Source organism: Aptenodytes patagonicus, chromosome 4, assembly GCF_965638725.1.
Source record: "Aptenodytes patagonicus chromosome 4, bAptPat1.pri.cur, whole genome shotgun sequence".
NCBI lineage: Eukaryota > Metazoa > Chordata > Aves > Sphenisciformes > Spheniscidae > Aptenodytes > Aptenodytes patagonicus.
Window position 1 is genome coordinate 49,109,332 of NC_134952.1, and position 69,478 is coordinate 49,178,809.

The following is a 69,478-nucleotide window of genomic DNA, read 5'->3' on the forward strand; positions in this document are numbered from 1 at the left end:
TGAAGTCTACATACAAAATAAAATAGCTTCTCCAAGCAAAACAGCTTCTCCTGTTATGAACAAGACATAGTCCATGGAAATAATAACCAAAAAATAACTGAAAGTTTATCTCTTTCTTCCAGTAAAGCTAAGTTGACTGGTTTAGAATTTAATGATTATATAGTAAAAATAAGAAAATTTATTCAGTTTGAGATAATCATAATTTCCAAGCAATGGATTTGAAAGCTAGCAGGCCAATTTAGTGAAAGTTGATGTTAGCCTGATGGAAAATCCAAAACTTTTTATTTCAAAACTTACTTTTTGTTAAAGCTAATTTCAGCATCTTTCTGCTGCTTATACTGACTGGCAAAGTAACTTCTTTGCTGTTCCATTATACCACACTGAATAAAATCATGAGACTGTTGCATTAAGGCTTCTGTTACTCTCGCAATCAATGTAATCCAAAGCTACATTTCCCATATCAAGCTTTCCTTTGACACTCCCGCCAGCCACTGCCCTGCACTTCTCCCGAGGGTCTCGGTGCCCAGAGTCACAGTTCGATGGATTTTGCCTCAGAATTTGCCTGCTGAGGTTCAGACCATCCTTAAAAAGTTTTCACCGCTCACTTCTTATGTTACTGTCTTCATCCTATCCAGTCCCTATGCTGATCCCAGACCTCATTATGTCAACACGAGTTTGTAATAAGTTGTAATAACATCTCTTATGCCAATCCTGGTTCACAATAATAAAACATATCACAATAACCAATAAAAGCTGCTCTGCTAACAAACTCTTTCCTACTCTGGCTATAAGCCGTAAATAGCCCTCCTGTACTAAAATTGGCAACAGTTCAGCCGATCCCCCAACAGCCATTGCAGAGGAGGAGGAAGGCAAAGGTAGAGCTGGATCATGATCCCCACAGGTTTGTTCAACCCTGGACATGAGCTGTTTGGTGGGATCAGATAATAAACTTTTATTTATACTGCCAGGCTGTTCCTGATCTGCTGTGGTTGTTTTATCATTAGAACTGCCACCACATGAGTACCTTTAAACTACCTCAACTTCTCAGTAATGACAGTATCTTAACTTCTCTCTTCACTACAGAAATATGTAGAACTCCAGGCTATAAATCAGAAAAAAGAATTTCTTTCCATCATTAAGAAAAGCTACCTGCATGATAAGTTTTCTGCAAATAAACACAAGTGCTCCTTTATCAGTGGGGTGGATGGGAGGGAACTGTTGTCATCTCATGACTAGAGTACTGGGTTTTGTTCTCTCCCCTGACAGATAACAACTCCGGTATTGTAGTCTCACTCTAGAAAAGCTTTTTGCCATTGCTGTTTAGTTGCTTATTAAAAAAAAAAACGCACTAGTAAATGCAGTATAAGTACTGTCAACGTCAAAATACTTTTGCCATTCTAGTCACAGAAAATAGCAAAAGGCCATTTTCTGTGAAGGGGGGGAGAGGGTTAAATGCTTACATAACACAGAGGACTCTGTGGTGCTGCTGATTAGTTATTTAAATCCTTCTCCAGTCACCAGTGGGGAGATACAGTCAAGCACTCAAATTGCTGAAGCTACCTGCCCCTGCCCCCCTCAAAGAGGGGTTACCGTCCCAGAGAGGAACACTACAAAAAAGCCAGTTCTCAGAAGTCAGCAAGCCCAGGCATTTGAACCCCATGAACCTCGGTGACAGGGCAGAGAGAGGCACAGGTCACCGAGCTACAGCCCACCAGCTGGGCCGCCCCGACCCACCCTCCACAATCCTCAGCCATTAGTTTAATCCTTTGTCTTTTACTTTCCAAGACTGTATATACCTACTGATCTAGAAATTAAAAATACATGGATCTGCTGCATTTCATACAGTATAATTTCTCTTTCAAACTTGTATTATTGGATAAAATGCTGCATGGCGCAAAAAAAACATGCACTGGCACAATTCTGCACCTCACCCTTTACAAAGCACACACTCCGACACAAGTTTGCTGTTACATAACACAGCGATGGCAGCAAAACTTCACACCCTGTAACTTAAAATTTCAGCATGAGGAAAGCCTCATGTTTCCCAAACACAACACTGCAAGGTGTTGCTACTGGCACCACAGGACAGCACACCTGTGCCTTCACGTTGTGGTAACAAGGTAGTGGGGGGAAAAGCAACTGAAACATAGAGTAGGTTTAAACAAATATTCTACTTACACACACTGTGTAAAAACACCTGGTGACGGAAATAACAAAAAGGACTGTGTTAACTTATACCGGCCTAATAAAGTTTTAAATGCCAAGCACTAACCTGCTTGCTTGAGTACCAGCACATGACTAGTCTCTAAGGAAACCAATGAGCCACCATAAGCACACACAGGCTTCTCTCAAATATTTTCCTCTAGCATAACCCAGTCACACTGGACACCAGAGGCTGCGGACACTGGCTGTGCAGCACAGGGTGGCTCTTCTCTCTCCACCAATGCCTTCCCTTGCTAAAGCCTATAAACGGTATTTCTGCTGCCCCGAAGAAGCAACTACGCCTTCTCTTTCCTACTGGCAGCACATTTTGCACGTACCAACTAACTTTCCTCTCAGTGAAGGCCGGGCATTAACCTTTAACCTCATCGTTAACTGAACGCTCAGCACCTCTTCTCCCCTCGTTTGCAGCCCTGCGCGCCCCGCGGCGCATCTCCTACACGGAAAGAGACCGCCTGAAACACAGGCTTTTTCCAGGCGCTGCCGGGCACCCCGAAACCCAGCAAAAATCGGCGGCAGGACACCCGCAGGCAGCAGCAACAGCCCCGACAGCCGCCGCCCGGCCCCCGAGGGGCGGTGCGGGAAACACCACTGCCGGGTGGCCACCATTTTATGCCCCGCCCCGCCCGGCGGGGGCAGCCCAGCGGGGTGCCGCCCCCCCGCGCCGGCCTGCCCCCAGGCCCACCGTAGGAGGAAGTTGGGGTCTGCCTCCGGGCAGAGGCTGTAAAGAAAGGAGGTTTCAGCCCCCTCTCCCCCACGACAACAGCCTGGCCCGCAACCTCCGCGGGGTGGGAGTGCGCCCCCCCAGGCCCCACCCCGCCATGACATGGTGGCCAGGGGAGGGGCGGCGGCCGGGAACTCGGCAGGGAGCGGGCCCCGCTGCCCCGCATGGCATGGCGCGACCGGTCGCTCGCCCCGGGTGGTCGATGGGGGTTCTGGCACTGGCGCTTTTCTGCTGCCTGCTGCGGGCGGGCAGCGCCGCCTTCTTGGCGCCTGCAGGTACCCGTCTTGGGGAGGAGGGCGGCGCCGGCCGTCCGGGCCGCCGGCCGTGGGACGGAGGCGGCTGGGAGAAAGAAGCGGCGGCGGCGGCCCTCCGGGTAGGTGTCCCTGCCCGCACTTACACTCGCGATCCGCGCTACACAGCGGGCCTGCTGCCACCGCGGCGGCTGCGGGCTCTGCCGGAGGCGTGGCGGCGTGCCGCTTTGCCGCTGCTAGCCCGATGGCTGGAGGGTGAGAGGTGGAGGAAGGTGGCACGGCGGAGCCCTTCAGCCCGGAGTACCGAAACCCGCTCCGGCATCCTTTGCTGTTTCGTATTCCTCGGCCCTGCCTGCTCGGCGTCCCCTCAAGTTGCTGGGGTTGGGGTGTCGCTGCTTTTCTCCCCTTCCCCGTTTCTGACGCCAGGTGTCAGCTTCGGACCGAGGAGCCCCGGACCCCGTGCTGGCCGCCCGGCGCGGTGGGAAGCGGGTTTCACCCGTCCCGTGCCTCACGCCTCCGGCTGTACAGGGGTTCCTGTCAGAGCGGTTTCGCAGGCAAATGGGGCGACCGGGAAAGTCGGGCAGGGCGGCGTCCCCCTGCCCGCTGTGGTGCCCCCCTTTCCTGCATGGTGCCTGACGAGGGATGCCTGGGGGGGCTGGGCGGGTGTCAGTCTAACGGGGCAGCGGGGTGGTTACCGGGGCTGAGGGCCCGCGCCGGGAGTGCGGTGCCAGCCTGGCCTGCTGCTGGCCCCGAGTGGCGTTGGTGGCTGCCTGTGGCGGTGGGACCGCAGGTAATGCCACCGTGGGTTCCTCCCTTGCCTGACAACCCAGCATGCGCCAGCGGACATCTTCTGCTGAGGGAGCGTGATGAAGTCTTCATAAGCGCAGAAGGTGGCGTTAAGTTTTTTGTATTTCATGTTGAACTTTGTCAGCAGAAGAAGTTGGGGAGGGAGGTGTCAGATTGTCTTGCTTTTGTACGTCAAAAACATGTTTTTCAGAGGTTTAGGAGTCCTGATAATTTAAAGTTTAGGGTTTTTAATGTCTTCAGGCCATTATACTGTTCTTTTGCTTTATAAGGACATGAAGCAAGACAGGGTTAACTCTATCTGAAGACATTTTTGCGTATCTGAACCACAAGGTTTGTTGTGCTGTCAAAGAAGGGCATCGGATGAGTTTGACACAATTTGTCCTCAGCTTGCCTGTTTTGTCTGTCTCATATCAATTTTTTACCCTCTATGCACTTAACAAATGCTTTTTTGGTATCTTTGTTGGAGTTGAAATTAGGCTTTCATATTGGTTTGATAGGAATCCACGATGAATCTGAGGTGAATCTGGGGTGAACAGCTGTCTTGTTATCTAAGTTCATGTTTACTGTTGCTAACCTTTTCTTTTTCTGCTCTTATGGTTTTGTCACTACTGCTAACTTAATAATGTCCACAATCTATTTTTTTTTCCTTCAGGAAAGCGCTAAAAGAATTAGATTACTGAATTTGTCATCAAAAGATAATAAGACTGCTTTCTATGGAATAAATGAGTTTTCTCACCTGTTTCCTGAGGAGTTCAAAGGTACATTTTCTGGCTGCTGCTGCTAATGCCTTTTCTGTTATTTTTCTTATTCTTTCCCAGAACCCTGTGTCTTTCACATTTACAGATTCTTCCAGTGCTGATAGTCAGCTAGTTTACAATGTCTGGTACCAAACTGTAAGTACTTCTGAAGGATACAACAATCCTCTTCATGTTTCTCTAGTCTTGCAAGGTTGAATTGCCCAGAGCCTGAATATGGTTTAGTATACAGACTGTTCCTTCTTTTCTTTCCTTCTTTCCTTCTTTCTTCTCACTGGGCCTTAAAGCCTTCTTCAGTTGCAACAGTTTTAAAATTGGAAAATACACAAGGTTGTCGAGTAGTCTTAATCATAGAATCATAGAATCATAGAATCATTGAGGTTGGAAAAGACCTCTAAGATCATCGAGTCCAACCGTCAACCCAACACCACCATGCCCACTAAACTATGTCCCTAAGCGCCTCATCTACACGTCTTTTAAATACCTCCAGGGATGGGGACTCAACCACTTCCCTGGGAAGCCTGTTCCAATGTTTCACCACTCTTTCAGTCAAGAAATTTTTCCTCATGTCCAATCTAAACCTCCCCTGGCGCAACTTGAGGCCATTTCCTCTCGTCCTATCGCTAGTTACTTGGGAGAAGAGACCAACACCCACCTCGCTACAACCTCCTGTCAGGTAGTTGTAGAGAGTGATGAGGTCTCCCCTCAGCCTCCTTTTCTCCAGGCTGAACAACCCCAGTTCCCTCAGCCGCTCCTCATAAGACTTGTTCTCCAGACCCCTCACCAGCCTCGTTGCCCTTCTCTGGACACGCTCCAGCACCTCGACGTCCTTCTTGTAGTGAGGGGCCCAAAACTGAACACAGTATTCGAGGTGCAGCCTAAGTTCCTATGTTCCTATTCCCTAACCCAAGACAAAATTGACTACAATCCAAACAATGCTTGGAGGTCCACAGCTGTACAATGATAGCTATGACTTTCAGGAGCAATATGACACACTTAATTTTTATTACTAAGAAAATTTGTCTGATACGTAACCTAATCTTCCTTTCTTGCTGTCAAGTTTGCTGTTATCTGTTCTATTCATCGGGGGATTTCACACCTTCTTTAATTTTCAATAATTAAGCAGCTTTTTTTAATGAAAAACTATTAATTTGCGTGTGTTTCAGAATCTTTACATTATTCTCCTCTAATTTTTCCCCATCGCCTGACTAAAATAAAGTAATATTTTTCCAGTAAGTAAAATCTTGTGAAAATTTTCAAACAAAACTTGTTTTATGGCATGGTTATTGATGAGCTTTAGTAAATCTTCACGCTTTGTACCCACATTCCCTACATGGAATATTTCTGTTCTTTCTAGAACTGTAGGAATATTTACATTCATTCTGGAGTATAATGATTATTTTAAAATACATGAATTTTCTATGGATTTGGGAACAAGATGTAATCTCATGTTTGTAACTACAGATCAAAGTTACCTCTATGGCTTCTAGTAAAACAGTTGTTTGTGGGGTTTTTTTAGTTAGTAGATTTATAGATGTTTGTATTCTGTGTTTAGCTATTTACTTAAGAAGCATACCTCACAAACTTCCCAGATACATAAAAGTGCCAAAGGGAAAGGAAAAACCTTTGCCAAAGAAGTTTGACTGGAGGGACAAGAAAGTCATTGCAGAAGTGAGAAATCAGCAAACAGTAAGTCCTGGTATTTTCCTTTCCTGGTTCTCAAGCACTGCCCAGAGACAGTTCCAGCAGGTATGTTGTCGAGCACAGTGAAGGTTTTGGAAGGGACCAGCACTGCCTCAAGACTCCTTGGAGCACTGGCACAAGTATGGCTGGTTGAACATATACAAAGTCAAGTAGTCACTTATGCAAAGTGGGATTAGGCTTAAAAGTATGAGATGTAAAAGTTGTGCATTTAGAAATTGTGCAATTATAAACTGTGTGTAATACATTTTTTGATCTAGTTAACTAAATCTGCAAATATTTTGCACCATGTGTGTTTTGTGGTTTTCTGAAGAGACTGGGGTAAGTTCAGTACCTGACCTCATCCCCCCATTTCACCTGGATGGGTATAGATCCTTTGCTGTTGTTTTCTCTCATGATTGAATGCCCTTGGCTGGTCAACACCCATGTCTTTACCATTGAACACCTCAGGGGATGCGTTCATGATAGGAAGATAACCAAACCCCACATGATTACAGTTTATCCGAAAGAAAGTGGTTATGATCACTGGTAAGAAGCAAATAAGCTGTTAAATCCCCAATGTCTTTCCTTTCTGTGCTTCACATAGTATAACCTGGCCCTTGCCTAGGAATAAATTCTGCTTCCTATTTTAAATGCCAGTTTAAAGAGCCTAGAACTGCAGTATAGATTCTGTTACTGTCTAAGAATTTTTCTATTATGTTTAATTTCAGTTTATTTTTTCTTAAACTGTAATCTAACATATTTCTATAAAATTCTTTGGACTGTAGAAAGTTGTAGACTGTCTCCTTAAGTGCATCCTTTTCAAAAACTTACTAACTAATGTGGTTAAAAAATAATTTCATCCTGAGCCCCAATCCTTCTTCAAGAAAATAGATACCGCACAGTAAAAAGCATCCTCAGACCTATCTTAAAGGGCAAAAATGAATCAGGAAGGAATCCTTAAAATAAGGCAACCACAATGCAGGAATCCTTAAGATAAGACATCCATAATGCATTTCTAGCTTTCAGAGAGCAGTACAGGAGAAAAAACAGTTCAATATTTTAAATGGCTTGATTAAACTTCTTTATTGTTGCCTTAAAAATGAAGTTCAAGGATGACGTAGTAAATGAAGAGCATCAGAAGACCCTTTTGACCTTTTTTCTTTTCTTATCAGGCTTCAAAAACAAAGCTGACTTCTTCTTTCTCCCCTGTTTCCCGTCTCTTTGCACCAGTGTGGAGGCTGCTGGGCTTTCAGCGTTGTGGGTGGTATAGAGTCTGCCTATGCAATTAAAGGAAATAACCTGGAAGAACTCAGCGTACAGCAGGTTATTGACTGTTCATACAATAATTATGGCTGCAGCGGGGGATCCACTGTTAGTGCTTTGAGCTGGCTGAACCAGGTTTGAAACTTTTCATAAATCTCGAACCCTTCCTTAGCTTTCATATTGACATTCTTTTTTACTGGGAAAAAGTGATGGGGAAGGTGGAGTGTACAGCTCATCTGATTTTTTTTGGTATGTGTGTATATATGTGTATATGCACATACATATGTGTGTATATATATGTATGCATATTTATTTAGTCTGGAATCAAGAGAGTTTGTTCAAGCAGAACTGAAACTTGATTCGAATTTTATGGTCTATATATGTTCTTGTGAATGTAACAAATCAACCCACAAGGGTTGAAAGTAATGTTTTCTTGAAAGCTGCAGTATTTCCACTGGAGTCAGTTGGAACTGCAGACATTCAGTACCAGTGCAGAAGGAGCCATTTATCCACGTGTCATTTTGTGGATTTGAGTGTCCAGTTTAGGCACCAGCACCTGGGGAAGAGAAGGGATGCTGAGATTTTCTGCTTTCAAATTTCTGTGGTTTCTGTTGCAAACACTGTAAAATCATGCAGGAGCGTGGAGCACCTCAGAATAATATTGACTGCATTTACCTTTGTTTCACTTGCAACCCAAAACAATGAAAATGCAGACATAATTTCAAAAAGAAATTCTACTTCAGTTGTAGCTAACACATTTCGTTCATGAAAAACACAAAATGTGTGTTAATATATGTAAGCAGAAACATTTTAATATCTGTGAAATAAAAAGTATTCTCTAGGACAACAGTTTGAGTTATAGGAATATAAAAAGGATCTCTTAGTTTTGTGAAGTTTAAAAACAAAAGCTGATTGTCCTTTTTAAGGAACTCTGTAATTCTGCCCCTGAAGATTCATATAATCCCGGCTAATAACAGTCTAGATAACTTGTTCAAGTTTGCATTTGAAGAAAGATGGAGGTTATTCATCTGGATTCCTCTGAAGCAAAATTCCCTCTTGCTCGGTAACAGAGGGACTACAAATGAATTAGACTGGAGAAGGCACTGTCATAAATGTGCTGTACCGCAGAACACAAGAAAAGTGCAAAAGGTTGATGCAATACCTTTGTAGCTGGACTTGGAACTGTGGCAGCCATTATAGTGCATTATATACTGGCATGAGGATTTGATGCTAATAGCAGAATTGGACTTAATTTCAATATTTTATAGAACTGTTCTTGGGGGTGGTAAAACACTGGCACAGGTTTCCCAGAGAGGTGGTGGATGCCCCATCCCTGGAAACATTCCAGGTCAGGTTGGACGGGGCTCTGAGCAACCTGATCTAGTTGCAGATGTCCCTGCCCACAGCAGGGGGGTTGGACTAGATGACCTTTAGAGGTCCCTTCCAACCCAAACTATTCTATGATTCTATGATATTTGTGGTTCTTGAACTGTCCCAAGGAAAGGATAATTTTGAAGAGAATGAATGGTCATTCATTAAATGAATGCCTAGTCTCTGTCTTGAAATTGATGAGATTGCTCACGAGGCTAGTTTAAACCAGAGTTACCTTTTAAATTTTGTTCATTATTTAAACACTTCTTAATCCCTTCTGAAGCTTTCTCTGCCAACAGGGAAACTAGAGATAGTAAATATCTTATTTCCCAAAATGACATTCTTATTTCTAATCTCACCAAGAACACACTGAATTTTGAGTGAGTTCTGTGGTCAGTTACACTGTCTGTTTTGATCTGCATAGCGCTAATGCATTAAATTCTGATTCATTTATCTTCTTGCAGACAAAAGTAAAACTTGTGAGAGATTCAGAATACACTTTTAAAGCTCAGACAGGACTGTGCCATTATTTTGGTCACTCAGATTTTGGAGTTTCAATAACAGGATTTGCTGCATATGACTTCAGGTAGCTGCTATTGATTCTTTTTATTTGCTGTACTTTTCCTTCTGTGTTCACTAACTGTGGAGTAAGCTAGAGCCAATAGTGCATTGACCAGCCAAAGGTTATGACGTTGATTGCATCGGTTCTGTACTGGATAAGAATTAATACATAACATTTTTTAGGGTTATGGCTTGCCACAATGAATCCACTCAATCCTACCATCACTAAGCTTGTTCAAATTAGAAAGCTTAAGTCAGTGTCTTGAAATTTGGTCTTTCCAGTTGGCTGTGTTTAAATTGGAACATTGAGTCCGGTACAATTTTAAATATATTCTAAGTGTACATTACATTGCTTAAGTATTGGAAAGGGTAAATTCTACCAATAATAATTGGAATTTGTTGAAAAATGTAGGAAGTATCCAGTTACTTCAGTATTCATCCTTTTACATACCCACCCACATCCTCCTCCAGTCCATGACTTAGCAAACAGTGTTGTCAACTGAATTTTGTAAAGACAACTGGTAGCTTTTTAGGTTTCTGTACCAAGAAAGTTTGTTTCTAATTTTCATCAGTACAATGCAGCTGCGTACTGAACTTCAAGACAAGAAATATAATTTTGACTAGGAACTGAATTACTGCCAGATATAAGTAACTAAAATCAGTTACAGCTTTGCCAGTCTGTATTTGCCAAATTTAGTTATTGCACATACCATGCAGTGATAAAGCTTTCCTGTTCCAGTATATTACCTAAATAAAACTGCATGAGGATGCTAATGGTGAAGTCTGATAGTGGTAATGTCCTGTGTTTTGATATGTTTGAGATACATATTTTAGTGTATTATTATGTATGATGTAAGAGGTACTTCTGCATGTTTGAAAAACTAAGGGGAAATAATAGTATAGACTAATGTTTTGTCCAAAGGTGGTTTTTAATTGAGTGATGTATGAAAGGTACATAGTGCTCACCATTGCCCACTGACTTGACCCAGAAACCTGCTTCTTTTTAATAGCATCATGTCTTTGGATCTGCACCTTTCCCATAGTCTGCGTGCCCTATATTTGTAATACTGTGCTGTAGTATATGAAATACATATTTATTGATGTGTGTTATGTGGTGTGTAGCACTCATAAGAAACAGTTGAATTGTTTGATTTTAAAATTGTACTTAACAAGTAGATTACCACCTCTCAAATTGCTTTAGCGTGCTAACTTAAGTCACTCGCTTCTTTCACAGCGGTCAGGAAGAAGAAATGATGAGGATGCTTGTTAACTGGGGCCCTTTGGCAGTAACAGTAGATGCGGTTAGCTGGCAGGATTATCTTGGTGGGATCATACAGTATCACTGCTCCAGTGGAAGAGCAAATCATGCTGTTCTAATCACTGGTTTTGACAGAACAGGTGCGTTTCCATCAACTGAACTTCAACCCAGTAGGTTTTGTGTTTTTTCTCTTAATTGCAACTTGCCTCCTGTGGGGCAGGTGATTAAAATCCACAACTGGGTGTTCTGTTAAGACCTGTTTGGTTTGGTGTCACATCAGTTCTGGAAGTGCAATCTGATCCCGGGAGGAATACTCTTCTTGTCTGTGCTCCTTCAGTTCTGTGGGACTTCATGTCCCTGTAAAGTCATGGACACGGCTATATGTGTCTTTATGCTAGCAGAGGATATATCCAGTCTGTTCAACACAGGACTGTTAGCTCTGTCCTCGATGTGAACAGCAGTAGGTTTCACTGTACAATACCATCAAACCATCATAAACTATGAGATATTAAAATGGTAATTAACTCTGTAGAGTGTTAGAAGTTTTTTATGCTTCCCACATCTCATGTTGTCTCTTGTTCACGAAAATGTCTCTTCCAGGTAGTATCCCTTACTGGATTGTACAGAACTCTTGGGGGTCCACATGGGGAATAGACGGCTATGTTCGTGTTAAGATAGGCGGCAATGTCTGTGGTAAGTCTGACAAAAAATAATTGAAGTGTCAAAGGCCACACACTGGGACATGTTTCTCCGTGTAAGTAAAGCGATATAATGGGATCCTCAGAGAGGAAATAAAAATCATTGCTATGTTTTAAAAGAGGTTAGATAAGTCCAGGTGGAAAAATAAATAAAGTGGTTGCTAGTTCAACCAAGCCATATAGTTGAATGACTGAAAAACACCATGCAAAGGTAAAGGTGTATAAGGCATAACAAATTTAAATGCTATTGTACCTTACCACGTAGAGGTAATGGCACTGTAAAGTGTAGAGTCACGTATCATGGTTCTAGGTTGGCACCATCGCTATACTCAGTGTAGGTAAAACAGCTGCTGTCCTCGTCTGGTGGGTGCAATTATCTCTCGGCTCAGTTTAGCAAACAAATACGGAATGTGGATCTGCCTGTGCTTGGGAACTGTGTACCCTGCTTGTGGCTTTTCTTGTAGGATAGAGGTATATACTGTTATTGCCAGTTCCATCTCCCGCCCTCTTACCATTTGCATGAGGTTTTTCTTGGTGTTTGAGGGGGTTTTGTGGTGTTAAATACCCAGTTTCTTCTGAGTTGCTGGATATGGAGCTAAGGGAGGTGAAGCTCCTGTTTACCAGCAAAGATTGCTGAGCCAAATTGCTGGGATTGGACTACTAAATAGTAAGTCTTGTGCGTCCATTGAATTTTTGTCTGCTAGATTAACCCTGTAGGTCTTCTGTTGGCTTTCCCTTCCATGTATGTTTCACAGTAGCTCTCTCAGTCATTGTAAAAGGTGTTAGATGATGTAAATCATCTGCAAATAAGAATAGATAATATTCAATTTGCCTGCACTCAGTAAAGGTCAGGACAATGTATCCAATCGTAGCTTTTCCATGTTGCTGAAACTTTTGTTCTTATTGTTGTTGTATAAACAAACTATTTGGAAAGAGAAATTTAGAAGTAGTGATAATTAAAGCAAGTCAATTGTAGAAGTGGTCAGGAAGAACAGCTGTGTTATTTTCAAAATCCATTCTCTCAAAAAGCAGGATCTTTCACATTTTCTGTAGCGTGTCACACAAGAACAAGCCAGCAAAGGCCAATAGTTGCTCTGTTTCCCCCACAGATGTTGCCTTCTGATTTAGAGGTGCGCTGACACCACTTTTGAGGGTATAAGAGCCATCACCCTTCGATACCTTCACAGGCTGTAGTCAGACTTTGCTTTTAGTGCTGGGAGGAGTACAACAATGCAAAAAGAACTGAGCATGAACAAAAGCTTAGTTTGCCCTGTGTTTGTGTGTGTATGAGTGTTCAGAAATGTGTCTTGTAATGGAATTTGTGATCTCTAGTCTTGGTGAGCTTTCAAAGCTACATAGCTTCATATTGTCTATCCATAGCTAATGAATATGATTAAAAGGGCAGAGGATATCAAGGTTTAGATTGCTTTTCAGCACCCAGATTGGACCAATGCTGAATCCTCAAAGAGGATCTAAAGTTTTGAACATGAAAGCAGAGGAGGGAGGAGTGTAGAGCACAGCTATAAATAGTGTCAGGCAATGAAGAAAAAAGGGTTGCAGCTGATTCTCTGCCCGCCCCCCACAACCCCAGCAGTTCACCTTCTGTCATGGCACGGAGGAGAGAGGGCATGATACGAAGTGAATTCTGGGAACTTATTTCTGGCAAGTCTCCACTTCCAGTATTTATTAAAAACAATTTTTTGTTTCATTTGTAGGTATAGCAGATACAGTTTCATCAGTATTTGTTTGACACTTACTGGCCAAAGACCACGATTATCATTTGGACAATAGTTTGGCACACACTTTATGTGAAGATTTACTTCAAAGCAACATTTTCTAAAATAAGAAATGACTGTAAGGGCATTTTCTGCTTTTAGGCAGTACAGGAATGGGTTGGCTGGAGTTTTTAGAAGTCTTTTTATTTGGCATGTGTGTTGCATATCAAATCTCTCATGGAATAAGAAGACTCAGAATCAACTCCAGAGTACACAAAAAGAAGTTACAAAGATGGACTGAAACTGTGAATGTGAACTCTATCCAGGTGTTGAATACTACTCCATAAAAAAATCGTACAAGGAAAGAAGTGCTGAAAAATGATAAGGAATTTGGATCAAATAATCAATAGTATGACAGAATATAAACAGAATGTTTTGAATGTAAGAAGAACCATGATTAGGTCTGCTCTTATTGGGCGGGGAGGAAGGGCAGTTGGAAGAAAATATTCTCTCTCTTTTGCTTTGACATCTGTCTTGGCTTTTCTGGCACCTCTGACAGACACACACATTTTGACTTCCTCCTTTTTGTGAAATCCTGCTTTTTCTCTATGGCTAGAATAATAGAAGAGGGAAATGGAGAGTCAAAGTTGTTTCCTGAGCACCCGCTGTCTCTGAAGTGCTGCAGTCCTTCAATTTCGGTCTTCAGACCTTTATTGGGTAAATATAACTTCAGAGCTCTTCAGAGCAGGGAGTGTGTTTTGGAAAGTGCCCGAAATATCAGAGTCTTCTGGATTAATTTGTTAGATGGATAGAAAAGTGAGAAGTAACTATGTAGACAAACCGAGGCAGTTCTAGTGGTTTAACATCCTGTGTCCTGGCAGGATGTATGTGTTTGCAAGTTAGCCTTTCCGTGCTTTGAGAGCTGTGTCAGTTCCATGCCTTCTGTCTTCTCTACTTCACAACTAAGAGTGAAGCCAGTTGCAAAGCAGAAATTAAAAAACTTACTCATTCTAGAAAAAATTGTGAGGGTGAGTGTTGTTAAAATATATTTGCCACCTTTAGAAAGTCAGCAATTACAGAATATTCCAAATAGAGTGGCTGTTAAATTTCCCTACATTAATTGAATTCGTAGGTGGGACTTGCTGGGAATCAAAAGGCGGTTTCAGCTTTGTTGACCTGTAAAACTGCACATGCAGGCAAATGTAACTAGAATTCACAACCAAACATGTAATTCTAAAATGCTCTGATCTTTCGTCTGGAATGCTTTACCTGTAATCTTTTATGAAGCACTACTATGGAAAGTATTGAAGCAGTTCTGTAATTTTTGCACTCGATTACTGTACCATGGTAATAGATCAGTGTATTATTATCATCTTTTTATGACAAATGCAATCATAATTGTCTATCATTAGTATTATCATTTTAGTCCTTCTACTTCTAAGTGTTAATACTTTAAATGAAAGGAAGACCAAGTGCTACGTTTCACTATTTCAGGTTCTGCTACTTACTGAATTTACTGGCTGAAAACTTCAGATAAACAAAAGGCGAAGTCTTCTGTAGTCTTATAGTCTCCTGTAGTATGGCCTTCCCTTAGCAGTTTACAAACAGCAAATAGCACACTTTCGTAACTGGAAAAAATAGCCAAAGTTCCTAATTGGCATTGATAAGAGTAACGTTGTTATAGTAGTATCAAACACAGACGTTCCACCGGTTTTTGAGGTGGTACTATCAGGCATAAGTACCTAAAGCGCTAAGATACAGAGCAACTCAGCAGAAATTAGGGCCTACAGCGTATGCGTATTTCCGAGGGAAGCATTTGAAAAGACGAGAGACCATCTAATGAGAAGGCGACACAGCTTTATCAATATTCTATGGCCAAATTTGCCTTGCTTTTATTATTTTATTCTTATTTGAATGATATTTTGAATAAAAAACACTTTAAATGCCTGTCATAATGTTGTTTGAACTTTATGCTTGCTGTAGAAGAAGTCTTAACAAAAGAAGAGCTTTAATACTGCTTTATTTGAAGTACAAAGTAAGTACTTATTTATATCTGCTGTTCTTAATGGTAAGTATTTCTACTGAAGGGATTTACATTCACGTGTAACAACACATAGATAGCAACGTTATTCCTGGTGTCTGTAAAAGTTCAAGAGGCTTGGGTGTCTATAGATTCAGGACTTAATTTTTTTTTAAATCTAGCTTTTGAAACTCTTAACCCAAAATTCCTTTTGAAATTCCACTAGAGCTCAGAAACTAATGTTCTTCTGAAGGTGATGAGACTAATTACATCCTCAACTAGAAGTAAATTACTAACAGCCATTAGCCAAAAAAACAAATACAAAAATATGTACAAGTAAGACATGATCATGATAATTCTGTATAATTTGCTCCCTCTCTCTAGGTGTAGGTTTTAAGAAGCCAACTAAGAGTTAAATTGGTCATCGAGTTGAATTGGAGTATCATTTTAGTCTTAATATAGGCTAACTCGATACAGATTTTTTTTTCTACAAACAATTAAGTTTCTTCCAGAAACCGATCGTACTATTCACATAGCTGTCATACATAAATACATATTTACACACCCACACTGCGAGAGAATAGCTGTTATATTTGAGGGGTAGCACCACTCGAGGTGAACGTCCTGAAGTTCTTCACAGCAACCAGTCTAGAAAGGCAGGCTAGTCAGAGTCGTCGCTGCTAAAGTAGGAGCTGTCGCAGTATTCTGCCGTATACAGGAATTTATGAATGGTTGGGTTCATCTTTGGTATCCAGTGTCTTGGCACTAGAAACGTTGAAAGATTGAACAAGTCCACAAACACCTTGTATCTGTCACTGAAAAAGACAATCGCGAACAATTAATACTGCTATATTGGCACAGAAGGCCATAATTTCAAAATTCTCAGGAATCATTCCATCTCATTTATTTAATAAGGTTTCTGCACTAACCCTCCTCCTGAATATTCCAGAGTAAGAATCCAATCCTAACTGCTTCTAGGGTGTAGCAGAGTAGACTTTCAAAGAAAATATGGTTGCTATAGTCACACCTTTCTTCTGAAAATGCAGAGTATGTAGGCTATAATCTCCAGACTGCCATTCTTGTGGTAGATATGAAGTAGAATTTATCTAGGAAGAATGTTAACCTGAAATTAAGGAAGAGTGAGAAGGCTTGCTGAAGAAGACAGCGAGCCTTTAATCTTCGAATTCAATCTAACCGTCTGCTTTCTATTCCACCCTCTGTCACGATGGTTGTGATGGGACTCGTTGCCCACATCCGTACATGGCAGCTGCCAGCTACGTACAGTTTCTCTTTGAAAACAAACCTCAAGGAAGGTCCTCTTAGAAGGAGACGTTTTAAATATCCTTGTGCTTTTTGACATAATGTGGTTCAGGACTGTCAGGACGTAGTTGCAGCTAAAGAGCTTGAGTTGTTTAACTAGCTGAATCCTCAATTTGGTGTAAAAACTTTCTGCCCATTCAGAGAGTTCTGTGCTCAGGCCCCGACCGTCCCTTTTAAGTTCCTTTTCTGCTTCATCCGACAGAAGGAAACACGTTTCTGATTGTTGCTTGCACAGCTTGAGAGTATTAATTACTATCACCTTTAAGAATATATTCAGTCCTAAACGGAAGTAGCTTAGGTTGTATGATTAGGGGTCATGCTAAGGAATAAAGAAACTGTCATCGGTCACACAGTAGACGGGACTCACTTCCAGCCTGTATCACCTCATTAACTTGGGCTAGCTTGCACACAAACTAAACAATGCAGGATTCATATTATTGCTATTACAGTAACGCCTAGATCCCTTGACTGAGAATTATGAATGGCACTTTGCATGAGTAATCAGAAGGAGTTCTTTTTGCCCCAAAAGGCTTGGAATTTATATATGTCAACCTGGTAAGTCAATGTTCAACAGCCAGGAGGAAATGCTAGAGTCCCAAAAGAGAAACAACAGCCCTCTGGCCTCCAATGAGCCGTCTGAAATCTGTCTCCTGGCAGGACGGTGCCTACAAACTGCGTTATTGCAGGTAATGGGGGAAACGCGTTATTCTTACCTCACTGTGGAGCGCAAATACTGGTAGCCTGATGAGCCTCCAGTGCCAGCCTTGCTGCCGATCATTCTGTGCACCATGCAGACGTGGTTATCTACGTAATACAAAAGAAGGACATGGCATATGTTCAGTGTTAAGGTATAACCAATCACATCAAGGTGCATCAGTGAAATATTAAAGATCATACAGAGACCTTTACAGATACGGAACTACTAGGTCTTCAGCAATGCAGGAGTTAATTCTGCCACTCTTCAGTCAACTGATATAAAATTATTGTTCATGCGGAATGAATACACTAATTATTATACATTATTATGCTCTGTTAATACAGAATTAATACATTCATTTATGGATGTCTAAATAGGGAAGGAGCAGAAGGAATGAAGAGTTGTCATTATGATGTTTTGGCAGACATTGGAAAATATATACCTGTCCCTTAAATAAAATTTTTCACCTAACTTAAAGCATGTCGTAGAAGCGATAGCTATACCTATGTATCTAATGATCACAGAGGAAGCTGTTCATCTTTCCTCTTGGCCGACGTACAAACAAAAAGTCATTCCTAAAGGATGAACTCAGAAGCTCAATTCTAAAACTCTGGGTATAACTTGTCTAGAAGAGGGTGAAACAGAACAGTTTACTTGAATCTAAAGGAGGGAGTGTCACAGTCAAAAAGTGAAACTCACATCTCCATTTGGTCATGAGCACATCGATATCCATAAGGGAGGTAAGAAGCTGAAAGGGAACCTGAAAACGAGGCTCCTCCCTTGGAAAATGAAAGAGAAGACAGTGAGACCTCTTATGATATGCTGTATTTTTCAAAGTATTGCTTCACCAATGCATAACAGTGACAATGTATATTTTTCCTAAATTGGTATTGAAACGTCAGTAGATATTCTAACAAATGCTTCTGCCACGTAAGTCTCGACCTGTGCCTTTTCCCTCATACTTGGAAAAATACTCTAAATCTTTCTAGGACACTTTGTACAACAGTTTGAACAAGGCATTTTCTGGTTTCAGTCTGAGGAGCGGCATCTGGTCAGACACGAACCGGCTGCCCAGAGAGGCTGTGTAATCTCCATCCTTGAAGATATTCAAAACTCAACTGGGCACAGCCATAAGCAGCCCAATCTGACCTTCAAGTTGGATCTAACTAATCTGGGTTTTTGTGGAGGGTTGGGCTAGATTACTTTCCAAGGCCTGTTCCAACCTAAATAAACCTCTGCTGCTGTCCTTAACCTTCACCTCCCCTCCTGCCAGTAAGCATTAAAGATACGTCTGCTAATGTTACCTGTAGAAGTAGATCATTAAGGCACCCTTCAGTGCTTTATAAGACAGTCGTCTTTCTCCTGCAAAATACAAGTGTCCTTAGTTTGTTGCTGATCCTCCTGCAAATTTAATGCTATTATGTGATTATAGGTATCATGTTGTCCTGGTTAAACCACGACACGTATAAAAAATAAAAAGTGCATATTGACATGTATTAATACAATCTACCTTTACTTAGCAGGTGTTCATGGCGTTTTTCATCAAATAACGAAAGTAATACATCTTTCTGTTTTTGGAATTCAGATAATAAGTCATCTTTTTCTTCTGATTCTGGTTTGGCCTTTGGTATTTAAAACAAACAGGTTTTAGAATTCAATAGGGAAAATTAAGTGCTTGAATGACCCATGATGTAACTTCTATTTTAATCATAAATACTCTGTAAGTTTACATCGTAAATGTAAGAACTGTATTTTCAAACAAGGTAGATGAGTCACTGAGTCACTGTCCTTTAAAAAACACAAGTACCACAAAATGTACAATTAAATTGCTGTCAACGTAATTCAGATGAATGAATGTTCAAACAAACTGGCAGCTTGTCACTTTTCTTTAGGTCTAGAGGCCTTAAAAACACTTAATCTTCATTTGTTTGAAGTCTGATTATTATTTTTTTTCAAGGCAAAAAGAAGACATCCTTGCACAACTATGGGTAAGAAAATTGTAAATAAAAAAGTTTAGATAAGTTAGAAAGTTGTAAAGAGATATTCTCAGGAAATTGATTAATTCTTATGTTATGGTGGTTTTTTCCGTTAAAAAATGTACTTAAAGCTACAGGTCTTACAATATTCGGGGAATTTCTTGTGCTTATTTGCCAGTGTAATTCAAATGAGTGCATAGCAGCAAATTGCGACATACTGTTAAATAGAAATGGGCCGTTTATAGTGACACTCCATACTCACAGCTCATGGGCCCAAACTTTGTGGAGTTTTACTCTGAACTGTGGATGCAAGTACTAACTAAAGGTGAAGTTGTAGTTTCAGTAAAATCAATGTCAACCCCTCCATTGATACCATCTTTTTCCTTTTGCAATCAAAATCATCCATGTATCATACGTTTTAAACCATCTTAGATGTCAAATTACAAACTTATTCAGATTTCCTGGAAAAGTTTGCAATTTTTTCTGCTTCTTGCAGACAGAAGCTGCTGAAGATGAAGTGAAGTGACTGAGAAACTGTGATTGGGCCAAAAGTCAGATTTATGTCAGGATGTCATTTTGCCAGCTGTCGTTGCTTATGGCTAGATCAAGAGTACATTATATACCTGCACCAAGGCAAATTTCTCTTCTAGACCTTTTAAAACATTCACTTCAAATTGTCCCCAGAAATCAAATCCTTCTGCGTTGAGTCCTGGAGTTCTTTCCAGCCATGCCTTTAATAATAAGAGTAATAATAATAATAATAATAATAATAATAATAATGTGTTCAAACGTTAATAATGCAAGCACATTACCCTAGAATTACAAGTTATAGCAACATAAATTATACTGCTAAATTTGTTCTGGTTTAATATCCCGTAAAGGTGCTTATTGCTGGAGTAAGCATGTCCACATGAAAGATTTGTACCTGCCTAATGGTGCTGTGCAAACACACCCACAGGTTCCAAGTTAAATGACGAGTGTTGGAAGACAAAAGCTGTCTCATTCTAAGAGTATCTTTAAAACCAACACCCTTGTAGATACAGGAAAACAATCTGATTCCACATATATAGGATAATTGTAAAGATAAATCTCAGAAGGAAGATACAGAACCAGCTACCTGTGCAATCAATTTTTATCATGTCAGACAGGCTGAATGCTGATCAAGCAGTCTGTCATTAGCTTACCCCAAAATACGTGATAATACAAGACACAAATTTACTTGGCAGTTAACAAAGCTTTCTCTTCGATTTCCTTTTAATAATGGGAATGAAATTAGGAGGGGGAAAAAATTACAAATCTTTCTGGCCAAACTCCCTTTAGAGATCGCTTAATTTAGCTCCTCATCTGAAAGACACAAGAGCATGAAGTCTTAACGAATGAAGAAAAGCTAGAGAAATTTCTTATATGTTCTGTATCAGGTGTCATTAGACAAATGGATAGGGCTAATGAGAGTGGATGCTTTTACTGATGTTTATACCGCATTATTCTTTAGAAAGTTATGTTAATTTTGTGTATGAAAATGACAAGGGGGTTAGAGAAATTACTGTGAGTCATTCATAACTTTGAGACAAAGTCATTAAATCAAGGCAAGTGATAATGAAACATTTGTTAAACATCTTTTCTCCTTTCCATTTTGGATTGTCATTTTTCCTTTTGTTTTTTTTTAACCTAATAGCCATCACTCACAGTGGAAATACTTTTAAAGTTTTCTTCTAAAAAGGGGTTATGGTCATGAAAAACAATGCAAATGTTGCATTTATATTCTTACATTTATATTCTTAGCTCATACTTCCACAGCGCAATTTACTAGTTTAGTTTAACAGTTTCAGACAAGAGGAAATGCAGTGAAAAATCAATTGGTTTACTAACGACTAAGTCTTTTTCATACAAGATTTGGTAAGAATCCAAAACACGACTGACTGGGAAATTGCCAGCATGCTTGCTTCTCTCAAGGAAGAAGAATTTGTCACTGACGCCAGTGAAGGACGTTCTTGGGAGATGGGGGAAAACAAAGCAAGGTCTTAGACAGACATTGTTACCTCCACAAGTTGCAGTAGCGTTGGTTCTTGTTCTGATTTAAGCAGTAGTTCATAATCCTGTCCCTTGAAGTTGTCACGATAATGCCTTCTGTTATAGGGGACCCTCAGACTTTGGGGAACACCAATTTTGTTCTCTAGCAAGCGAAACTGCAGGCTCTGAAAACCTGAGGCTGGGCTTAGGTAGTATCTTTGGGAACAGAAGAAAAGAAGATACAAAAATACAGGATACTATTTTACAATCACAGGGTTCTCTGGTTCTCAACAAAATAAAAAAATACATACTTCACATTTGAAGGATATCAGATAGGTATCTGAGCATTTTTTATATGATTGCAATTAGGAAAATAAAAAACCCAAGCTATTTTAATGCAACTACAATGTATGTATAACATATTCTAATTTTCTAGCTATATATTGTTTGTGCATACACAGATATTTATATACACACGCTTATGTTTGTACTGTGTTTTAAAATGGCAGCATGCGTGTGTGATGTACAGGAGGAAACGTTAGTGAATATCATTTCCTTTCCAGACAGAATAAGCAGCTTCACCCCAAATTGCTATTACAAAAATTTCCACATCATTAAAGTGCCAATGAATGCGTTTTAAATAGGCTTGTTAGACAGAATAATTGCTATGTATACAATAGAATAATGTTCAGAAAAACATTTAGTGAGTTTCATTTGAGGGATTCATTAATGGGAATCTTTCCGAGTTAAATCGCATGACCATGCTGAAAAAAATGATTAATAGAAGTAATCTGAAATCCCACATTGCTAGATAATTGTAATGCACTTTGAATTGCAAATATAAGATTTGGCAGAAGCAGATCATTGATTTGATCTCATGGTTGCTTATTAAATGACAGCATGTTGTTGAAAAGCAGAAGCAAGAATGCATCAAAACAGATGATTAGCCCATGGATTTCCCCTGCTGTGGTGTAATGCTAGATGATACAGATGTTTCGAACTTCCAAGAGAAGCAAAATTGTAGTTTCATGTGCTTTTTAGTTAGCGAACTTTAAAAGGCAGAAAGGAAACAGTACTAAAAGAATGCAGAAGTGGATGGGATGCTGGACGGCACTGAGGTCACGAGTCAGGTGGGTCAGTGACACAAGCAGAACAAGAACAGGAAGGCAGGCAGTGGATGAAGCTGTGACACATGGTAGTGTAGTGGAAGGACCTAGCTGAAGTGAGGGAAGAGAGAGAAATGCCATGGGAGAAGTGAGGCAAGCCAAGGGGTCCCAGAGAAAGCCTGGGCAGACGGCAGAAGAGCTACCAACCACCAGCCCAGCAGCTACTGGAGAGCAGAAGTTACTGGGGAGAAAGAAGAAGAGAGAGCAATGCTTCCTTCAGCCACTTGAAACCTCCAGCGCTGCAGACCCACTGAAAACATGAAGCAAGGAAACACTATGCAAACCAAGACAGCCGAAATATCTATTTGATAATCGATGGGGAGTGCATTTCTCTCAGCCGAGCACTTCTATGGTTTGCCGTAGAATACAGCTGCAACTGCGCAGTGGTAAGTTTCAAGTAAATCGTTAATGGAACCGCGAGCTATTTCTGTTGTTTCTATTGTTTTAACTTTTTACTCAAACCATTCAGCAGCACCACATATAAATATCAGCAATTAACTTGTACTTCTTTGCAGAGCATTCTGGACCCACACACACGCTCAACTTCTTAATTGACCCTTGCACTCTAATGTCATGGTTGCCTCTCTAAGGTATGCTCTCACCTTGCTGAATGATGCATGTACTACAAGCTGCCAGGGCACATGCAAAATTCACAACCAGTTCTAAAAAAGGGAATTACCAGCTCGTGGATTACTGTGGAGGAATAGTAAGTATTTACCTGAAATCAAAGAAGTCCAATGCAGTCATAGTTTCCAAAACTGAGAACTGTTCCACAAGTAATTTCAGGATCATTGAAATTCTGTTCATTCGAGTGATAACCTTCAGCATGTTCCTCTCATCTCTTACCTGTAGAAAAAATAAAGATTATAACCAGACAGAATGGTGTTCTCTTTATATCCTACCTATTTATTTCAGGTCTTTTCACTGTTGTACATCACTATAGTTCCCAAGTCCTTTCCACGCGAAATCCATAGCAGCAGAATCTCATATTGAATAGAGAGCCCTGCTTTTTAACTGCAAACTGAAACTATAATTTTCAAAGATTGAAATCTGTTTTTCTATGACTGATGGTATATTACCACTAGGCCAAATATATAGGATTTTTTTTTCTTTTCTACATTTTTGACTGAAATAGGAGTCACCACAAGAAATTAAATTCTAGACCAAAATAATTTATATCGTGCTCATTTCCAATGATTACAATATGATTTTAATGATATATGATATAATGCGATAATTATATTATGCTTTCTATTAGAATCACTTCTAGAATCATTTCTACTATTGTGAAGGAACAAGTCATAAGGCAGGTGTGGAAAGTACTTCAAAGTTGAGAAGCAGAATAGTCTGAGAGGTACATCAGGAGAGCACATCTAAAATGTTCGTCAGAGCTGTGTATTAGCAAGCAGAGGAAAACAAAGAAGACTGCATCTGGTGGAAAATAGAAAATATTAAATGGAAAACAAGAAGCTCTCTTCTGGCTGTTGAACACTTTGCTTGCAGAGGAGTCTGCTAAAATCCCTATTAGTTTCAATGGGATTAAACTTCTCTCTTAGAGCCGGGCATGCAACCAGGAAATACCAAACTACAAAAATGAAAGATGATAACCATTTCCTTAATCGCCTGGCTGTGTACTTAACCTTAACACTGACATTTCAAATTCTGATTATAAGCCAAGTTTCATTTTTCATAAAAATAATGAAGTTATTCTGCTTAAGAACTGATTTTGATCAGTTATAATTTGATATAATGTTCAACTAAAACGCCAACAAAATTATGAATGTGGAGGACAACAGAACATTTTCATTGGACATTATGATAAAAAGGTTCCTTCTTTCAGTCTGGTCTAGTTTCAAATTTTCTTTGTATACACATGCTCATGATGTTATGCAAGGTATTTCTCAGATTATATGCAGTCAGCCTTTTTCTGTGGGTGTAGTATCAGGTCAGGAGTTTTCCTTTGTTATCTATTATTATGAGGTGTGTTTAGCTTTGGAGAAATGTTTAGAGATGTTCAAAATATTCCTGTTATATCTGCAATTTTCAGAAATTCTCATACAATTGTACACTGTGATTTTGATTATTGCTTTTCTGTTGGATTTAATAATACACAACTACGGGTCTCCTTTCGTATAGCAGATATTGGATGGAAGGATATAGTATGTAGACTTCCAAAAATTGAACAAAGGCAGAAGTGACTTTTCAACATAAAAATACCTGTGAGCCCTCTGGTTCTCAGTTTTGCCTCTGAGCATGCTTTTTCTGCAGTAGAATATTCCCAAGTTACGTTTCTGCAGTTACCCACTACTAGTAGGAGAGTATGAGAGCATTTTGGCCAACGGAATTGGTCTTGGAGAATGATCTATGCAAAAGGCGGATTTCAGGAGGAAATAAGAGTTTGCTGATCAAATGTCTGTACTATGTCTGTACTATCAGGATATAAGAGCCACTCAGCCAAATTTCACTGGGGTTTCTTTCATGCTGTTTTCAAAAAAGAGCACATGCTGCTTTAGTAAACCCAAATATATCTGGAAGGCAGGAGGCAAGAGAAAGAGAGGGCTGCATTTTCCCAAAATTAATATTTGCTTTTAACTTACGTGGCCATTTTGAAAGATCACCCGCACAGAGTCCATTTCCCACAGAATCTGCTTAAACCAAAGTTCATAAGCTACAACAAGAAAGGCATTGTTAGCATTAACTTCAAGATTATTTTGGTTTTTCTTCATAGCATTGAAGAAGTAAAACTCTTACATTTGATTTGAAATAAGTAGCCTATGTTTACACTGTTGGTGTATAAAAAGATGCTGATACCCAAATGAAGTACCTGTTACAGTATGCTGTCCTTCACCTAAGCTGTTACATGGAATAATCTAGCATCGAGAATGTTAGCAGATTTTTTTAAAGCATGTTTTACACATCATATGTTTGATGTACAGAATGTTCATTACAAAAGGGGAACGAGAAAATCTAGATCTGATACTCCAATAAAAGCTAACCCCAGAGCTGCTTGCAACCTTTATATCATCTACATGTTTCCTGTCTGGAACAGGAAAACATCATCAGGCCAGTGCCTGCAGAACACGTGGGTATTAGCAGCCAGGGAGCGCCTAACCAGTACGCTGGCTTCTAGACAGCCTCCAGATAGTTAAAATTGGATTGAAGTTTCAGAGAAGGCACAAGCCAACACACAAAATTTACCTACAATACACTGCATAGCAGCCTATTACTCAGACAGGGAATGAGTTTCATCACCTTAATTTCTCTAGAAACAGAACCATCTAGATCTTTGTTTACCAAATCCAAAGGTTATGCTTATAGCTTCACGAGCATAGAGCTCATTACAGCCTTACAGATGATATAGGGATATATACAAATATAAATGCAGAGAAAAGACAGAGCAATTGTAGTGATTGTGTCTAAAATGAAAACAAATTGTGTGTTGCATCTTTCAGCATTGAATAACTCCCTGTGGCAAAAATGCCGGTCAGCCACCACTGAACTCCTCCCAACCACTTACCTTGATGCGTCACAATGAAAAGATGCTCATCGTGGATTTTGTTTCCTTTCTTCTCACTCTGAAGTTCTTGAGCATTCAATATTTTGTTCAGCTTAAAAATAAAGATGAGACTGTTCTGTAAAGCTCTCAATTCTCCTATCAGCAATGGTAGTCCTACTGTGTAGAGCTAATATTTAGGGATAATATTAAAAAAAATACATATAGGCCTCATATTCCAGCTTGTATGAGAAGTTAGACTAAATGGTCTCAGGTGTCACTTTTACTTTTTAATTTTAAAAAAAATCTTGCCTAAAATGGAACATTTAGGTACCCCAAGTAATAAAGTTTGGAAAATAATTTTAAGGGTATTTTTAATTATAAAAAAAGAGAAAACAAAATATCCAGCATGTTTTCCAGATCTTACATCTATACTGTCATGTTCCATGAAAACGGAGTTCCTGTAGTAAAATTCTGTGTAATCATGCAATAACATCTGCACAAGAGCTCTGATTTGAGGCTGTACTAGTTATTTCAATTCTGGCATTACTAATTTTTTTAATGACTCAAATTTACAATCTAATCATAGTTGTTTTAAAAGAAATCTTTGCAAGATTCCATATAGTATGTCAACAAACCAGTCTTCCGTTCACAAGCACAGAGTAATTCCGCTCACTTCAGTTTGTGCTGTCACCAAAAAAAAAAAAAAAAAGTCTGGATTCTTTTGTTACTTATGGCATTTTATTTTTACTTACTTCTTAATTACTTCCAGTTGTTGCAGTTTTTTGTTTGGGGTTTTTTTTGTGTCCCCCCTAGTCATCATCCCACCCCTAGATTTCTGCAATATATTTTTCCAGCCAAATATTCTGGGCTTTCACGCAATAATTCGGGGAACTTGCACACAGCCTGCTGACGTGGAGAAATTGCCAAGTGGTGATTGTCAGACCCAAGAAAGCTTTTTGTGGTGCACCACTTTACAGTTTAGGTTTACCAATATAAATAATTCCCTACCCAAACCCTCAAAATATCCCGTTTCCCTGCAGTTTAAGAAGCCATCCCACAGTCCACCTGCACCATCCCGGTTGAGACAGGCACCTGTGCCCGTGACTACACATGAAGAGCTCAGGTAGATGAAGGGCACTTGGAGACCTGTCTTTGTGACTGGCTGACTGCTGGGAGAAGCGTCAATCACAGGTCCTGGCTCAAGTCTTAAGAGTGACCAGGGCAGTAAACATGAAATCCTTAAACTTACTTGTAGGTAGTCTCCATAGACAAGTCCACCTTTGCTGGCTTTATTTATCCCTTCTTGTGATTTGTCATCTTTTTCATCTTCCAATGATAGCTTGTTAAAATTAAATCTAAGAAGAAAATTAAGTAAATATATAAACTATTTAATTAAAGAACTATGAATACACCTGCCTTTTTGCTAACAAACAGATGCATCTACAATTCAAAGAATGCTTTGTTTTGAGAAACTGAACCACTAAAGCAGGCTTTTGAGAAAAACAGTACACCTGAAATACCTCTCGTCACAGTAACAGCTGGAAGCATTACATCTAGTTCATCAAATAACAAGTGCTTGGACAAGTCCTTGTACAATCTCTTTTGCTTTAGCGATAGCTACAGCTGTCTATTTGTTGATAATCATTAATTCCTCTCTGAGCTTTCTTATTTTACATTAACATTATATCGTTTGAACTGACGTTATAAAGCAAAACACAGGGACGAGGGACTCACAGGTAATTGTTCCCCGCGAAGTGGCACCCGCTCATGATTCCAGGATCCAAACTCGCTGAGCTGCACCCCAGGGACTACAGTCCGTTAGTGTTCCCAGATCCGCTGCAGCTGCCTTATATGTAACCTTATCTCACCACCTAGGCCAACCCCCAAATTCTCCTCCTTAGCCCTCAGCCCATCCCCGCTATTCAATAATTACAGAAACTATTGCGGCACAAAGGTCAGTAAGTTCATGTTGTTGGGTCTCCAGGATTTTTTTTTCAGTCAGTCAAAACAGTAATGGCTGGCATATTCGCTTTGTCCTATGGCACACGCTTTTTATGCTTTTTACTGCAAGGTTTCCACCAGTTGCTTCTTTGGAGACCAAGGCTGGTGTAAGGGGTAAGTCCATGAAAGGTCTGTGTGTGAGGAAAAGGCAATATTTAACAAATTCAGGAATTGTTAAAGTAGGTTTTTAACTTGCAGCCTCTTGTATCAAGATAACAAGATACTTTTAAGTTTAAAAAATGAAACATATGGAAAAGGAAAGGGGAGGGGAAGGGAAGGAGAACATATTTCTATGGCAAACTGAATAATGCTTGTAAGAGATTTCAAGTAATACACATACTTTCAAAAGATACACACAGATTAAGTAAAAGAACTAAAAATAATCATGTACATCTCATGGTATTTTTCCAGTGGTTTAATTAATGACAATTTCTTAATTTTATTTCCTCGCGCAAAAGTTTCACTCTCATTTATTGACAAATGTTACTCAATTCTATTTAATCATCAGCTTAACACACAATGAAGTAACATGTAACTAGTGTGCACTTCTTTCCTGCCGGCCAGCCTTTTCTGAAAAAAAAAGTTAATGCTCAGTTTTACTGCAAACAAAGCTGCACGGCCCCTGTGACCCCAGACCATTTGCTCTCTGCAAGACTTACTCTGCTTAGTGGTGTTTGTGTGGTAGTTTCAGCTGTTCTAGTCACTTAAGAGTAGCTGGCTCATAAAAAAAGTCATACGCAATACGTGGGTGATGGGATGCATACCCTGCTCAGCCAGTTGCCGTATGTCAGGCTATACAAATATTAGCTTAAAACTAGGCTGAGCCACAAGAAAAGTAGGACTCCACTGAAGCAACCCATCAAGCAAGGTCAAGGTGTTACTCCTTCATGATGTAAAACCTGACAGAGGAAAATAATCCTCTCGCCACACACATCTGTACATCTGCTCAGGATGCAGGCAAGTAGACGTGAAAGTAAAGACTGTGCACTGCCGCATACATCAGAAATTAAATGTTGAAAACTGTGCTTTTCAGCATCCCATTTGCACTCAAACAGCTTGATTGCAAATGTAATATTCTCTCACATCCACAGATCTCAAAGGCATGGACAAGGAAGGTTTATCTTGTCATTTCTATACACCTTCACCTTAAACGTCCAGACTGAGCCTCCACAGCGAAATCAAACTTTCCGTTACCTTTTCTCATGGCACAAGCAAAGAAGTGTGAACCTAGTAAAAATAAGGACAACTGAAAAATATTGAACTCTCAACCTCACCAAAGAAGTTACCGTCCATTTTCTTCTGCAGTTTTAGTTTCTTCTGTGGGACACAGAGAATAATAAACTTCCAGAGCAATGGTCTCTGACTTGCAACCTTTACATTGCCTACCCAGTAGGCAAAGGACTTTGAAGTATCTGAGCCCTTTTAAACCCAGTGCTGAACAAAACATTAACTCCCTATCTGGGACGTAATACTACCCTTAATCGGTTCATGGTTACCGAATTCACTTGAAATCTATCTGAGGATACTATCTGAACCAAGCACTATACAAACTCCCCTTCTGATTCAGCAACAGACAAGCTTCAGTCAATCAAATAAATCAGCCAGACTACAACGATTTAGAAAGTTATTTCCAGTATTTCCAACATGTTCAAACTCTCTGTTTAGGGACCTCATAGCTGATTGGTCCCAAAGTACCTCCATCCTAAAAAACACCAGCCTAGTAACGCTTGTGAAACTTGACAATCCAAATGAAAAGCATCCACTACTCATCGCTCTTGCTCGATGACCATGTTCACTTTCTCCTGTTAAACCCTCTTGTGCTGGTGCATTTAGAAAGCTTGCCTATCCTCAGGACCCTCCTGCTGAGAGAACATTCCCGAGTGTCTCTGAGTCCTTTATCACCAATATCTGCCTTTTCATCAGTTCCTCTTGTATTTCACTAACAACCAAGAACCTTATGATATACGTGAGAGGATTCAAAAATATGATTCTCCAAATCATCAGAAAACTGCAAAGACATTGGAAAAAAGAAACATGAGCAGTTTGTTTCAAGCCCACACTTCAGCCACAAATACATTCCTCTAACCATATTTGTACAACATCATGCTTTGATTTAAAATAAGAAACAAAAATATTTTTTGCAGTGCTGTCAATACATGAAGCACTGTTATCAAAATATTCACTCAGATCCTAGAAAAGTCCCAACAACTTAACAATTCCTTTCCATGGCAGAGATAATTAAAAATAAGTAAGCTGTTACTTTCATACACAATGCAGAATGAAGATGGTAAGCTCAAGTTCTGTATTTTTGTGAGAAGCAAAAAACAAATACATGTTTAAGAAAAAAAGACTGCCTAGTAAATTTGTTTAAAAATGTTTTTAGCATCTAAAATATATACTCTATACTTTGTATATACTTTGTAGAGTGAATGCTACAGACTATATTCTTTACATTAAATGCAAATCCATGTTTACCAGGCAAAGTATATGAACTCTGATTTTGCGCACAAACTAGAAATAATTTGCTCTCTCTTTTCTATCTCTCATAGGTAACCCCGACTGAAATAAATGTTCAATCTAAAATGTGCGTAAGTTCAATCAGTCTGATCTGATGCTGCAGTAATTTAACAGTCCATCTTTTACTTTGAAAACTAGAAATGTTGGAAGTGGCTTCATGTTAACTTCTTGAGCAAAAGCCTTACCTCTCCCCCACTCTGCCTCAAAAACAAGCAAACAAAATGAGGCCACTGTATTCATGCATTATAGAGAGAAGCAAAACCAAGTATGGGACTTAAAGTTGGTAACTCCTACCTGCATTGTGTACCTAGCGAGGGCAAGCTCTGTAGACTGACCATTTCCTGAAAAGTTGGGTAATATTATGGATAATATTATCCTTGCAACCATTCATTTAAGGAAATTTAATCTCATGCTAGCTGAGTTCTGCTCTCTAACCATTCCAACTACAACAGACCTGAAACTATCCAAGATCAGTGGAAAAAGAGGTCTTAATGAGAACTTGAAAACCCCCGAAATAAAACCGAAGACAGTACAGGACTATCATTCATTCATCTCACTGGCTGCCTTCATCCGACCTCAGTAAGGCTTCACAAGTGTGTAATGAACTTGGTACTAAAAAAAATTTTAAAAAGTGACTTGTACTACCTGATTATGAAATTGTCTGTTGGCAGTGTAGATGATAGCATGGATTAAAAGAGCCCTCAGGTTTGGATCAGCTCAGAGCCTTAAATTCCAGTGTGGCTGCAGACACCCTTAGAAATAAATGTGTTTCTGCCATGCTGCTCAAATTTGGGGTTCACTGTAGGGACCTGATTTTTCTTTGAGTGGTTTGAGTGGCCTTTATGCCCTGACAGAGATTTTACAGCTACTTTGCCAACTCTTTATACTAGCATAATCATAAATGAGTCTTGATGAAAAAAGCTCTTCCATGTGAATGTATCTGAAAGCAAAACATAACCTTAATTTTAATTGACAGTATTACTTTTTTCTCAAAATGTGCCATCATTTCCCTTTTTCATGCTGAACACTCAGAACCACATAGAAGCAGATGTAACTACACACACAACTTGCTGTTCGTGCTGTGGATGACTGAGCAAGGCCATGAAAACCAAGACTGTTTGTGTGCCCTTGAGCTTTTATTTAGTTATTTATTTATTTACTTTTAAAGCATGAAAGTCAGACAGAATGACTTCTGTTCATTCCAGAAACATACCAGAGGACTCTAACCTCAGCAGACAGTGAGAATGTTCTGTTTCGTGACTGGGCTGAATACAAGACAAACAGTTAAACACAGCAGAAAAAAACCCACAGCTCCCCAGAACTGCACTTTATGGCCTTCAAACGAACCATCATGGCCTTCATGACCAAGCATGGGAATTGTTAAGCATCCTTCTTAATCCACCCTCGTCCCCTTTCTGTTTCCCTCCCCTTCCCCAGGTGGACATGGGGTGGCTGGGCTAGCTTTGCTCATCTCAGCTGCAACAGGGTTGCAGAGCAGAGACAAACCGAACTTACTTGGGCTGAGAGAAGTGATTCATATGCTCAAAAAGGGAGCCTCCCTCTAGCCTGGGCAAGGGGAGGTTTGATATAAGGCAGAGGTGGCCTGTAGCATATTTTGTAGATACAGCTGGAGCCAAGAGTCCGCATGTTCTTATTGTGTGGGGCTCTATGTCTAAAACATTAGTCTGATGAGGACAGGTAAGTAAGAATGACCTCCTATGTACTGTCATGAATCCCACAAGAGCCTTCTCTCCTACTAAATTAGAAGTGACCTGTTCACCCAGGCCAAATCTCAAGTTATCCTACATGAAATCACTTATGGAGAAGAAAAAATGCACGCACAAATGGTTTGGACAGCGTCACCCATTCTTCTGCTCAAACTCTCACTCTGATTACAAAATCATCATTGATCAATTTGTTTTTCCAATGTTCATTAACTTGAACAAAGAGCTTGGAGACCTTCTGGCTACAAAGAAGTGACGCTTGAAGCTTCCCAACGTCATTGCCCCAGAATTACAGACTAGGAGTTATCCAGCACAGATGGCTTCTACCTACGTAACAGTGGCTGCAGTGAGTTGGATAAAAGATCCAAGTAGGTCATGCCATGCTGAAGAGTTTCTACTAGAAAGTAGCAGATGTCTTGGAAAGAGCTATTAGAACAAAACAAACAATCAAACATTTAAAAAAACCCACAAAACCCCAAAAAACTAAAAAGCAAGCTTACAGTGAGATCATTTCCCCAGTACATCCATCTAACTTTACAATGTTGATAGTCCAGGACTTCCTAAGATACCTGTGTCCTTGCACTTAATAACCCTTCTTCTGTGAATCCCCAGCCTGCAGCAGTGAGTTCCATAACTAAAGTGCATATCATGTGAAAGTGTATTTCCCTGTGCCAGTTTCAAACTTCCTGCCAAGTAATCAAGTAATTTTAATTTCCGTTTGGTACTAAGTCATGGCTTATGACCTCATGAGAAATAACTGCACTATACCTTTATAGTCCCAGTCACCCTTTTCTGCACTTGTGCAGATTCTGTCGTGACCTTTTTGAGATGAAGCATTCAAAACGCAAGTATCTTTTCGATGTATAGATGTGAGCATTGTTAGCTCCATAAAATTATAGTGATGAAAGAATTTGTCTCTTGGACAACTATAATAGTAAAATGCAGTACAGCAGCTACTAGTAGGTTTTGGTTGACAAGGTGCAACTCAAATTGCACAGGTGAAGCACCCGGTAGCCTAAGCCAGAACCTCACTGTGCTGGCTGCTATACAAGCACTGAACAAAAATCACTTCCCCAGCCAATTTAATAATATAACAAGAGATAGACAGGTGAATAAAGACACATAAAAGGAAGGTGAAGAGAAGATAAATTTGGCACCAAAACATGTCCTCTGCTCAAATGAGTGTTTTGTGATTTTCAAAACTGGACTTGTTATTTAACTAGCATTTGAAATTAACAGTCAGTTTTAAGAAAAATAAAATTTAGTGACTCAAGGCTAAAACAAACAAGCTTAAAGTTGATGCAATATTAATAATCCAATCAGACATTTGTACCTGGGGGAGGAACAGAGCTCAAGGTCTTGCAAACTACAAACAAAGAGAAGAGATAGTGCTGCAAGATTTTTTTTTTTTTTAATATTGTATTTGTTCTACTTCTTAAACACAAAGAACTGTGTCATCACTTCCCAGCATACCTTTAACTTCCATTTACGTTTTAAACATCCCAGCACTATTCCCCCCGTGCTGTCTATCATTTGTGGCTCAGCAGAATGCGGCAGAATTTCTTTCACATTGCACAGTGTCTGACCCTGCTAATGCTGGTACCAAATCTCCTGCCCCAAGCTGTGCTTAAAAAGGAACTCTTCTTAGGCTACCACCAGTTCCTCCTACACCTGTATTTTCTAAATATACAACACTCATGCTGATTGTGCTTTCATGGGTTGTCTGCGAGCTGTGCTCCGACGCAAGGTGCAATTCTTTAGTATAGGAAGGCTGTTGTTTTTCCCCTCCTAAACACCTGAATCTTGGTTACCAGTCAGGTACAGTCAACTCAAAATCTGGAGCCATAAGGTACTCCCATGGCTCCACGTGGCTCAATTCGTGCTGCTGTTTACTCCATGGTACAGCTGGCTAGCAAGTGCAAAGGGCTGGTTCAGGACAAACGCTGATAACAATTTGCTAATCTGATGGTATTCAGTATTATCATTAATGGCTTGGATGACGGAATAGGTTGTACACTTCTTAAATTGACAAATGAGAACAGCCTGGAAGGTATAATAGCATGCTGGCAGATGGGGGCTAGAATTCAAAATTATCTTACTGCACTGAAATAAATAATGTGCAGCTTCAGTGATGCAAAGAGTAGTACTTTTGAACTTCAGCTGTGATAACCAAACCAGCAAATAAGAAATTCTTTAGAAATTATCTGGATGTTTCAGCTATTCAAAAATAACATGTTAAGCAACAAAAGGCAAAATTGTGAAAAGAGCAAATTTGATACTGGAAATTTTAAATGGAAACTTTCTACATGGCATGGAAACCCTCCTTTCCATCCAGCATCAGAAAGAATTTGTCTGTTGTATTACGTCTTGGGCACCACTCTTCAAGGAAGATGAAGACCGCTTGGAAAGGGCTCAGAAGAGAATGGCAAGAACAACGAATGTTTGATGTTGAAAATATGGCCCATTAAGAGAGATGGAAAGAATTATACTTGACCTGTATAACTAAGAGAAGGTTGGGGGGGAAGTGGTAAATACCTTTCCTTCAAAGGGAAGAGTAATAAACAATTTTCCATATACAAGGGGATGGGAAAAGAATTAACCAGTTTAAATTATGGCAAGATAACACAGACATCAGAAAACAAAAAATAAAGAAATTTCTAGTATCTGTAGACCACTAGAAAACACTGATGAGAGCTTATAATTTCTCCAGTCATAGCTGATTCTGCCTCAATGCAGAGAGAGACCCAGTGAGTCCTCAGACTCTCTTTGAGCCCCTTCTTCTGCAGCTCCCTGCCCCCCTCCATTGCTGAATCCGCTGGCGTACCTGCTTTGAAGGAAAGAGCAAGACAGATGGTTGCATATACAATTAGTTACCATTTTCCACATATCCCATCATTTGCCATGAAATGGCAATGACAATGCATTGTAACAGTCCAGATGGTGGTCACTTCCTTTTTTTCTGCTCTGTTTTTCCTTTTTTGCTAATATTTTTTGTATTAATTGAGTGTAAGTATTTGCAGTCTGCTATATTAGCAAACGCGTTACTTGCTCTGCCTTAAAAGGAGATAGTATTTGAGATGCTTCTATTAAAAAAGAAAGCTAAGCAAAACATTATAAGAAGCATTAATGTTGCTAAAGCACTTAGAGAGCCTCATGCAATGAAACAGAAGTTGGAAGGAAACACTTCGACATTTTCTGGAAAAAAAAAATTGTTCAATGAAAGCTAAATATGCACTGAATATGTATTTGTGTGTGTGTGTGTACTTATTTTCTCTCAGTAGCCCATAAGAATTCCTACAAGACATTTTGCTGCAACTAGGCTATAAAGAAATAACTTTCTCAGAAACACGTTATCTATTTGTCTCAGCAAATAGCTATGTAGTTATGCTGGCTGCAGCATTTTTTTAAAATTTAGCACCATAAGAGAAGAACAGAACAGCACTGAGGACTGACTTCAAATAACATTTTGAGTACAAAATTTACAATATGTATGAATACAAAAAATCATGACCACCTCTGTCATCGATTGGTTTTCCAACCTTTACTGCATTAAGTATAAGGGAATGTGCTGTTTAGATAACCAGATACACACTGCAAGGAGCGAGCGGACAAACCAAGCTCCCTGTGACCAATTTATAATCTGAAAGCTATTTGTGCAAGCCGTTTGGGAAAGATGAACAAATACAAGATGGCTGGTCTTCGCCCCCTAGCGTTTGCTTAAGAATTAATGTAAAACAACCATAAAAGAAAGAAAATTTTAAAAATCAATTTCTTTTGTAAAACACAACGAGAGAACACAAGCTATGTTCGTCTAAAGTACTACATAAGCATCAAGACTCTTTGTAAGACATCAACTCACAGATTTTTTTTGAAGAAACCAGTAAGATGAATCATATTTGCTGTGTAGAGAACTTACAGTTTGTACTTCTTAATTGTATGCATATAGTGGTATAAAAGACCAACTTAATTAAGAACTCAAGCAACCCAAGCAAGAGGCATTGTCTGCGTTCTATTAATTAGAGTGGTTTGCGTTAATAGGACTCAACAGATCTGCAATTAACTGCTCGGCAGTGCCTTAGATGTGGTTGAGTTACATACAGATGTTGAAAAACAGTTTACTGTTAAGCACTTTGCTGCTTGAGTGAACGCAAGTGCTGTGCAAAGCTTGCCCTGGCAGAGAGCCTTATCGGTGAGACAAAAGTGACAAACGGAGCTGGGATTTCCAAGAAGCTGAGTACAGAAATCATCTGCTTGTCACACGGGAATGACTAAACGGAGTTCAGTGCTTCACCTGGCAGCTCATAGCCTGAACAACACGGCCAGCAAACAGTTGGCAAACAACTAGTCAGTGAGGTACTGAGGGGCCAAGCTAATACACCTGATAACCCAAGAACACTGTGGGCAATCAACTGGACCATTACTAAAAGGGTGAATGAAAGAAGCAGCAGCCGTTCCCATCCCCTGCAGATCAGAGAGGGCATGTGAAGGGGTTTTTTTTTATTATTATTTCCTAAAGCATTAATCTAGAACATCCCAGGTCTGAATTTTCTAGTATTTTTAATTGTCTTTTATTAGATGCTCAGTTCTTTCCTTGAAACAAATTTCAAACAAGATCATACCACACATCTGACACAAAAGCAGTCTCTGTCCTTTTTCATAAGGAGTTACTGGAATGATTGACTCTGCATGCATTTTCGTGCTCGCCCACAGGGTTAGTTCTCAGGAATAACAGCTCATTTTTGCTAAAGCCCACAAGAACATGAAATCTGGAGCTGGTTATGAAGACAGCTATTCAAAGCATGGATGAACTGCATCCTGCTGCTGGTAGGAAGCTAGTGGCAGACATTTGTTGCCCTCCAGAGCAGGAAGGGCTCCTTATCTACTTAAGGATAATCTATTCAGTTCTGAACAGCGCAGTATTTTAGTGAAGATAATTGGTCTTTCTAAAATAAAAGGAAAAAACATGGAAGAAATTTGCAAGGTGATGCAACACACAAGACAAGCCTGCACTTGTACTATTATTAGTATAATATGTACTTGAAATGTATATAAATATGTACAGCTGATCCTGTCATAAAAATAATCTTCTCTTTTACATTGCAGACCATGTTATTTAAAGGCAAAACATAGCAACCCCGGCAGGTAAATTGCCCAGTGTTATGTGTCATTGAGTATCACCTCCCATTTGGTTTTCTATAAAAGCCATTACCTAGCAATGATCACAGTGATAAGGCAGCCTGTTATCCATTCCTTCCTTACTGAAATAAGCACAGCCTCATGGACCAGCTTGGGAGATTCATTCAATCGGATGCTAAAGGTATGTGACTAGACATATTAGAGTGCTTTACCAAGAGTTTTGTTACATTTTGGTAGTTTTTTTCAGGACTGACAACCAAAATGAGAAAATCTGTCTCCTTTCTCTTGTAACCTTGTCCAAAAATAGCAGTAATGTACATTTTCAAGACATAAAGAAGAAGGGAAAGATGAAAAAATCTTGTAGAAAAACACTCATACACTTACTTAAGAAGTGAGGAACAGTCTCTAGCTATCAGTCCTTCATGCATTTAGAATAAAGCTAACACAGTTTTAACTAGGCAATTACTTCTCTGAATGATATCATACTTGAATGATTTTTAGATTAAGACAAAGAGGAAATCACAAATCTATCTAGACTAACTAACCCTTGCACAGAGGCCACATTTAACCTTCCTGAAATAACTCCTTCCAGGTAAGAGCTCTGGCTGAAGATGAGCTATCTTTTAAAAAGCCATTCTTTTTTGCTATGTTCATTAATGAAAATCTAATCACAATTAAACATTGGGAATACTAAAATAAAAATGTTGTACCTTATTTCTGCTATGCGAGAGCTTAGCTTCCAGTTCTTCCCACTGGATCCTGTTACTTCTTTTTCCCCACTAGATCAAAGAGCCTATTATTGTTATCTACCAGTTGCCTATACAAGTAGTTATAGATTGTGATCAATTACCTGCTTACTGAAGTTAAAAAACCCTTTAAATTCAATTTACAGTGTTAACATTAAAGATACTGTGAATTTCTGAGGTTTTTATATAAGCTCATAATAGTACGTCCCTGGCCATGTATCCCTGGTTATACATGCAGGGAAGCCATTTCTTCTTTAACAACATTGACCAGAAAACCAGGTTTATCTGACTAACCATGATGGTTCTCGGGGCTTCTCCAGTAATCAGTGTTTCCTGAGGCAAAGCATCTGCAGCCCATCCCGAACGTATAAGCTACCTTACTAGTTCCTTCATGCATGTTCTATATTTTGCTCCAAACATGTGGTTTGCTCCTGGACCTGGATTCCTCTCATTTAGTTACCTCCTTGCTTTTTTACTTATCCATCCTCTACTCTTTGGATCTTCTATAAATATTGGTTTTATTCACATCTTTGACAAAAACATTTTTTCTTGTAGTCCCTACATTAAATGTACTTTGTATTGCTACTAACAGAACATAGCGCTTTCAAGACCTTGTTGTCTAATATGTCTAAGGTCTTGCAAGACCTTACTGTCTATCTAGCAGCAGCTTGGATGCTCTAATTCACTTACAGCTAGTGCTGGTTACACAACCTTAGTCCAGATCCACACAGCCTAAGTTTTGCACAGCATAGGATGAAGGGTTAATCATTTATAATCTCACACCCACACATTATTGTGGTGTATTATTTTACTATTCATTAACTGAGACCTGGAATAACCATTCTATTATTAATTATCTATCACTGGAATGTACCTATTCCTCATAAACAGACCAAATCCCAAAATAAATGGCTAGTCCCAATTTACACGTTTCATACTATTATCCAATCCACCACATGTGAGAAATGTCATACTAGCAATTTACCACTTGACCCTATGTAGTTAACAAGCTTTCTTTCCTTCTTTCTCTTTCTTTCTTTCTATTTTTTTTTTTTTAATTATAGCATTTTTAATGAAATCTGAAAGTAGAGTAAGGATTCTTAAAGACACTCACCTAGTAGTGCTAATTCGTCTGGTGAAAGACAGTAATGAAAGCAGCAGTACGATATTATATAAGCTTATGCATTAGCAGCAAAACTTTTGCAATCGGATAAAGCATCCTGTATACTTACTGTAGTAGCTATGCACAAGAGCCGAAGTACAGTTTAGTTACATATTTGCATAGATTCGTTGCAAGTTACATTTCTGCTGATTAAGCTAACTAGTGTTTTTTGATGGCAATGGACTTTTATGTAGGGATATGCTATCATTCTCTTGCCTAGGACAGTGTGTATGGGAGGAATAAACACACACAGCACCTTCCCTGGAGAAGAGGATCTGACCTGCTTGTGGTCTCTTGTTGGAGTCTACGGGCAGCAGATGCAGACACATGCTATGAATGTACTTTGCTCTGCTGTTATTCAGGGAAAGCGCAAAGTGCTTGTCCCACTGCACACGCGCTGGTGAGAGAGAAGCCTACAGCAAAACCAGAAATCCACTCCATTCCAGTGCGACGTACAAAAGCACACGTTGCTGAACAGCTTTGCAATGGGATCCAATAGTCGCTAGAGCTAGGAGAGGAACTTTTGAACAGTTTTCCAGCAGAAAACTGTTTGATGATAAAAAGGAGTCACAGCAAATTATACCAGTATTGATCAAAGTTCTTACATAGATCTTTAAAGAACAATATAAAGAAAATTCTTTCCCTTCAGAAATATTTTGAAATCCAGCACCATCTGGGATTTCATTATCACAGTCCAGAGACTGTGCAGAGATCAAAGCACCATCCCAGAGTGCTGATGTGGTCATGATAGCTTTGGCAGATGATTCTTATATCCCTTTGTTCCTTTGCCCAACTGTAATAGTCTCAAGTAAATCAGTCTTATAAAGGGTATATTCTCTTCCTACCACACATGCCACACTATTAAATCTATTTTTTGGTTAAAAAATGGAATTAGGAAAGCATTTAATTGCTGTTAAACACTGATCTAAATATTTTCAGATCCTAATTATTATTGTCTCACAAAATGTCTTTAATTTACTGTTCTTATGGACTTTCTTAATGACAGAATAAAGTAGCAGATAACAATCTGTAAATGAAGCACTTTGCAAAGAGACTGGTCCAATTATGACTAGATACAGGGAAGTTCTTATTAAGTTTCCCTCATTTGGATGTTTTGAGAGAGAACATTCTGTCAAATCCATGCTCAAAAGATCATTCAGCAGCAAGCATAAGAAAATGACTACATTTCCAGGCATTGATTATATTCATTACTGTTACAGCTCTTAAACTTAGATTTAAAAATATTTTGGTTTGGTTTGGGTTTTTTTAACATCAGTTTGTAGAAAACATGGGGTAAATGAAAACTAAAAACATTCCTGTTTCGAAGTTATGGAATCAGACAAGTACAAACCTAAAAAAAAGAGAGTAGATTTCCTTTTGAACCTATAACCTGTCAAGTTTTATCCAGCAACTTTTAATAGTGAAAGAGTGAAATTCCCTTCCATATCATTCCCTTTTCACCTTATTTCTCAGAGCAAGTATGAAGGACCAGGCCTTTAATGGGATGTTACTGCAAAAATCAGATGCTTAGCTTTTTACAGTAGGTTCACAGCAACCTGTGGTTTTAGATCACTGAGGTGTATCAAAATCCAATCTTTTCCACAGAATTGGAACTACTTTTTTATATTAATGTGCTTAAAATTTGTGTGCTTAAAATACTGCAAGATATAGTCTGTCCTCAGGCAGCACTGAGCTCATCTCTTAGCACACAACTCTTCCATCCTCAGAAGCAAGTTCACTACTTTCTTAAAGAGAGAATTTACAGTTAAAGAGAAACTTTACAACTGCTTTCCAATATCAAAATTACATGGTTTCCTTTCTTAAGTGCCATTTAAATGCTAATTTTAAAAACGTGTTTTCACTTTGTTCCATATTAAGGAATATTGGAAAAGATACGATTGTACTTAATAAAGAAACTGCTGCCACATTTGGAAGACAGAAGGAAGTATCATCAGGAGTTTGCCTCATCCACTTCATTTCATGGAGTGCATAATATTGTTCAAACGCAGAGCAAGACTCGCAAAGTGCTGTGGCTGTTAGTAGTGGTGGGCTGTCTTGCCATTGCTATTTGGCAAATCTGCAGTCGCTTCATCTACTACTTCAGCTGGCCAACCACAACTACAGTGGTCACTCAGTATGTGGAAAATGTCAAATTCCCTGCCGTGACTTTTTGCAACTTGAACAGGTAAAAGATATGTTTGTTGTTTGCTCTTGAGAGGCAACACCTCTTTATCTGAAAGCAGTCAGGTTCCACAATTGCTTGAACAAATCGCATAAAACAGGGAAAATACAGCTCTGAGGGGCATGTCTTCCACACCACCACATAAGATTTAAATGAAAAGGAACATACGAGAATCAAGGAAGGGGGGTTGTTTTTTTAATCTTCCCCCTCCTTCAGATGAACAATTGCACTACAGGTTTTTAAGTTTCAAAACATAAGTTGGAGTAGAAAAACCTCTCTGGTGTTGTTCTTCTATGTAGGAGTGTTGCTTCTACAGTGTAACTAAGAGACAGTCATCAAAGTTAAAAATAAAAGACAAGATTTGCAAATAGAGAGATTCAAATAGAAACCTCACACGAATGTAGAAATCTCAGGCAAAGGAGATACTTTTTTTTCGGAGGTGCTCGGCCTTTATGGTTCCAGCTGATGTCAGTGGGATTTGCAGGAGGGAAGCATTTGGTTTGTTTGGAAGTCATGTGTCTAAGCAGGAACTTCGCTCCAGATTTCTACATTTGAAGATAATGGCCAAGATTCAAATGCAGCCAATTTGAAACAACGTAGTAAACCTACGGCCCGATTTTTAAAGCAAATATGTAATTTAGGAACAGTTTTAGAAATACAGAAAGTTTACCCACAATGTTTCCTCAAGAATTGTAAGTTTTCTTATCATCTACCTTTTGCTGGCAGACTCAGCCAGAAGTCCAAGTCTCAAATATCCGGAGCCGTTCTGCCTCACTATGCCTCCTTCCCATTGCCCTGCATAAAGCCATCCTGGGTTATACTGCACAACATGCACTGCAGATAGAAGTCCCTTTTGATTACAGTGGGCTGCCTATTATAAAAATGCCTCACTTCTTGTAACTTCAGCGGCAGCACATTGTAAGCAAATAGTCAGCTACGGAGCATGGCAGTTGTCTGCCTAAGCAACAGTTTGCTGCCACATCCATCTGTTGTTCATGCTGTGCTTATCCTTCCCTCCTGTTTTTAGTAACCAGTTTTTTCGTTGGCAGGACAAAGAGGCACAAATCTACCTTTGTCTTTATTTTTTTACTCAAATTCAGTTGTGAAGAGTTGTTCCTACCAATCTTCCTTAAGTTGGGGCATTAAGATCTATTATACCAATACGTTGATATGTTTTTAAAAATAGGATTACATAAAATGGCAATTCTAAAGAACATGGTATTGTAGTTTCATTTGTGTTTATTCTCTTTTCAAACTTATAACTGTTCTGTAAACCCTTACTTTACTTCAATAAAGGACTTCAATGCTATACGTCAGGAAAGCACCTCCAACACCTCATCATGTTTTTGAGATTTTTCAAGTGGATTCTAGGAGTAAGGATCACCTTTGGTTTATACCACTGTGTCACCAGCCACAGAGCTCATGGGAAGGTAGACTGTCTCTACACTGGGGTGTAGCGCCTTAGTAAAACAGGTATATGAGATTATTGCAAATGCACTTAGAAATCAATTTTCTAAATGATGGAAGACAGCTTTTCTGAAAGGAACAGCTCCACCCAGCTAGTTTCCCACTTGTAAATGCAATTGTTCAGCTTGTCATCTGTTCTACAAATCTGGTCGATGGCTTATGCAGATGGCTAAGCTACTCGGGTTTTTTGGGTTTTATTTTTTTAATGAACAACCACACGCAACAGAAATGTTTCCAGTATGACTGACCAGAACAGCCATGGGAAGGTGTCCATTTTCTGTTTTCAGATACGGAAAATACCTTCCTAGAAATGGAGACTATATTGCTTATTCATGTTGTAAAGATCAAAGTGCAACATGGCGGGCAAGAATCACTTATAGTTTGCGAGCAGACAACAAATCATGTCACAGATTTGGCAACAGCAGCCTTGAGATCAGTCCTATAACTCTGCAGAACTCCAAGCAATTCTTTTTCCTTCCCACTGACAGGTTTCAAGCTCATGCAGTAAGCAACCTCAAAATAATTTTTTTAATTTGGAACATTGTGTCTGGAGTTCTCCAAAAATTTGCTGTGCAAGATAAATATTCTCAAGAGCTAAATGATTTCCTTCTTGGGAACCAGAACTTCAGCATCAAGGAGTTTACAAAGAAAAATGGGTTTTATCTGAACAGCAGCACATTGCTAGAATGTGAATTTTTTGGAAAGCCATGTTATCCACAGGTAAATATGTTTATTTTACTAAAACAGTAGCATGGAGGGGAAGGGGATGTATTCTTACCACTAAACTTGAGACATCTAGCTTTGCCAGTTACTCCCCCTGTTATCCCTTTACAGTCAGCCAATGGAGAAAAAAAGTCCTGCTCTAAATCACCCTGAGGACCCCGATTCTCCCACTGACTGCAGAGGGAGCCTGCTGGACTCCCTGAGCTGTAAAATGGGATTTCAGTCTAAATTGCTCTCTGCCTAGTGCTGCTTCTGCACAAATAGCAGCCTTTGAAAGCTGTCATACCTCCAGGCTGTATCTAACAACGTTTTGCATAAATGGCCTATAACGAAAGTCAGTTTGAACAGAGTTTTTTGCATGAGATGATTGCGTAGTTTTGTTCTTGAGGTCAAGAATATAGACAACCAGGGTAACTATATGCAGAGTCCACAGGAATTTTAAATAATGAGGTGAAAATAGCCCATCTCTGGGAATTTTCGACAACAGCCAAAGAATATGATTGTCCCATTTTTATGTCGATTCTTCCACAGAGCAATTCCCAACTTAAATAGAAAACATGAACAGAAAAGTCAGGCCTATATTCTTTCAGATTACTCTAACCTTTAGATATGCTGTAGCTTCTAAAATTAGGCATTGGAGAGTTCTCTTAACTGAAAGACACTAGTGCTAATAACTAAAACTAAAGCATTGAGATGCAGTCATATTAAATCATGAGGTGGCTTTGGGAAAAAATGCAAATATTGTACTTTCATATGTAACACGAAAAACAGTCTTCACTAAACATCTACTGGAAAAATTAAACAAGCTGGTTTTGAATATATAATTTCTGTATAATGTAACAGGTATAGAAAAACAACAGGACCTCACTAAATGATTCTGAGCAGCTCATAGGTATTAAGAAACAATGTGAAATTTCTCCTTTAAACTTCATTTTCTATAGAAAGGGATGAAATCCTTTTGAATTTTTCCATCAATTGCCATTTTTCTGATTGTAATATTTAGCACTGCCTTTGAGGGGAAAAAAAAAAAAAAAAAACAACCCCAGTAGTCTTGCATTGTAATTTGCTAAGGAAACTTCAAATGATCTTTCATTTACTCTTCCCTGTTTTCCTTTATTGAAGGATTTTGAACATGTTTTCACTGAATATGGAAATTGCTTTACTTTTAATCACAATGAACTTCCAGCAAGAAAAGTGAGTTTGTCTGGAAGAGGCTTACATTTGCTTTTTGATGTCCAACAGGTACAACTATCCTAATGATTATAAACAGCAAATCATGTAATAACTTATAGATAAGTAGAGGTATTTTGGTTTGGGTTTGGTTTTTTGTTTGTTTGGTTTTACACAGACCTTCAGAATTTCATGCACAAAATTCTGTATCAAAACTATTTCTGAATGAGAAGGTATTTTAAAGGAAAGATCTAATACAGATTTAAAAAGTCAGAATTATTATTGAGTCTGTCCCCAGCTAACTGGTTCTGAAAGTTGTGAGTGAGCATATATATGTATATATACACAGTTCACCTACAATTGAAACGTCATCAGAGCAGTAATTTAATTTTATACAAGCGCTTAGGGGTAACATCATTTCATTTTAATAAAAGGCCCAGTAGGGAAGGTCATATGGTGCCAATTTCTAAGTAGTACTGAATTTTAGTTGCAGAAGCAGCAGCTGTAAGTGCTCAATGCCAGCTAAGATCTGGTCTTTGCACTATAAATAGTCTGACCTTATTAGAATTGTCTTTGACCAACAAAAACCAGAAAACTCAGGGAATATCACCTCGTGAGATCAGGGAAGAAAACTAAAATCTAGAGTGATAAATGACTTAGACATTCACTTTTGTTCTCTAGGAATTATGAGACAGGAGTGAGGTTCTGGAGAGGGTAATGGAAAGTTTGCTGAAATGTGATGGGTAGTTGCAAGTAAAAGGAACGAATATCCAAGTTGTGAGTAAATGTTCATCTATGCCTTCTTGCTTTTGAAATTGGGAGATGACAGAAGGAATAAAAAACCTGAGAGTTTATGGTAACTGGAAGGATACCCACAGAGGTAATCAATAAAGGAAATTCAAGTCAGTTTGCTTCTGTACTTTTCTGTAAATTGCCAAAAATGTGACTAGAGATACAAGACCAAATAAAAAAGCATAGTACCATTTTAAAGATAGCTAAAGCTTCAGATGGTGAGCAAAGCCAAAACTATTTTAAATAATTATTTTTGTATCAGGAACAATTCACTGATGAACCTGCTCTTGGTTATACTGATGCTGGTATAACTTTTGTTATCCATTCACCCAAAGAGCTTCCACGCTTTGATGGTTTAGGTTTATTAACACCGGTCGGCATGCATGCACAGGTCGCAATCCGCCAGCTGAAGGTAAGGACTTTGTCCATCAAGTGGAAATACTGGTCTTTACTGTCTCTAATTCTCTTCTGAAGCATGACAATGAATTAGACATTTTGGAAGTTAAAATATTTATCATGCCAAAGTGACTCCTAAAAATAACATTTCCTCCAGACACAAACAAAATTACTGCTATTTTGGAGGGGGATGTCATCGGTCTTCATAATCTGTATCTATTAAAGTCAGCCTTTCGTTCCTGACATCTTACAGTCTCGCTGACATATAATGATACAAGGACACCACAGCATTTCCCCATCAACACATTCTGTTACCATTAAGGTTGTCTCAGATTCCCAGTGGAATCCAAGTGGAGTGGACGACCCTTCTGTGCTAGGCTGTCTGATCAGGTCCTACTTTTGCTGTGAGAGAGAGGAGATGATTTTATAATCCCAAAAGCACAAACTGTAATTGCCTCCAATTAAATCACAGTGTTACTGCTTATGTCTTTAACAGGCTTCCTTCAGCACTTTAAAATGTGAGAAAATAATACCTAAATTTAAAACAGAGACAAAAAAATTATATCTTCTGTTATTATTACCCTACAGTCAATTATCCAAGAATACCCATGGGGAGAGTGCAAGCCTGATATAAAGCTTCAGTACCACGAGATTTATAGTACTAATGGATGTTTGCAGGAATGCAAAGCCCGGTACATACAGGACTGGTGTGGCTGTTTGCCATTCATTCTTCCAGGTATTTCTCAGGAATATCATCATACCATACACTGATCATCTTGCTAGGAGACCTCACCTGTTATTGAACAGCAAAGGAGATGGGGCACATGCTTGAGGGATATCTACAGCGGGGATTAATTAAAATTATATAAATTTGTCTTTTTCTTTTTTTTTTTTTTTTAATTCAGAGAAAACAAACAAGATATTGGGTCAGCTCTAGACCTAGCATCTGAGTCAATGGCTATTCTTAGGATACAGACCAAAAAACTTGAAAGAAAAGATTATGCCTAGGGCTGTGAGACAAGTCTGTAGTCTTCAACCTGACTTCCTAAAGAGTTGGAACTAAATTCATAAGAAGTCATAGATTTTCACATGTATCACAGAAAACGTACTTTGCAGATGTTTAGCAGCTGCAGCAGAACTGATTGCTTGAAGACAGAAACTGAGCTCCCCCACATGAACCATGGAAAGAGTCTGGCACCAGAAGAGGGCTCTACAAAAGCCAAAAGGCTGCATGGAGCCATTTAATCAGCCCGAAATGCAGAGTACCAGTGTATGCTGCAATACTCCCCTCCAGAATCCAGGCATCTTAATCACTCTAGAAATGTAAAGCAGTAACACTGAGCCCTGACCAGTCTCCTCCCTCCCACCTTTTCAGCATTAAAAGTAATGATAATACTGTCACCTCTCTCTGAAGCAAGAGCTGGACCCCAAATCTCTGCCCTCACAGCTCTTTTTTCACAATTAGTGGGCAAGAAAGCCACTGTCACGCCTGCACTTTCTGACTCAATGTATTTTTAAATATCCCCAAGCAAGGTAGAATGTTTTCACTGAGGGAGACCCATTAATGAGTAATGTCTAGCCTGTTTGTTTGACAACCTCTTGGAAAGGAGGTTGGCAATCTCCTGGAAACTCTCATGGAAAGGTGTTTGAGAAAGAAATTAAGTCCAGGTCTCCCATACCCAGGGTGAGAGCTTTATACAGTGACAGTTCGATAAAGGAGGGCAATGCCTTCTTTAACTGTGTGCTAAACTGCTAAGTAATATTTCCATGCAAGGGAAAAAATTGGGGTGAAAGTGAGACCATCTGGAATCTGCAAATTTTGCTGTTAGCTCAGGGTGCTATCTTACTCCTTAGGTCTCCAAACAACTCTTGCATGAAGTTTAAAACTTTTGCTGAAACACATGGAGTGTAATCATATATCCCATCTACCCTACTTTGTTTTGTCATTTCCACCAGGAAAACCAGGAATTCCTGGCCTTAGCAAGCTAACACAAAGAGTGAGCCACAAGCTTAAAGGCAGTTCTGGCTGGCACACATAATAAAGATGTTTGCTCCAACAGCAAGCCTCTTGGCTTGGTCTGTTTTCTCTTTTCACTGTGTACCCCTTTTGGTGTTGGTAACTGCACTGTGCCCAACTGAATTGATTTCTCAGTTGCGTAATGATAAACATGAAGCGGTGAGCAGGCTTTGATGACATTACAATTCAGTTTAGTACAAATAGAGCTAAGGGTTAGATTGTTAATTGAAGTTCCTGAAGTTTGTTTTTTATTTTTAAGGAAATGGAACAGAATGTGATTTGCTGAAGTTTTACAATTGTGTTTATCCGGCAGTCTGTAAGTAATTACTTCATATTTTCTAAGGCAATTCCAAATAGTAGACAATATCTATCAATTAAAATACTGAAAGTAGTACTGAAACGAAGTACATCCCAGTTCATTTAATAGTCTGAAAATAGAGACCAGACAGAGCATTAAATAGATGCCAATTAAAAAAACCATAAGAATTCATTTTAGTGATCAGAAATGGTTTAAAATGGAAGAATGTCCAGTTAATCTGTTTTCAGTTATCAAGCCTCTGGCTTGCATTTTTGCAGCTTCATGGTATCATCCTTCTAGCTCCAATGTTGTATTCTTTTTGTTTGTGACAGAAAAGCGAACAGCACAGTAATAATAGGTTTGCTAACTGATAAAAAATATTCAAAATCACTGGACTTTAAGGTTTTATCTTTTCAAAAGTAAAATGAATTCTATATTTTCAAAGTGCTCCAAATGCAATTCATTTCCAGAAGCAAATAATCTGCACACAGTAGATATGAAATTTGTAAGTCGCTACAACATACTTTCTGGAAAATACTGCAAATGCTAATCTGAGAAGTAACTTGTCATGAACTTCGGAAAGCCTCCTTTTCAACTGTTTTGGATTCTGCTATGTAATGTGTCTCTCCCTTCCCAAAGGAATGGATGATTAAGATACCAAGTAGATTAACATGTTGGGGGGGGGGGGCCTGTGCAGGGGTTTATTTCTGTTTTGATTAGGTGTGTGCAACATTCAGGCAAGATCTACTACTATGAACAATGACTATATCTTTTTCCTGTCGCTCTTCTGAAATAGATTCCACTAAGTTCACATTCTTATATAATCATGATCTTTGATAGCCTGTCATGGTGAAAATACGTATATTATTTCACTTAATGGATATTCTGTGACCAAGTTTCAAAGAAACCGCTGAGCAATAAACAAAAATGGCCCCTAAGTCCTATCAAGGATGGATAGGATTCAGAGCTGGACCCCAGAAGGAACTGGCATCACATGCTGTATATGGTGAACCTGGCTTGTAGGTGTCTGGTCCCCAGGACCCCAAGTTAGGTGCTAAGTCTCCTTTTACAGTGCAGGAGGGGTTAGACATCTGATAAAAACTCAAATGACAGCACACTGATCCAGTATCTGCGGGACCTACCGTTGGTGAGAGCATTTATTTTAGGAACTCTAAAGGCCGGCTATCCAGAACGAAATCCACAACCCCAGTGTCCCTGGAGAGTACCTCAAATCATCAACTAACAGGCTAAGATATCTCCTCCCCTGCGGTTTGCAACAGCGAGAAGTCCACACACAGAGGGAACAGGCACGACGGCCGCCATCACAGCAGAACAAATAGAGCATCACAAGCAGGAGGCTATGGTACTCATCTCAGAGTACCAGCTGGCTTTGGGTGATGGTTTATGCTTTAGGAAATATTTATGACTTACCGTTTTTCTTCTACATGAATTTTCTCCAGCTTTCCCAGATTTCTATAGTGATTTCTTTCTGTTAGAGCCTCGTCAGGGGAATGGCTCCCCACTTTCATGAGCAGCAGACCTGCAGAATTTTGTGACTTCTCTTTGGTATTTGAAGAAACAAAGCTGTCCCTAAGCCCTCTTAGCTGTCTTAAAGCCAATTATCAAATGGCAGGCAGGGGTTAAGGTAAAGTGAACTTAGTTTACCGAGATTTTTATGTAGTTATCCAATGATAGCAAACTAGAACTGGCATTGCTCTGGAAGCTGTTTCTGTGCACTGAAATGAGCTAGGCAGACATCAAGAGATCAAGACCAAGGATTATATACCTAAGTATGTACTCAGAAAGCTAGCACAGAACATGAAAAGTCTTCTGTTGTCCTACTGTTTAACTGTGGATGAGAAATAATAAGGACATAAAGCCCTAATGAGGGCAGAAAGACTTACAGGTGCTGAATTTCTTTGGAAAAAGTGACCAAAAAAAATCTCAACCCTTATTACTGTGCACCAGTTTCCCAAATGCCAGTTACAAATACTTATTTGTTCCTTCAAAACTGGTAGGTATCCACTTTTCTCAGGATAACTAACCCATATGTTTATCAAAGTCCGTTAAAAATAATTTTGTAAGTTTTAAAAAAGTTTTTAAACTGTGTGCTTTTTTAGCAATATTATGCAAATTCTTTCTCCTGAAATTTCAGATGATATAGAGATAAAAGGATTATGTACAGTAGGAACCCACAATTCCACTTGCCCTGCCCCATGTGAAGAAACGGATTATCCTACCACTGTCACCTATTCAAGTTTTGGAGGAGAAAAAGCCATAAAATACTTTTCTGCAAAACTGAAGAAAAGCCCAGAATACATCAGGTAATCTTGCCTAGCACCTTGTCTAAGAAAGGAATTATCGATTACTTTTAAGTGTGCTAACAGAGCATATGATGTAAATATGACCTTTAAAAAAGATATTCTTATCTGTGGTATTAATAATGTCCTCTGTGAGATAAAATAATCTCTTAGACAAAATTGGTTAAGATTTTTACATATTCGTATATATATAAAATATACTTAGATACAGCTAAGACTTGTGGATAACATAAAATAGATACTGCAATTAAAAGTAATGTTCTCAATTACCTTCTGTGTCATCGATCTCTCATAACAAAGCTTTTTGATCACTTTTGCAATTAAGAATAAAGAAAGGACAGGGTTATCAAACCTATCCACAATCCACATGAGCAATCCATCCAAGAGAAAAGACAAATCTTCACCCTTCCACAACTGAAGTCAATGAACAACCTAAATAGATGCTATATAAAGTTGTTCTCCTTTCTCTCAACCCATTCCCAAAGGAAGCTTCATAAGCACTGAAGAGTTACGTTTTATTGTAGCAATAATGTCACAAGTTTAATAATCTTTTCTATTGTTAGTAGAACTCATTAATACTGTTTATATTATAAAAGTTATTTAGAAAATATTTGGTACAATATTAATTCTCATGAGGTAGCAGAAGAGTGAAATAGCATGGTTCTAGCTGTGTGACTGAAAACGCTACACAGCAAAAGAAAGTAGGTCTATACCCAAAAGAAGAGACCTTCGAGCGTGAAAACGTCTCAACAGTATTGACTACACCTTTTACCCAGGAAACAGTGTTAGAACTTATGTTATGCATAGAACTGTGTCATTCAGTAGTAGCACTAAGCTGACATAATCTGCATACTTTTAAATTCATAGAAGAGAGATCATACGTGCTTACGCTTTAATAGAGCATACGTGCCTTACTGTTACAATATAATAAATTGATGCCAGATTTCCTTGCAAACACAAGCATTATATATCCAAAAATAGAATTATGTCCAGATTTTTTTGCTAGAAAGATACAGTCTAGTTGTCAAAGAGCATTTAATACAGTTTTATAGACTGAATTGCCTCTTGCTCACAGATGTAGATGTCAGCAGTACAAGTAAGTATTAAGACAGGTGCTACAGGAACTCATAGTATCCACATCATCAAAATATGTTTATAAAGAAAGGTAGAAAATTTGGCTAATGAAATATCTATGAGTATTTCATTGTTTCAGTGACTGGTTTTCTCACTCTGGAAGCCATCAGTCTGCAAATGCTTGCATATGTTTATATGTGAACAGGAACTATATGAATCATAGAACAGTTTGGGTTGGAAGGGACCTCTAAAGGTCATCTAGTCCAACCCCCCTGCCGTGGGCAGGGACATCTGCAACTAGAGCAGGTTGCTCAGAGCCCCGTCCAACCTGACCTGGAATGTGTCCAGGGATGGGGCATCCACCACCTCTCTGGGAAACCTGTGCCAGTGTTTCACCACCCTCAGTGTAAAAAATTTCTTCCTTCTATCTAGTCTGAATGTACCCTCTTTTAGTTTAAAACCATTACCCTGTCGCAACAGGCCCTATTAAAAAGTCTGTCCCCAATGAAGATTGTGAAAATTAAACCTTTTGTTATATGCAAAAGCTATTAATCCTTTGAGGATGTTTTATCTTTGTTGATTATTTTATTGTCTGTAAACATCATGCGCAACCCAGTAATTATTCAATTAAGCAAGTGAAAATACAGAACATTCCCCTGTAACCAAGCCTTAACCAATAGGAATCCTGCCCACGTATTAACGAGTACATATTCTGAATTATAAAATGTAGAGATCTATTGATTTCTGAAGATGTAAGAAGGGAAAAGTTAAATATTTATTGGATAGTTCCGCTAGCAGCTCCATGACAATGGTCCAAAGTCTTACTAATAGAAGCTACGAGAATAAGATTATTTTTACTACTCAGTGCTACCTGAGTTTCAGAATTATCACCTAAAGAGATAGAAGTGATTATTTTGTATAGCTTATACTTTATTTTCATGAATATTGTTAATGAGCTTATTATCACTGTCAACCCAAAAATCTGTAGCTGTTCACGCTTCTGAAGAATAATTGCTACTTTGATTCTTAAAGGTCACATCATTATGTGTGCAATCAGTTTTTGTGTCTGTTTTATTCCACAACTGTTATGTTTATATTCTATTTAGGAGTTAGGCAGAGTCTTTCTTTAGATATGATATCATAAAGATGAGCTCTTTACTCACACTGAATCATTCCACAGGTCTTGCTCCAACTGAGATTTACCTACTCTTCCGCTTTTCCAGCAGGCAAGCATATAATTTGGTAAGCGAGGCTATTAGCAGAGGACAGAACTAAACATCCAAGTATAGGACAAGAGCTCTTTTACACAAACATGCTCATTGAAATAAGCACAATTAAATACGCAGTTGCACATAATCAAGAGTGGTAGACCACAATTCCAAGCACTGTATCTGCTGTAGGTCAGGACGCTTGACACTTCTACTCAAGCTTATCTCTGTGACCCTTAAAAAGTAAGAGTCTATCTCACAGTACAGATCTAGAGTTACTTTTTCAACATAGCCTGAAGATCTACTCCTCTGATAAGCTCCTTTTATAACTGTTGTTATTAGGAAATTTTTTTTTTTCCTTCAGTCATCTAACTCATTTTGGTAACACTCACCTAACTGTTCTTTAAAACACGCCATCACTCTCCCTGAACTTGGTCCATGCCAATAAATGTTGGTAAAAATGAACAGCGCTCCTGACTGTCTCAAGTAATACTGTATGTATTTGTCATTAGGCAGAACCTTGTGCGTATTGACATTAAATATCATGATCTGAGCTACAAAATAACACAGCAGCAGAAGGCCTTGACTATATCCGAGTTGCTTGGTAAGTGAATGTTTAATATTTATTTATTGCTGATTAATAATTAACCTAAAAATAAAAAAAACCCACACAAACAAACCTTTTTTTTTGTTCTCACCCCTCCTGAGTCATAGCCTATGTGGGCTTCTAAGCAAAAAGCAATACCTTTTATATTGTAATGGTAACAATCACGTCTGCCTCATGGTCATTTTTGATAGTCTCCTGTCATTCCATTAAAGAACCTGCAGTAAGGACAGCAGCTGAGAGTAAGAATTGAGTTTGGCATTAGTTCCTGGCTATATCACACACAGGACTGTAAGAATAGTGAAGTTTACAGGATTTGGAGGGGGGAGAGAGAACATGGGGAGGAGAAGCAAGAGAACAGTTAAAAAGGCATAGAAGTAGGAAATATTTTAAGTATCACAGTAGGACATGTTGTGTTGTACTTGCTTTATTTAGAATTTTAAGAAACACATTAGTCTTCTCCAATAAACATTCTTAAGAATATTAATTCTGTTTTTTTAAAGTGATGGATTATGTATATTGAATTTATTTAACACTTGAACCCGGCAGGGTTTTGTTTGCTTGCTAGACTAAACCAAATGCTTAGGATGACATATGTTTATTTCCTTCTATTACAGCTGATGTAGGTGGCCAGCTTGGATTGTTTTGTGGTGCCAGTATGATTACAGTCATAGAACTGCTCGAGTATATTTTTACTAACTTCTGTTGGATGTGCATCTTTCTTCTATTGAAAGCTCCTGAAATGCCTCAGTGGAACAATCCATCCCAGAACCAGCCAACACACAAAGAAAAAAAGAAGGGAATACAAGAATGTTAGTGGCTTGTAGAAGCACAAAATTAATTATTTCTGCAACTTCCCTTCCTTTTTAAGATACAAAGGAGACAGTAATATTTTGCATTGTTCCCTTCCCTACACTCCTTATTCTTCCTGCCTCTTTTATTGCCTAGAACTATTTAACTGTGCCAAATAACTTTAAAGAGTGAACTTTGGAAAGTCTCACTTTTTTTCTCATGTAAAGAAAAATGTAATCTTTACCTAAAATTTTATTTTAAAGAATTACCCATTTTTTTATATAGCATAGCAAGTGATACTGACATACAATGCAATTTAATTTCTGACCCAGTTTTTAATCTGCTGTATTTTGAGTGAGGAGAAATAATACGCATGGCAAATTAACACACAGGAGTTTCTTACCCACCATAAAGGTGGAGCATTGCTATGCTGAAAAAGCAGATTCCTTATTAACGACAAAGCCTTTGCTAGTAGGTTACCACTGTTACATGTTCCAGTGAAGGATATCGTAGCTTTGCCTATCAGAATCAGGAGTGTGCTTCTACAGTGTATCATCTGTTTGTCTGAAACGCATCAGAAAAATAAATCTCATGAGTCTGCCAACTACTATAGAGAACCGTAGGCCACGTGAGTGGATGGCAAGTGGGCAAACATAGGCCAAGTTCAGCATTTAATGTCATCAAAGATGATAATAAAGACTAAAGGCTTCATCTAAGTCTTACTAAAAATCAGTGAGAGTAAGAATTTTGTGGCTTTGGTGCTGAATCAGACTTCCTGAATGTTTATTCCTTTAAAAGTGTTCAGAAAAGCTTCTGTGCTTTCCTACATCTGTGTGGGCCTATGGAGCAGTAGTGGTTTACAGTCTTATGTTTTTAGAGAAGACTTTGGTGATTAAATAAATTTACAAAGATGTGTAATAGTCTAGTGTAAATAGACACACACACACACACACACACACTAAAGCTCATAGAATAAGCAGTGTGCACTGGAGGGGGGTGTTGTGTTCTTTTTAAGTACAACATCTTAGTAAACAGCATAATCATTTTAAAATGTGAGAGTTAATAGGATAGGATAAATTCACTTTATACAGTGAAATTATACAGTGTATCTTTAATACACTTCTTTCTCTAGAATAGGTCTCTGAATACAGTTCTGAACGAATCCATGCTTGCCCAAGTCTCTACCCATCAGAGCTTTTGATGCATTTGGAGGTGCCAAACAGAGCCTGGATGGAAATGCTTTAGGAGAGGTAGACACAAAACAGTCTTGTAAAAGATGCACCCAAGACTGATTTTAAGAGTACATGAGAAAATATTACTCTGATTTGAAGCATTGGCTTCTATTCAATTAACTATACAAAATACTAATAGATAACTGTTTATTTGAAAACACAGACAGTTGTCCAGACTTCAGACTAGCACCGTACAGACTTTGCTAATCAAAACATTTTTACATTAGAAAGCTCACAAAGGCTACAACATTATACCTTCTGAACCGCTGCTCCCCCGTCGGTGCCTGGGCTCTGCAACCCTCAGACTGCCCAGGAGCATGCCTCTGCGCTCTTAAGTAATGTCAATGCTGCGCCTGAAACTGCAGGTGAGCAATCAGCCATAGCCATGCTCTATAATTCACACTGTTCTTCCACAGCAACCGCTCAAATTCAGTGACTAATAATAAGTTAGTTAGTTTCTACAAAGAAAGTAGTAAGTGTACTTACTAAGCAGCCAAGTCCTTAAGGTTAGATGAAAATGCTACCATTTGGCCATCATTGACAACAGCTTCCCTTCACCATAAGCCCTAGGATAAGCAATTCAGGAAATACAGGAAATGTGTTTGCTTTCTAGAAAGAGATGCCTTGATTTTACTCCTCAGTAACTGCCAACTTGAGAGACCTTAAGGTTAACTTGAAAGATTTTTGCTCCATCCTTTTTTATTGGTCATTTCTGCTGGGAGTTTCCCCTCTCGCTATTACCAAGCACACGCACTCTTGGAAAAACGGTCTGTCTGACCCCACTGTCCAAGGTGTGTATTGGCCAATGCAGAGGAAGAATGGAAAGAACAGAGTGAACATGCTGCGATATTTCTCTAAAGATTTCTACCAGCCTCAAACAGTTCGTAGCTGTGGAATTCTTGAGCCAGAAGAAATTATGTTTTTGGAAGTAAGAATCAGGTATTATCCGGCTTCTGGACAAAAAGAAAAGCAGGGGAAAGATTAACATAGTGATCTAGCACACCTTGTATTTCAGAGATCAAAGTGTTTTGTAGCTATCAATCACAACGGGGGGTTTTTTTTGTTTGTTTGCTTCTACTAATAAGGGCTAAATAAAAGAAAATTAGTATTGTAAGGACTAAACAAAAGAAAACTGGTCTTGAAACTTGAAATCCTTTCAAGGCAGGATTGATGATTATATGTTTGACCATTGCTGAGGTATCCATCACATCTTAAAGGCTTCATTTTAAACTGTGAATCAACTGAAGATAAGAAATAGGAACAGTTACAGTTACAAGAAGGAAGACTTTTGTACACAAGCTGTGAAAAATGTGGGCTTCTCAGGGCTGCACACGTGCCATAGAACAAGCAAAAATTGTTCGTTAAAAACCAAAATTTGCTTCTGGTGTTGTTCAACTCAACCCATATGCCTCCTACAAAAATGACTCAATTCTTAGTGCTCTTTCCACAACTGATAGTCCCAAGAACTTTAGCTAAGAATTTTAATATAACCTCTTTTTCCTGGGATAATCGACAGGTCTTTGTGTGCAGTAGCTGCCAAAGAAAACATATTTAGAAAGCGTGCTGTGACTCCTGGCTAATAGGACTAGCCCTGGTGCCCTGGAATATTTTCCTGTTGGTCACCTGGCCTGCTACGTTTGTAATCCCAAATGAATCTTTAACATTTCTAGCCACTGTCTGTAGGACTAATATTATTTGTTACAGACTTGATCCAGAGTTCAGTGGAAATTTTCCAACCTAAAAATGCCAAACAACTTCAGACCATGCCCACGTAAACTTACAGTTCACTCATAGATTGTGCATGCTCTAGTCTGGAAGTGTTACATCACATCTTGATCTTTTCCTGCAGTCTGAATAAATGGACTTTTTTGGGGTTGTTTTAGTTCAAACTTCTAAGCAATGTATGAATACAAATGGCAAACAATGCCCTACGTGAAACAAACCAGATATGAGAAAAAACCACAACTATTTAACTGGAGAAACATCACAAAATCTCTGTTTTAAGACTAATTGTAAGAAGCTGTTCACTGTTGAAACATGAAAATCTAGCGAACAGTAACAAGTAGCAAAAAAAAGAAAAAAAGGCAAAACTGTTACTAAGAGACCTACATAATTCTAAAAAAACCTGAAGGAAACAAAGAAACAAAGTTACATCGTGCAGTACAGCACCATATTTTAGAGACACCATTTTTCCTGAAGAGTAAGTTGCTAGTTGCTCTTCATTTTCCAGTATCCCAGTTCAAACGAGGACTCTGTGGAGTACTGTGGGGAGTACTTCACAAAATGTGGACCCTGTTCCAAAGGTCCTTCAGCCTTAGAAAACTGTAAAGCATCTGTCTCGTCCCTCAATTCAAAGCACTGAATTCAAAGAGCCAAAGTGTTTTGGGAGGCCACTTTAAATGGTCAGATAGGAAAGCGGGGTAGGTAGGCAGTGGATATTACCCGTTCCCTCATTCCTACTGCTCGCAAAGAAAGCTTAGATGTCTTAACGTAAAACAAGTGGCCTAAATAGTGAGCAGACAACAGCAACAGCACTGCCATAGCGATGGGCATGACCGTCGCCGAGCCTCCCTTGCGAAGGGAGACATGTTATGCACCTGGTGTGTGAAGAAGGGGGGGAGCAATGGTTTTGAGCCGTGTTGAACAGCCCAGCTTCCTGCCACCCAGTTGCTTTGACAGCATCTCTGAGCTTGCTCCGGCAAATATTCACCCACATAAGCTCTGCTGGGGACACCAGCAAATACTGGATTATGAGGTTTGTATCTAAATTTGGAGACAATCTATTCATTCTTTATTGCTGACACATGACTGAATTCTCTCTAGCTGGCATTGCCAGTTTCTGCATATCATATGAGAAGTTTTCAGTATAATAAGCTGATAAGAAACTTTTGGCAGAAAATTCGGTCTGGAAATCAAGAATACTATAAGCAAATTAATAACTGCATTCAATCCCAAAGATACATCCAATAGGGGAAATGATCTCTTTGGGGAAGAGAAAGGGGTAGTTTCCAACAGAAGAACAGAGTATTTCTTGTGACGCTTCTGATGGGAGGTATGGTTCATATCTCTGAGGAAAATCAGAAGAGCTGAGGATCCAAACAGCTCCTGTGCTAAGGAAAACCCCAGGCATTTGTCTTCTTTCTTAACCTCTGTGTCTTTCATAACACCAAACAGGAAATATACCTTCTAAACGCAGAACCTGCTACTGAGTTTGCACTCAGCAATGGAGTTCGGCTTTGTTAATTAACCCTTACAGGAACTTTCATCACACTCTCACAGTTTAAAGTCAAGAAATATATTTCAGAATTCAACTGCATAATTCTGACATTGTTCCCTCAATAGAGCAAAGAATATAAACACGTCCACAAACTGATCAGTCACTTACATGACTTCAAGACCAGCCCTAGGGTGCCCTGTAAGGAAAACGTGCAACAGTCACTTATCAATATGGATTTCATTAACCACAAAATCCTATGCAAATAGCAGTGAAAGCTAGCCAAATTTTGGAGGGTTACATCAAGGATGAAATTTGAGTACTTTTTTTCAGTCTCCCTGTCTGGATTTATAAACACTAGGCTACCCAAAGGCTCTCTACCTTCAAATAACCAGCTGAAAGAGGTTGAGGGTTAGTTTTTGAGATTGTTCAGCAATCAGCTATCAGGACAGAATGGCTGTCCTGCTGAGAAAGCTACAAGAGGAATGGATTTATATCATGTATTCTGACTGCATGCATTTGGCTATGTATTACTGAAAACAGATTAATAAAATAAAGCATATACAGGACTTGTTAATTAAAATGAATGCATAGTTCACATGCATCAACAGATGAATATTTGCCCTAAGGAGCACGAAGGACAGCAGAACAGACAACAGATACCAGGCAGCTCTCAGACTCATAAAACAAAGCAACAATTCCTTTGGCCATGCTTATAGAACCCATTAGTGCTCACCTTATGTCCCTTTTTTTCTTGTTAAAAGTGAAAAAGCAGCAACATTGCTTTGTACTGTTTCTTTGGGTGCTGATGGGAAGAAAGTCCTTGGCAGGGACCAGAGCCTCCGGCACCTTGCATGCCAGTCTCTGTTGCCCAGGTCCCCTGCACCCACAGAGCCACACTCCCTCTGCTACAGGGCAAGGCAGGTGCATCCCACATGCTGCTGCTCATGCAAGTGCCCGGACAATGAGAGGGGCCCGAATGAGGCCCAATGCTCAGAAAGCACCAAGTCTCCTTTGTCCTGCAACCTCCTGATTATCTGTTCTAGCTGCCCCCGCAGGGTGGAAACAGGCATCAATGAAAAAGCCACAGCAGTTCTTAAAGCTATTCCCTGACTGAGCTGTGTGCTGGCGGGTGGGGGCTGTTCCTTTCACCACCTAATTTCCTGCTCCAGTCCCTATTCCCTGATTGCTACTAAATTTTTTTGCACCAAGCCATGCACTGATAGAATTCACCCACTTGCATATCAGCCAGAAGAAAGCTGCTTTTTGTTTTTCCATGGGCAGGGAGTTTGTTGTTTAGGAGCAGGAGATGTTCCAACCTGACCCAGCTACTGCGGCTAGTAACACTAATGACTTACGGATGTTTTCAAGTACAGCGAGCAAGTAAAACAATTCTGATAAATGCAACCCAAAGTTCATATCTGCGTTATTGAAATGCATAGAATGGAAAGGGAATTGTTACAGAAACAGATGAGGGAAAGAAGCAAAGACTCTTTAACATCAGTCCATCCAGTTTATCCACATCCTTATAACTAAAGATTGTGCAGTAGTTTGAAGATGGTAGAACTGTAGAACAGAACAGAAGCATCAGACTTAGGGGCTTTTGGCATACTCCAGGTATGAGCAACACTCTGGAAATAATATGATATGAATTTTTTTCCAAGTATTTTCAATCCTGTCTCCAATTCAGAGACACCTTCAGTAACACTTGTCTTAATAGAACTTTTTCTGTATATTCACCAGAGGGCTGGAAACTCCTAGCAGAGAAGTGAGCACTCCACAACAGAAGCCACTCCTGAAGTGCTGACAAGCTCTTTCAAACAACTAATTCCATTAACAAACCAGATAAATGCATCATGGTAATGCCCTAATATAACATTGTCTTGCAGCAATGTTGCAGTTGCCACAAGTCTCCAGGTTCATGGGGGCAATAAAATCAGCCACTATGCAAGCGGAAATGACACAAAAATTCTTCAATGAGAAACTATCCGTGAAATATGAAGTGGAATGTTTAGAAAGATGTGGTAGTATAGTATCTGTGGCTTGTAAGTCTTAAACAATTAAAACAAACAATTATCTCCTAAAATAGGATCTGCTTTGTCACAAGTTTTGTTGCTTCTAGGACAGTTTTCTCCTAAGAGCTTCCTGTAAAGGTAGTGATGAGAATACTGTGTGCTGCTCGGGAAAAGTTTAACTCGTTTATCTTGAATTGGGGTTGTTACATAACACTGTTGTTACATAATCCTCACCAAAAAAGTTACCAAAGATCAATGGCATTTTAACCATTTCTTATGTAGATACTGGAATATTTTATCTTCATTTAAAACAGTAGGTTATGTTACATCCTTTTACACGTGACAGCTGTTACAGTGCAAAGTATCGACACATCCATCAGAGGCAAAATATTTGGTTTGTGTATTCCTGAAGTAAAATGTAATGAACCACATGATGTAGTTTTTTAAATAACACTAATACCGCCAGTATTAGATGAACCGGCCACAAACATTAAACTGATGCCTGAAGTCCAAAGCAGAGTTAGAAGAAGTCAAGAAGAGAAAGGCTTGTGATTTTCCTGGGGGTGGTGGGGGCAGGCAGGGGTAAGATGAGAATTCAGCACTTAGTAAAAACAAAGCCAATGAACCAAAAGGATGGACAGTGTTCCTCGACAGGTATGCAGCATGGTTTGGGGACCGTTTCCCCAGGAAATAAGGTTCAAGTGAAAACTGAGGTTGGGCCTCTCACAGAGGTAGAGGTCTGATCATTAAACCAGCACTTTTGTCCAGATAGCCTCTCTTTTCAGCCTTATAAAATCAACAGTGGAAATTAATATGTCTAATTCTGTACTTTGACAAATCATTATGTGTTGAAGGAAGCAATTGCTTTCAAAAATAAATATCTTCCTGTATAACAAAATTGACCTTTCTGTTCTTCCAGTGACCAAAGCAAAGCAGCAGTTATTTCCATGGTCTTCCTTAGGAGGAGAATTGAGTATGTCAGGAAAGGAAGTTCTTCCAACAGCTGCTGGCTTTAGATTTTGCAGTGTGTGTGCCACTTTTGCTACTCTATGCAAGAGTGTACAGTACACAAATGGGTGCACAGTCAAAGGCACCTGTTTGGTCAGTGATTAATTCCTCATCTTTTAAACAGGAGTACTGCAGGCACAGCAGAGAGCTAACTGCCTGCTAGTTGGGAGAAAGCCAACAAAAACTAGCAAGGTCACCCTGTGTTTCTTCCCTAATAAATACCTGCAAGATCCTGCTACCTCCAACCAAAAGCAAGACTCCAGCACCCAAGGTAAGCCCCTTGCCTCCAGGCTGATGGCCAGCTGCTTCTCTGTACCCCTTTGCCAGGATGGTGACGGCATCCTGACAAGGTTGACAAGACCCTGGAGGTGCACAGTCCTGCGGCCACAGAGAGCTCTTTGCCCCTTCCCTGTCTGGCAGCAGACTCTCTGACCCGTGATTGCGGATCAGACTTCTGGGTGTCTCTTCTGGGTGTCTATGCAGTGCTGGGACAGAAATACTCACCAGAATCAGGTCACCTCCCGAGGGCCTTACTCACCACCTGCTCACGAATCCACACCTCCAGAGGCACTCTCCTCATTCAAAAAGGGAAGAGACATGGTGTGCCATCTGTGCATGTCACCGACCCCACAGAGGTCAACATATTGAAGTTGCACACTTGGTAGGTAGGTACGATCTCTTGCACCTCCTTTCTCCTTTTTCAAGTGAGGGTTTATCAAGATCAGACCATTTGGAGAGTGGGGGACGAAGTGTAATTGAGCATTCACAGCCAGAGCTACACTGTGTGCAGGTTCTCTTTGATTAATTTTGCCTTTTCTTCCTCCTCATTCCTGCAAAACATCTGCAGTCTTATGAATTATCTCCAGCCATGATCTATCTGTGGAAGTGAATTATCCCTACAGCCTGTGTGTTTGTTTAATCCAGAATTTACTGGCTGCCTTCAGTGAGAGTTTTGCCTGGGTATTAGTTGCGAACTCTCACATCCTGTAACACGGCTAACGGGACGTTAGGGACGAGCAGTCCCTGCTCTCGGTAGAGGTGACGGCCCAAGACAATGGCAATCAGCCAGGACGCAGAAAGGCAACCTCCACCTGACAGGAACACTGTGCAATGTGTTCGTGTCACGGCCTAACAAACATAAAGTAGCTCAGCACCAAACACAGCCTGTGAATTAGCTCCTCTTTTCCAGGGAAAGCTTTATCTTCTAATCATGTATAAACACATAATAAACATTAAAACATGATAGGGTAAAACTATCAAGTTCACGGTATCTTCTTCTACAGACTTCAACTTAAAAAAACCCAAACAAAACAGACACATTTCTTCTTCAGGCAGCTCCTGTTCATCCAGCTTGGATGACATGTCTGAGACTGTTAATGTCCTTTTTGCTGGGGTCAGGGCAAAGCAAGGCCCTACTGTTACTTTTTCCCAATGTTTTATAGCATGTGATACTTTCCCTTTAACCAGTTTTGAGTTGCTGCCCAAGAAAAACGACTCTACCCGCTAAAAATTAATGAACAACAAAAGAGAAGCCCAGACTAGTTGAGCAAATGTCTTATCAAAATGTTTCTGACAATGTTGTGGTGCTTCAGTAGATGGCGTCCACTGCCAGGCTGAGCGCGGAGCCAGCAGAGCCAGCACAGGTCCGGAGCAGCTGCAGGTCCCGGCTTTGGGAACAGAAGCCTCATACCTTTTGAAAGACTAACACAAGTTCAGCAAACCATCTGATTGCCTCCCTTTAAGTTTCAACTGAGAAAAGCTAGGATTTCCTTTTCTAAAGGGTGTTTCTCCACCCTGTTTTGTTATGATTTTACAAAGCAAATTGAAATTGTTTTTCAGATGAAGAGTATTTTACCCAGGCGGTATTACAGTGGGACATGCAGGTACCTCTCAGGCAGGATTATATGCAAAACAACCACTACAGCTTTATCCTGTCAGCCTTGCAGCGCTTTCAAAACCTGACACAACAGTCTAATATGATATCCTTTTTGTTTTCTTCAAGACTGTTGTAACATTCTACATAGATTGCCTGGTATTATTGTAGCAACAGGGGGAGAAAATATTAACACCCTGCAGCATTTAATTAGAAAACATGACATCATCTGACACAGAACAGGCTCTTCCATGAAACAAGAAGGAACATAAAAACTGGGGACTGGCAGCTGTGCCAGCGAATAGCTACCCAGTCAGATTTATCGGTTGGCTACTGTGTGATCTCCCATATTGCAGCAGCCCTTCATTTTGCAGGTTCTTTCTGAACAACTTATTGGAGAGTTTTTAGCCTGTTGAGGCCAGAAATGAAGAAAGCGTAATGAGAAAAGGAATCCGTGGCTTTTTAAAGTGTTGGGTTCACCTTGGCTCTTTTTCATAGGCTATGGCACTCAGTCAGAGAGTAATGTTTCCTGCTGCTGCAGTGCCGTGCTGCCAGGAAAAACGTGGTCCAAAGATAAGGAAGTATCATAGTTAAAATGTGACATACCTGGGAATGCACGAGACAATGGACACTGTCTCCAGCTGTAGTGCTGTGTTTTCCAACTGAAAATACAAGCCAACATTTACCCACAGAACCACAGCGGAAAAATGAATTATGCCCAATAATAACATTAAGCAAAAAACCTGTCCTCGGAGAAGTATTTCATAAATAAATGTTGACTTTTTCTTGGCATGTCCATGATAAAACAACAATTAATTATAGCATAAGAAAATACTGACATCTCCAGTTTAACAATGTATGTACACCAAACCTTAAATTTACACAGTATGAGCCGCAGATGAGAAAACAATGTTTGTTGTAATCTGAGACACTTTTTGATCATTCTAGTTGGAGCTCAGGTGTTCCCCTCCTGTCCCCAGCTGTACCCTTCCCTGCCAATAATTGTGCTCCTAAGATTGCTCATACATTTCTTGTTAAACAGAAAAGAAGGACTGCAGGGACAAGGACTAGAGAGTAATTACCCAGACCCCGCACAGTGCCTTCATCAGGATTACTGCAGCGGTATTGTACTTGCTTTATAGGCCTCATCGTCTTTTTCCGTGGACACAGGCCCAAGCAGCAAGGAAAGCAGAAAGGTGGCCTACACAGAAGTTAAAGTGTGTGTGTGTGAGAGAGAGAGAGAGAGATGTACTTATAAAACCTGAGGGGCAGGATGATGCGGGAGAGGAAGCCTTTGTGAAAAGGCATGTATCCTCACTTTGTGGGCAAGTTTCTTATCCTCTAGATCATTACATAATCGCCCACAAACACACCTACAATGTGACAGAAGGCAAGGCTTTGGTTTCTTGTACAGGCTGTTAAATCTCTGAATGATTCACTATGCCCTCTGCCGAAAAAGGATACTTACTCTTCAACCTCCTAATAGAGTTTTTTTTAAAATCAGATTGTTTCTGAATACTTTGCATATGAAAATTGCTATTTACTGAGTTGACTTGCACAAAATATCTGAAAATAACAGGACATAACCTGCTTTCTTTTCTTTCCAGGAACCTTACACACAGTGTTTAGGACTTGTGAGAAATAGATGTGCATTTCTTCACACTTAGTACATTGCATATTTCAGTGAGATTTATGAAGGTGGTTTGATTTTTCACACAGTTCATTACAACGCTATGCTCATATTGACATAGGGGCTGAAGCCAGCAATACTGAACTCAAACAGAGTTTTATTTCTCATCTGAAAACTATGGCCATGTAGTTTTTGTGGGGGTTTTTTTGTTTGGTTTTTAAACAAAGGCTCAAGGACTGTTGACTTAATTGGTATTCCGTTCAGGATTATGATTAACACCAGCTAGGAACTATGAACGCTTCCAGTCTTTTGTCTGCACTCAGCTAAGTTCTGTCATTTTAATCAAAATTCAGTTGTTTGAGCACTAGACAGGATACCACACTTATCAAAGTGTAAAACCAGTTTTGCAAGGCTAGAATGACCCTGAGAACCTGCAATATAAAAAACCACACAGGCTTCATGCCAGAGGCGTCCAGCACATGAACAGATAAAAACAAATGTGTGCTAGCATTGGCCGACTGCTGCGAGTTCATAGACTCTCATCACACAAAATCGCTTCCCTTGAGAGTACAATTGTACCGTAGCGTAAAATTTGTACTAGGTGCTTTATATATATTGAAATACCCATAATCATCTCTGCAAAAAAACAATAACAAAGGCAATGTTAATCTGATTGCTGGATATTTGGAACAGTCTGGAACAAAACCTTTATAACAGAGAACACACATCTTCATCCCAGAATAATAATCACAAAATTGTTCTTACATTCCCTGGTTGTCGTTATCTCCAAAACAGTCACATTGGCAGAAAGACCCATTGACCATTATGATGAAAATTAACATTAGCCTTTTCCTGCTAATAACAAACAAAGAGTGAATTGGTGGAGACAGCACGTATTGTTGCAGTTTTTCCACAACTGTCACCCAAAGCCAGCCAGAAGTCTGAAGAACTATAGAGAAAAAAAATAGTGCCTTGTATGTGCATCTATAGATTGGGGAATGGAACCACTTTTTCTTTTCGTTACAGTTAGATTAGCCTGGCTCTGTTTACTGGCTTATTGCTTGCTCCCCTCTCATTATCAGGTAGGTGCATGAAATGACAACAGGAAAGAAAGGATCTTGTTAATTGAAAAATAACAACACGGACGCTCTGTGTGTCCCTGGCACTCAAATAAAACAGGACTAAAAGTCCAGTAACATCCCTTTACTTGGAGATGATAAGCCAACAGTGACTGACAGAATTCATTTACAATAGCCCACAAGCTCCTATTTGTACCACTATGCTGACTGCCTGATGACTGTCTGGAGAACATGAGTACCAAATTCTCTTCAAGTTCTCATACTGCTAGAACATGATGACCCAACACTTTTTTTTTTTTTCTTTTTTAATATACGATGGCTCTGGAAATGCATTGAATAACCATTTCACAGTTTGTGACAATATATGTATAGTGTTGACCTGTCTACATGGTGAATGAAAAACACATTAGGATACAGATGCCTCAGGCCTTGCTCTGGCTCCGTGGAGTTAGGTGTTACTGACAAGGCTATCAAAATTTCAGAGTACAAGAGTGTATACTGCAGTGCACAGCTTGGCTGCAGCACACTCAAATGTTTGTTAGCTTTAGATTTTACTAGGGTTCTGTTCAAAGAAAAGGTTCTGGGGCCTCGAGCTCCACCCAGCTCTTATTCATATCAGATGCTAGCATATCCCTTCCTATTTCCTTCTTGTGCATATGATTGTCTTTCAAATGTGAGCTTGTAACTAGTCTGATATGTTTTGTACTACCATCTACATTAAACACTGTAACCAAGTCATGAAAAAAATCTCACATAACCTGATTGATTTTTGCACTTTTGTCTTCATGACTCCTTCCTGGAAGACATCCTTCATATGTGTGTGTGTGTATATATATATTTTTTTAAAAAGATATATATTATATATATGTATGTAAGAGCTAAATTGACTTTTCTGGGTGCTAATAAACCATTGCTGCCAACGACGCCTTTGTGAGGTAAGAATAAAAACATGCATTTCCTCTAGAAACAAACAAACAAACAAAATGTAGCCCAATAGCAGCAGGGTGAATTAAGTCTTCTGGGCAATAGTTTTTATTACTGTACCCAGGTCTAAGACACATACTGCTGTCTCCTGTTCCTACAAACCTGTAGTGAAGGCAAACAAAAAGTCCTTAGATCCTGCAAAATTGAAGTGTGCATCCAGCTGGACTTAGTGGATAGTCCCAACAGAAATCACAGCAATAAGGATAAAGGCCACTACTTTCATGAATAATGCATCACTCTCTTACATCATCAAATTTGGGGGCAAGGGAGAGACGCTATACCTCTAAGATCATTACAGCTAAGCTGGTGCTGGATACAGGAGGGAAAAGAATTGAACTATGAGCTCTGCAATAGCTTGTGATACCAATCAGAGAGACCAGAGCTGGAGTCCCAACATTCAGTCTTCTGCCCTAGCTGCTGACTTGTTTGCACTTTCCAGCTACATTCTGGTTACGACATCTGTAGATGTGTTTGCCAGAATGGCAAAGTTTGCAAGCCCACACTCTCCTAAAAGAGAATGGAGTTCTGCTTGTGCAGCTTATTGTTTGGTCTGTCCCCATGTGTAATTTTTCAGAAACATATATGGAGTTAAAACCAGCAGTATTCCACCCATGCCCTTCCCATTTATTGACGTTTCAAGATAGTTTTCAAGCTATTCTTATTTATAAAGCCTTTCTAGTTCCCTAACCACAGTAGTCCAACATTTTAATTTCTTTTTGTAAGTAAAAAACCCAAGAATAACTGTTGTGATAACACTGTAAATAGATATCCAAATCTCATTCATTGTTTATCATTCTGTTTTTTCCCCCCAGATTATCAAACATGAAATTATGCTCCCAGAGTTTGTTCCCACTGAGGGCTGCATTTACAGTTTTTATCTTACGGCATACAAACTTAAATAAAAATTGACTGCATAAGGCTCATAACTTGTAACATCCCAACAGAGCCTGTGAGAAGTGTATTGGTGATTAAAAAGTAAATATAGTAATAATACATCCCTCTTACTATGCTAGAATTGATAGTATTTTTGCTAAAAAAGTAAACACACATATTTGCCTACCCATATAAATTTAAAAAAATCAAGTTTTGATAGAATTCCACGAGGAAGGTCAGTGAAAAGATCAGCATCTAAAAATATAGGCCATATTATCAAATCGCCTCATTGGTTGTGGAAGTCTTTATAATGTAACTTCTAAAGATTGACAGTATGGGCTTAATACTTGCTTCAAAATTTACTGAAGCCAGTGAGAGTCCTTCTGCTGTTTTGCAAGCCCTGTATTAGGAAAAAAAGGGAGTATGTTATCCAAGAAAGACTAGCAACAATCAGTCTACTCAGCCTTTCATTATGGAAGCCAACCGCAGTGCCAACTTCAAGATAGCAGTAGAGTAGCAGAGTCCCCTGCATGGCCACAGCCTTAGTTAGTAATACCACAGAAACCCAAATTCTTTTGCATATCTGAATTCAAAGGAAAGCATATGATCCAGAAGATTACAAACAGCTAAGCATTCCATAATTTGAAATTTCATTGCTGCTTTCCCCTTTCTTCTCCTTGTTTCAACTTTTTTACAAAAAATACTAAAACAGATGCATTTGTAAATGCCTTTGAAACAGACTTTGGTAATTACTCTGCCTCATGTTTCAGCTAGAGAGCTTCTATTGAAAAAGTAAATCACTATAGTTAAATAAAAGAGGCAATAGAGCACACATAAAAGAACTAAATACCCGCAGAAGTTTTTAACCGTTATCTGAGAGTAGTATTTAACCAAAGTATAATTTTAGTAGCCGAATGCGGCATTTAAGTGAAGACCAGTTTTAGTAATGAAAGTGGTTAAGTGCCTAAATCATGCTGGTTTCCTTGAGATAAAAAGCTCTTATATGAACACAATGTATGAGCTATTATTCTAGTGCTTTAAGAAACTGGTTATGTTACAGAGTAGCTTAACAGGAGCTTTAATATAATTAAGAAGGTAAAATATAAACTCAGAGCATTATTTGAGTTTTCTGGCATGCTATCTTCCATCAGCTTGAAGCGTAATACAGAAACTTCAGTTACTTCACATCCAGTTGCATGAATTATGTCGATGCACAACCACAGCCGTCACAAATCCCATGTCTTTAGGA

The 69,478-nt window shown here is 39.3% G+C and overlaps 3 protein-coding genes across 3 annotated transcripts; 2 read left to right on the forward strand and 1 right to left on the reverse strand.

Moving 5' to 3' along the window:
- Positions 1–2,918: 2,918 nt before the first annotated feature.
- On the forward strand, positions 2,919–15,253 carry CTSO (cathepsin O). The gene is made up of 8 exons (XM_076336638.1): positions 2,919–3,317; positions 4,655–4,760; positions 6,313–6,446; positions 7,671–7,838; positions 9,539–9,660; positions 10,870–11,033; positions 11,494–11,586; positions 13,307–15,253. Exons 1-8 carry the CDS (start codon positions 3,042–3,044, stop codon positions 13,339–13,341), a joined length of 1,098 nt encoding a protein of 365 aa, XP_076192753.1. The 5' UTR covers positions 2,919–3,041; the 3' UTR covers positions 13,342–15,253.
- Positions 15,254–15,309: 56 nt separating this feature from the next.
- TDO2 (tryptophan 2,3-dioxygenase) lies at positions 15,310–27,879 on the reverse strand. The gene is made up of 12 exons (XM_076336637.1): positions 27,726–27,879; positions 27,241–27,346; positions 26,013–26,103; positions 25,093–25,163; positions 23,214–23,341; positions 21,359–21,545; positions 19,943–20,050; positions 18,854–18,965; positions 18,648–18,705; positions 18,043–18,122; positions 17,360–17,450; positions 15,310–16,141 (listed from the first exon to the last, which is right to left on the reverse strand). Exons 1-12 carry the CDS (start codon positions 27,758–27,760, stop codon positions 15,988–15,990), a joined length of 1,221 nt encoding a protein of 406 aa, XP_076192752.1. The 5' UTR covers positions 27,761–27,879; the 3' UTR covers positions 15,310–15,987.
- A 9,631-nt stretch (positions 27,880–37,510) lies between these two features.
- Positions 37,511–54,505, forward strand: ASIC5 (acid sensing ion channel subunit family member 5). Its single transcript, XM_076337623.1, has 10 exons — positions 37,511–37,550; positions 41,156–41,462; positions 43,415–43,646; positions 44,772–44,891; positions 45,874–46,023; positions 46,596–46,743; positions 48,284–48,340; positions 50,478–50,646; positions 53,438–53,529; positions 54,147–54,505. The coding sequence occupies exons 1-10, from the start codon at positions 37,511–37,513 to the stop codon at positions 54,344–54,346; spliced, it is 1,515 nt and encodes a 504-aa protein (XP_076193738.1). The 3' UTR covers positions 54,347–54,505.
- Positions 54,506–69,478: the final 14,973 nt, after the last annotated feature.

Excerpts from the sequence above, each read along its gene's own strand:
- TDO2 (XM_076336637.1), bottom strand. The coding sequence starts at position 27,760 with ATGAGCGGGTGCCACTTCGCGGGGAACAATTACCT. Across the intron at positions 23,342-25,092 it reads TGATCTTTCAAAATGGCCAC|GTAAGAGATGAGAGGAACAT; the intron begins GTAAGTTAAAAG and ends TTTTTTCTACAG. Across the intron at positions 21,546-23,213 it reads TTGGACTTCTTTGATTTCAG|ATACTACCTAAGCCCAGCCT; the intron begins GTAAATACTTAC and ends CTGTTCCCAAAG.
- ASIC5 (XM_076337623.1), top strand. The coding sequence starts at position 37,511 with ATGGACCAGCTTGGGAGATTCATTCAATCGGATGCTAAAG. Across the intron at positions 44,892-45,873 it reads TGCTTTTTGATGTCCAACAG|GAACAATTCACTGATGAACC; the intron begins GTACAACTATCC and ends TTTTTGTATCAG. Across the intron at positions 53,530-54,146 it reads GACTATATCCGAGTTGCTTG|CTGATGTAGGTGGCCAGCTT; the intron begins GTAAGTGAATGT and ends CTTCTATTACAG.
- CTSO (XM_076336638.1), top strand. The coding sequence starts at position 3,042 with ATGACATGGTGGCCAGGGGAGGGGCGGCGGCCGGGAACTCGGCAGGGA. Across the intron at positions 4,761-6,312 it reads GTTTCCTGAGGAGTTCAAAG|CTATTTACTTAAGAAGCATA; the intron begins GTACATTTTCTG and ends TTCTGTGTTTAG. Across the intron at positions 7,839-9,538 it reads CTTTGAGCTGGCTGAACCAG|ACAAAAGTAAAACTTGTGAG; the intron begins GTTTGAAACTTT and ends ATCTTCTTGCAG.